Below are 72,089 nucleotides of genomic sequence, written 5' to 3' on the forward strand. Positions count from 1 at the left end.
TTTAACCTTTTATACTAGCTTTGGAGAAGAAGGAGAAGGGAATTTTTTGTTGTTGTTGCCAAAATATAGCATTGCTTCCTTTCCTGAATAACAAATAATCAGAATAAATAAAAATTTCTATAGAATTTACTTTATAGAAATGACAACCTCTACAATACAACCTATAGGATTTTTATCTGTTTTGCTCTGTCTCTATAGCATTCTGCATTCTGTCTGTGATAGAAGTTCTCAACTCTGTTTTTTGTATTAATTTTTTCTATAGTGTGAACTGGACAGCTCAGCAGATGATAAGTATTGTCTTACTGAGCTTTCTGCTCACAGTTTCAAAGGTCTCAATCCATAGACAGCTGGCTCCACTGCTCAGGGCTGTATTCCTCAGGGCTTCAGATGAGGCAGAAAATCATGACGGAAGAGGGTAGCAGAGGGAAGCAGTTCACATGATGATCCAGCAGAGAAAGAGACTCCATTCATCAAATACAAAATATAAAACCCACAGGAACACCTCCCAATTCCCCACCTCCTCCAGCCCCACCCCAGTCTTGAGTTCTCACTCAATTAATCCCACCAGATTAATTCACTGATAGGGTTAAGACTTTTCTAACCCAGTCATTTATTCTCTGATAATCCTTGCATTGTTTCACATGTGAGCTTTTGGGGGACACCTCACATCCAAACCATAACAAGTATTAATGCTAGTACTTTGCATTTTTATTCCATTTATTTTTCTGACAATCAGTTTTTTCTTTGGAAATTTGAAGTTTTTTCATTAATGTATCAGCAAAAGTAGCAGCTCAAAAGGCAGAGAGATTATTATTGTGAATTGAACAATGCTTGAAATATATTAAAATATAATTAATAGTAACAAAAATGTTAAAGTGATAACTTGGGCTTCCATGAAATTTATTCTGATCAAATGAGCTTTTGGATGATAGACAAAAATATATTTACTGAGAAATATGGAGCACACTTTCTGATATGTCTGATGATACAAATCAGAAGCATTATGCCAATTTTTGTTGCTTTATCTTAAAATATAAATGTTAATACATTTATAATATACATCAGGAGGTTTTCTGCTTGTTTTATCACTTAGTTTACCTCTTGATCACTCTATTATACAGAAGTCTATCACATGGAGAAAGTGTAGTCATGTAGTCATGTAAGAATATCATGTAAGATTTCTGTCAGTCCTAAGTTATAAGTAAAAATAAATTATATAAATATATCTTTATACAATTTATGTTTCCACACCAACAGAAATATAGCTCTCACCTGGAATTCCAAAACCCACTCCTGCCAACCTGAACATTCTTTCTGTAAATTTCCACACATCACTGCTTTAGGATACTGTAAGGTGAAACATCTCAATGCTCTCTGGATAAGATAAAGATTGAGTATCACACAAAGATATCACCTTCTCTGTGCACTATAAATATCCCTGAGAGGCTAGATTGAAGAAAGGAAGCATTCAAGCAGAGATAAGTTCAAGAGAGGTAGTGGTGTCATGGTGTACCTTTGTGGAGAGCCAAGCCATAGAGCAACATAAAAGTGAAAGTGTTCCAGTCACCTGATACAATCAACCTGGTTTCCCTTTGGCTGTACCAATTTTGCTAATATGCACATGCACTTAGACTACTCTCAAGAGACAGTGTATTCTCAATTCCTTAAGGGTTGGTTCTATTCAGGACTGTGTGGAGAGCGGTAACAGAATGGGAGAGCAATGACTGAGATTGGGGGGGTGGTCTCTTATGACCTCATGGGTGTGAATGTAAGGTGCCTGGGAATATTTCTATACAAAGGGATAGGATGCCTAGCTCCTTTGGTAGTGTCCTGCATGAGGAGGCTCTGGGGGGAAGACTCTAATCAGGCTCGACCTTGATCTCAGGCACATAACTCCCAGGGATAGAGGAATTCTCCTGCTAGACAACCACAATGTTTCACCAGCTTTGTATTCCTGAGGCTGTCTACTTAACAGTAACTTTAAACAATGGACCTTCTTGAGAGCTACACAAAGCTCCTAACATTGCACACTGCAACTGTGGATTGCAACTGTGGAAAAGCTGAATGGATGTTTCTAGTCCTCTAACATTCTGAGTGCAAAGAATAATGCTTTCCATAGTCTTCATCCTCATAATAAGACATATATAAATAAAGATTGCTGGCATAACTCTTGAGATCTGTTTCTCCATCAGAGAACTGCCTCTCCACCTGATCCCAGGTTCATCTTCAAAATCTGCATGTGTGAGTCTTTATTTTCTAATCCCTCACTGCCCCTCACCAGAACCCCAAGTTTGGCGTTGCCAAACTTGTCTGAACTGAGCAACTCCACGGTGGGTGGTACCCATATTATGTTCATTTGTATATCTGTGCCAGCATAGAGCCGAATGAATGACTAAAAAAGCATTTTAATGTCTTTAAAAATAAGAAGAGTATTTTAAATTTAGCTTTTTTAATATTAAAGTTAACACAGTTAATTATAAGAATCAAGTGTCACCATAGTGTAGAGTAACATATACAATGGTTCTTTTATTTCTAACCAAGCTTCCATTTTCACCAAATTTTCAAATTAACTAGCATAAAACAGAAGGGGTAATCCCTTATGTTTTCTATGTGTCTTACTACTGACAGTCATATTTATACACTTAGAATATTTTTTCTTAACACACTAATGCAGTTTTACTACACAATATATTCTGCCATTTTTATGGGATTTTTAATTTCAGTTGACAATGTATAATGGGCATGATTACTTGTCAGGTTATCCAGACAGAACTCATCTTTTTGTAACAATGGCACAGAATAGCAGGGTGGCTTGTGTATAATGTAATATTTTCTTTGGTTTATGATTGGAGTTATGTTGTTGCCAAATTCACATCATTAGTTACGATACCACAGTACATTCTTATGCATTGCTTTGCGTCTGTGCAAGTACTGATATAACATATGTGAGAACTAAATTTTGATACTTCAACATTTCTACAGATAAGAATGAACCTCTTTCATTGCATCCTAACCAACACTTGATGTTTTAAATCACTTGTTTTACAAGCAGATAGACACAAAAGACATTCCAATTAGTTTAATGATAGAGATAGTATCATAATGACCAGATCATAGGACTTGAGTTTTGAGGTTAAAGAGACCCAATTCCTTAGCAAACTTGTGAAACTTATATGACTTTTCTTATTTTCAGCTTACCAATGAATAAATCAAAAAGACTGGAAGTTTTAACTCAGAAGATATTGTAATAATTAAATGAGACAATGTAATGTACAAAAGTGCTTAACAGAGTAACTGGAATGCAGTAATTGCTCAGTAGTTAGATGTATATTTTTAAAATTTTATGCTTTTCTTATAATAAAGATTGAACATTTTAATATTTATATTGCTTTTCCTATTAAGTGTTCATTTTCCACTGGGTTTATTGTCTTATTAGGAGGAGATATTTACATATGTAAATTCTTCTTATCAGTTGTGATGCATTTTCAGAGTCTATTCTTATTTGTTAGATTTTCACAGTATTGTTCAACCCCAAAAGATTGGGCAGTCTCTGATGAATTCTTCGTTGTCTAATTTCTGAGGAAAGCTTTCTCTTCTATATACCTCAAATTCATATAAAAATTCATGTACACTTAATACCTTTATGCTTGTTTTCACTTTAATTAAACCAGAAGTTACTCTGTGTGTGTGTGTGCGCGCGCGTGCGCGTGTGTGTGTGGTTCTAGGGATTGATCATTCTCAATGGCAATCATCCTATGGTCGAACTAAATACCCAGCTCTAGAGCTCAGTACTTATTTGTATGTGAGATATATTTCTATTTTTGTTGCTTCTCCAACAGATAACTGATTTCCCTAACACCTTCAGGCTAGAGACAATATTAGAGTCTGAAGAGCGAGTTGCCAAGAGCATCAATGTCATGTTATGTTCCATCCCAGGATTCTCACGAATAAGATCCACATTCAGTCTTACAACTGGGGATGGAACAGAATCTACTGAAATATAACTTTGAGCTGAGATATTTGTCTTTCTCACTTTTCTGAACAATAAAGCACATTCCCACAACATTATTTAATCTTTTTTCATGGGTTATGAATGTGAATAGTTCAACATTCAAGGTACATTTCAAAGAGGCAAAAGTGTTTTACTCTTTTCCCATTTTTAAAATATTTGATATCACTTGATGTTACACAAAATTGTATTACTTATTTTTTTTCATGCTTATTCTTAGGTAAAACCTATGATACCTTTTCTAAAAAAATATTTTTTATCACTTCTTGATGAACCTTTATTTATTTATTTGTATACAGAACTGAGAATTCAACCCAGTGCCTCACACATGCTAGGCAAGTGATCTACCACTGAGCCACAATCTCAGCCCCTATGATATGTTTTTGTCTGAGATAATTTAAAAAATTTTTAAGCATCCAGAAAACTTGCCTAGTCTGCATATCTCATTTGTGTCTATGTTCTCTGTGGTTATTGGTGCTATTGAACAGAATAACACTCTCTCAGGGCAGTGGACTTAAGAGGCAAATCAACTTTACTCCAATTTTTATCTGTAAATTTGGGGAGGCATATATTCCCTCTCTTCATTATCTGCTGTCTTTGTGGTCACATGGTGTGCAGCTTTTTGTCTTCTGCGTTTATATGATGGGTGCTAATCCTTGATATGTATCAAATTCACATTGACAAAAACTAAAACATAAAGTTTATCTCTCAGTGTTGAAGTTTATCAAATACATACTTTTGAATCTTGTACAAAAATAATTTCAAGGTTTCCTGGTATTGACTACAGTACAAGTAATTATAACCTGATTACTGGATAAAAACACAAACAATAATGTGGTCCCATAGGTCAGAAAATAGTTATGCTATAATGGACAAAAGTGTTGCATAAAGGCATTGTAGTGTTTTAAAATTCTTCTTTCACTTATGTATTCACTGAAATTGTGTGGTTTAATTTTAACTAGGCAATGTGAATAAAATCACAAAATATGTATAATTGAAATCACTTGTATAAAATGCAAGCACATACTAATAAATAAATTTTTTTTCCTGAAAAACATACTTAGTTTTATGTTAAATGTGACTGATTTTGACAATGTCATTTCAAATGACTTCTCAATTAGTTTAAATATGAGTACATTGGAATTTCTCAAGAAGTTTTCAATCTCCTTTTCCTCTGTCAAATTACCCAAAATGTTGATGAAAGGACAATTCAGTCTTTATAAGAATGGTGCACATTAATCCATTTGCATACATCAACCCGAGTATACTAAGGATTGTAGGTTCCAGGTTATCCTACCTATGCCACTCAAACAAGTGTTATCTTGATACTTGATGTAAGTTAGGTTGAAGTGAAGCCTAATTGTAGTGTCTTTCCAGGACTGAAGGACAAGATGACATGACCTTTAGTGCAGAAGCAATGTGATTTTAATTTTATCTTCTTTATTTACAATGGGCTCAGGGGGACTAGTTGAATGGATAAACAGAAGACTCCATGGAGACTGGTGTTCTCAGGCCACCGAGGACTAAACAGTAGTTCAAATTAGTATTTAATTTTAATGGAATACATAGGTGATAGGAACCTGGTGTCAAAGTTGAGGAAGGCTTAGAAAGATTTCCATTTTTATTGTAATCTGACTTCACAAGGAAAAGAAACAAAAGAACAGAGTAATAAAGATTATCATTCTCTATATAGCAATAGATAAAACTGTAAATGGGTGAGTTTTTCTAATTTAGGGAAAAATTAAGAATTCATTGTGATGGTTTACAATGGTCTAAAGTGGTCTCCATTATTCTACATCATAAAAGATGTAAGATTTACCTCTAAGACTCTATATTTTCCCTTACTGATAACAGAAAACCTGGTCATGATTACAATTACTACCATTTATTCAATCATTATTTTGTGATACTTCTGCATTTTAATCAATCTTAGATTCTAATTCTTTACTCTTACTGAAAGGAGTGAGAATTTTACATTATTTTGAAAACTCAGACTGGCTTCTCCAAGTCCAATGCAAATAATATTCCTCCACAGATTTTCTTATTACTCACTGCTTCGACCTACTCCATTCACATTATTATTTTGACTCCATTCACATTATTATTATTATCTTTTATTTAGCTGATATTTAACTCAGGGCTCCATAATTCATATAAACAATTTAAATGTAAATTTGGATTATTTTTTCTTTGGAAGAGATAAAATTATTTAAGACATAATATTGTTACAATAAAAAAGAGTAGGAAATACACAGTGCACAGTAAAGAAAGACTCAAACATATCACCTGTATTAAACTCTCTACATATCATAGCAATTTATCAACTATCAAATTCAAGAACTTGAGTAGTATGCCACAAACATTCTCATATTTATTATAATTATCATTGTAAGAGTATTTAATGCTTATCCATAGGCCAAAATTATTTGAAATTATGCATTATAGAGGATCTGTTAAATGCAGACAAGTAGAAAGTTACCTTAATGTATGTGACTGATTACATCATAACTTGATTATATCTGCAAAGTCCCTGTTTCTAAAGGAGATCATCTCCACAGTTTCCAGGAAAGCCTGCATTGTCAAAGGGCATTACTAAACCAGTACAGATTCCAAATTCAATGCATATGATAAATTTTTAAACGATAACATATATTTTGAGAACATAACAATTCATGCACTTTCAAAATTTTTAGCAGAATCTTTATTTAAACATTTTCATAATGAACTATAGGAGTGTGCATAAAGATTGACAGAATGTAAATAATTAAATATAGTAAATTGGGATTAAATACACAATTTACAATAAGATATAACTGATGGGAGGGCAGATGGTGAATTAGAGCAAGGGTGAACTCTCCATTTGCTTCTCTTTGAGATTCCAGCAGCAGGAGTATTGTTTTTTGATGAGGTGAGTACCAGAGTGAATTCACTGAAATTCATCCTTGGAGAGGAAAACAATCATAGAGATGAATAGATTCAAAAGTTTTGAACATAAATAATACATTACAGCTATGCCACCTTTGCTAGCATCAGCATCAGTGCCACTAGTTTACTACAGAGGGGAGGAATAAAACAGTCAAAAAGAGGAGAACCTGTGGAATAGAGAGGGATCTTAACCAAACCAGAGATAGTTGGGCAAGTTGATAATTCAAAAGTGATCAGAATCTCTTGACTTTTGAATGTGCAGTCATGGTGAGAACCATCTAAAGTGGCCAGGCAGGAGCTTGCAGATGTGGGAGATCAGGAGTTCATAAAGAGTGTCACTGTTATGTCCCAGCAGACCATTGTAGGATTCAGAGTGTGTCTGGACCAGTGTGATGAAACACATACCAAGAGGATTATACCCAGGGAAATCCAGCCCTGGAATATTGCAGAGAGAGAGGTTGAGTTCCCTTTGTTGCTGGAGGCCAATGCAAGCAGATGGGAAAAGACCAGAAAACTGGACAGACAGGCATGTCTGCACTCCAGGCCTGACCCTGGGAAATTCACATCCATGGCAGTGGAATATGTGAGACTTGTGGAGGGATTAGATTCTTCCACTCTGAGAATGGAATTTTCATGAGATTCCTGAGACTCAGACATCCAGTAAAGATTGGCCTCTGCCCAGTAATAGTGTATGTGAAACTATCTCTAATACCTTCCAACAAAGTTCTAAAAGACAGCAAGAATGAAATCCCACCTGCTAGAATTTCCCATTTAGAACCCCACCATCAGTCAAGCTTTAGGAGTTCATTGATATAGTCCATCCAGAAAAACCTCCAATTTTCAGTATCCTTTTTCCCTCTGTTAACTTTTCAAATATTTCAAATTTTATTTTGCCTTCACTTAAGGGACTGTAATTTTACTGTCTGTTAGAATTATTTAGCTTATATAATTCCTATCCCCCACCAGTCATATTGTCATGGTTATTAATATGGTAGACCTTGTAGTTGACAACTGCTGTTTAATGTTAGATCTAGTTCATAGCTGTTTATTTTAATGCTGAGGTAAATGCTGACTCCATCCTCTTCAACTGGCAATTGAATTAAAGATGTTATAGTAAGCATTTGCCATTTATTTTAAGTCTGTAAATTGGTTGCTACCATTATTGTTATTCTTTGCTCCATATTTCTATAAGAGGGTCTTGGAAGTAATTGGGATGCTACAAGTTTGCAGGATAGAGATCTGGCTGCTGAGCTACACTCACAACTCAATCAAGTAACAGCAAACCTCATACCATTCATGAACTAGCCTGCTTAAGCTCTAACAGTACTTCAACACGGAGAACAAAAAACCCAAACCAATGACCAGACCCTAAGTAAGAGGGGCCTTCATCACCCTCCTTGACATGTATTCAAGCAGCAAAAACAGAGAGAAGTCCCAGGAACAAAAATAACTACACACCAAAAGATGCATACGTAAAAGAGGGAGAGGAATCCATCTCAACAGATGCACAAGTCCAAAACTTCTGAAAACATGAAGAAACAGGCAAAAAAGTGTCCGTCCCTACTAAATTACAATCCTTGAAGAATAAAAACCCCACAGATATGAAAGTAGATGCAATTACAGAGAAAGATAAAGAACCGATTATTAAAATGTTCAATGAATTAGAAAAAGTTCTAAGGAAAAAACTAAGAAAGTAAATAAAGGAAGTAAAAGATCATTTCGCTAAAGAAATAGAAATACTGAAAATACACCAATCAGAAATCTTGAAAATGAAGACACATGAATCAAATAACAAACACTTCACCCTATGACCAACAGATGACTTAGAAAATAGAACTTTAGCCTTGAAGACAGAAATTCAGGACTTGAAGACAAGGTACAAAAATTTGAACACTAAGTATGCAATAAAGAAAAAACAAACAAACAAAAAAACAGACCATGGTATAGAACTCTGGTACAACATTGAGAGGTCAAATTTGAGAGTCATTGGGATAGAAGAGAACATGAAGATACATGCTAATGCATTAAGAAACTTTAAGTGAAATAATAGTGGAAAAATTTTCTAAGTAGAGAAATGAGATGGTCATCTGTAAATAGAGAAGATCAAAACAGAATCTCTCCAAGGCACATCATAATCAAAATGCCTAATACAGAAAATAAGGAAATAATATTAAATTATTTGGTTACATTTAGGGGCAGGCCAAATAAACTAAAATAATTCGTAAGTACTAAGCCAGCACTACCAAAAGCACTTATAAGTATTCTACACACAGATATTCAAAAACAAAGCCCAAACTCACAAATGGATAAATCTCTCTGGAAGAGCACCTACCTAAGACCAAATTAAATATAGCAAACAGACCAAAATGGTAGGAAACAACAAACATCTAGCCATAACTATACTGAATGTAAATTGTGTCAATTCCCCAATTAAAATAATTTGGCAGAAAGGATCAAAAAACAATACTTAACTAATTGTTTGCAAGAGACTCATCTCATAGGCAAATATAGCCACAAGCTGAAAGTCAAAGACAAAAAAAATATCCCATGCCAACAGAGGCTCCAAACAAGCAATGATAGAGATTCTTATATCTGCCAAAGCAAATATATGCAAAAATTAATCAGAAGAGACAAAGGCCACTACATACCGTTAAAGGGAAAAATCCAACAAGGAGATGTAATGATAGCAAATAATTATGCCACAAATGTCAGTGTACCTACTTATGTAAAAACAAATATTTCTTGATATTAAATCCCAGATAGACCCTAATATGATAATACTGGGTGATTTCAATCTCCCCCTTTCAGCAATAAACAAGTTGTCCAGACATAAAATCAATAAAAATAGTTCTGACCTAAATAATAGTATAAATCCAATGTATCCAACAGATATCTACAGAATATTTCACAGAGAGACAGCTTAATTCATTTTCTTCTCAGCAGCTCATGTAACGTTTTCCAGAAAAAGACCACATTCTAAGTCACAATGTAAATTTTAGCAAATAAACAGTAATATAACCCCATGTGTTTTATTATACCATAATAGAATGAAATTAGAATCCAACAGCAAGAAAAATTATAGAAAACACAAAAACACATGGAGATTGAACAATACTCAATTAAGTGAGGAATAGATTATAAAAGAAATGAGACAAGAAATCAAGAGATTCTTAGTAACAAATTAGTACAAAGTTACAACATATCAAAATCTCTGAGACAGTATGAAAGAAGTTTTCAGAGCAAAGCTATACCACTGAGTATTTACATAAAAAACCAGAAAGATTCCAATGAATAACTTAGTGGTACACCTCAAAGTCCTAGAAAAGCAAGAAGAAAGTAATTCCAAAATCAGTAGAAGACAGGAAATAATTGTCAGATCAGAAATTAATAAAATTGATAATAAAAATACAAAATACAGATGCAAAATATTGCTTATTTGAAAAGGTAAACATGACTGATAAACCCTTAGCTAACCAAACCAAAGAAAGGCAGAAAAGATCCAAATTAATGAAATTAGCTATGTAAAAGGAGTTATCACCAAAGATACTTCAGAAATCCAGAGGATCTGTAGAAACTAGTTTAAAATATATATTCAAAAAAACTACAAAATCTAGAAGATATAGGAACTTCTAGGTACATTATCTACCCAAATTAAAATGTGAGGATATAGAAAACCTAAACAGACCAAAATGAAGCAATCTCATTAAAGCAGCAATCAAAACCCTTCCAACTGCAACAACAAAGAAGCTCAGAGCCAGAAGGATTCTCAGCTGAGTTTTTCCAGACCTGTAAAGAGGAGTTAATGACAATGTTTTTCAAACTTTTCCATGAAATACAAGTGAAGGGAACACTTGCAAATTTATTCTATGATACCAGTATCACCCTGACACCAAAACCAGACCAAAACACACAAAGGAATGAAAATCACAGATGAAATCCATGCTGAAAAAGCAATGAAAAAGTTGTTAATAAAATATTAGCACAGTGAATTAAAAAACACACTAAGAATATAGTACACCATGATCAAGCAGGTCTCATCCCAGGGATACAAGTTTGGTTCAACAGATACAAATCAATTAATGTAATTCACCACATAAATATAATTTAGGACAAGAATCACAGAACTACCTCAATAGAAATAGAAAAGGCTTTGGACAAAATCCAGTATTAATTCATGTTAAAAATATCAGAGAAAATAGGGATAGAAGAGACTTACCTCAACATTATAAAGGCTATTTATGACCAATCCAAAGTCAACATCATATTGAACAGAGAAACAAAGCATTTCATCTAAAATCATGAACAAGACAAAGATTTTCACTCTCAACACTGCTATTCAATTCTCTCCTCTAATTCTTCTTATAAAAAATTTTAAGTACTATAGGGACATAATAATTTAACAAAAGGCATGAAACTGAAAAAAAAGCAGACATATATACCAGTGGAATAGAATAGAAGACAGAGACAAACCCACCCAGCTGTAGTCATTTGACTCTTGACAAAGGTGCAAAAGAGATATATTAGGGAAAAAACAGACTCTAATAAATGGGGCTGGGATAACTGGATAACCACATGTAGAAGAATGAAACTAGATCCCTTTACTCACCCTGTGCACACACCACAAAAATAGTTCCAAGTGGATTGACCTAGGTGTATAACCAGAAAATTTGCAAATACTATTAAAAAAATAGGGGAGGGTTCCAACATGTAGGCACAGGCAAGGACTTCCTGAATAGGACTTCCATTGCTCAGAAAATGCCAAGGATTGATAAGTGCCCTGACATCAAATAAAAAATCTTCCACACAGCAAATAAAACGATAGAGTGAAGAGAGACTGCCTATGGAATGGAGAAAATTTTGATCACTATTCTTTGGCGAGAGTACTCATACCCAGAATATATAAACAACTCAAAGAACTCATCAGAAACAACCAAAACCTCCCCAAATAACATATTAAGTGGGCAAATTAACTACACAGACATTTTTCCAAGGAAGAAGTACAAATGGTCAATAATTTTATGGTAAAAAATGTTCATTTTTATCCATCTGGGAAATGCAAATCAAAACTGCTTCAAGATTCTATCTCACTTCAATCAGAATTGGAATCATCAAGAATACACAAAACAATAAAAGCTGGTGAGGATAAGGGGAAAAGGAACTTTTATAAACCATCGGTTTGAATGTACATTAGTGCAGCTACTATGGAAATAAGTCTGGCAGTTCCTCAAAAAATGAAAAATCAAAATACCCTTGATCCACAAAAGGAGAGCTATACCACTCCTCAGTATCTGTCCGAAGAATAAAAGTCAGTGAACTTTCAAGATGTTTATCACAGCACAATTCTCAATAGCCAATCTGAATACTAGATAGAGATTTGTTAGACAATATAATAAAACAAAAACATTGCTTAACACTATGGCATACGCATTGATTCTTTGAAATAAAATGTTATTGGAGATAGGTGAGAGTTTATCATTGAAAATGCTTCCCTAGGTGTCCATATATGCAAGAACGCATAAAGAAAATGTGGTATGTGTGTGCAATGGGGTTTTACTCAACCATAAAGAATGAAATAAAGTCATTTTCAGGAAAATAGATGGAACTGGAGGACATCATGTTAAGTAAAATAAGTCAGACACAGAAAGACAAGTATCACACTTTTTTCTCATATATAGAAGATAGAGGGAAATACGAAGAAAAGGGGATCTCTTGAAAGAAGAAGACTATTAGGATAGAGGAAAGGGTGGGAGGAGAGTGAGGTAAGGAAAATACTAGGTAGTGATATTGATCAAATGATGTCATATATATGTACACTTGTGCCACATTGAAACCTACTATTCTGTAAAGTTAATATGCACTAGTGGAAAGGTATTTTTACCCAGGTGTTTCTTAGAGCTCTTTTAGTTTCTTTATTTCTTACAGAGTAAATATAAGGATGAAGATGGGAATGACCAGCATACATAATATGGAGGTCACACACTGTTTTGATAACTCCCTTTATTCTTTTTTAAAATTGTTCCTTGGCAATCATTAAGACAGAATTATAAAAATTTGAATTAAGGGAATGAGTGCTCAAAAATATTTTCAGTTTCTATCTCCCTTTTAGTTTTTGAATTAGGATCCAATAATTAAGTGCTTCAGAGTATCCACAATGCCTGGAGTGCTAGAAATCCAACTTGCAAGTTAATGTATATAATGAAATTATTTTATGGCTGGATCATTACTACTATTATTTCCTCTGTATGTAACACATACAAAATATTTAACCAAGGTGAATGTTTAATTACCACTACACATACTAATGGAACTAGGTATACAGTTGGAAAAATATATTATTTAAAAGATAGACATCTTTGTCAATTATCCATAATTGCAGGTAGGAGGGAAGGACAAGCTCAAAGAAAAATACTAGCTAAAGATTTGTTTGAATGGTATAATAAAATATGAAAACGTTTTCAACACTATGGCATACACATTGATTCTGTAAAATAAAATGTTATTGGAGGTAAGTGAGAGGGTTTATCATTGAAAATTCTTTCCTAACATCCATAACATCTTCCATATAATGATCATAGAAGAGAATTTTTCTTCTCTAGCAGTTTTTTAAGAGCCTCTTTGACATCTTTGTTTCTCAGGGAGTAAATCAAAGGGTTCAACATAGGTGTGACCAGGGAGTAACATAAGGAGGCCACTTTACTCAGTTCGGGAAACCTGTCAGGGGTGAGGTACATGAAGAAGACAGCCCCGTACAGCACACTCACCACTCCCAAGTGAGAGCTGCAGGTGGAGAAGGCTTTCTTGCGTCCCTCAGTAGAGCGAATCTTTAGAACAGTGGACACAATATACATGTAAGAAACAATAATGACTATGATGGTTGGCAAGATAATGATGGTGGCTAAGGTAAAAGAAACCATTCTGTGGATAAAGAGGTTGGAACAAGATAATCTCTGAAGTGGGCGAGCATCACAGTAAAAGTGATCAATGGCCCGAGAAGCACAAAAGGATAAAGTAAATGTCATGCTGGTTTGAAGAACTGAGCTTATACAGCCACAGAAATAGGAGCCAGCCACCAACTGAGTGCAGAGACGTGCTGACATCTGAACAGAGTAGAGGAGTGGGTTGCAGATGGCGATGAAGCGATCATAAGCCATGGATGCCAGAAGGAATCCCTCTGTCACAATGAAGAGTGCAAATAGAAAGACCTGGGCCACACAGCCTGCAAAGGAGATGGACTTGCTTTCAGACCAGAAGTTGGTCATGGCCTTGGGTGCAATAACAGACGAATAGAAGAGATCGACAAAAGAGAGGTTGCCTAGGAAGAAATACATTGGTGTGTTCAGCCGGGGGTCAGTCATGATAATGGCAATCATCCCAACATTCCCTAGAAGGATCATGACATATACAAGCAGAAATATCAGGAAGAGGAGGAGATGGAGTTCTGGGCTGACCTCGAAGCCTACAAGAATGAAGTCAGTCACTTCTGTGTGGTTTCTTCTTCCCTTTTCACCCATGGCAGAAACCTGGAGAGGCATAAGGCAAAACAAACTCTTTTTTGGATTCTAGTATTTTAAGTGTAGAAATAGAATATTTACAGATGAAACACTGCACATGAACCATTTTCATGTCAAGAAGCAAGAGTTTGCATTCAATATTTTTAGGCTCCTGAAATTGTAATTTTATCAAGCATTTAAATCAAAATTTTGTAAGGATTTTAAGAAGAAGTACATTTTAATTGTTTAATTTTTGCACATCCTAATTTTGGTTGTAATTTACAGCTAAAGAATTATCTGTATCTAAAATAGCAGTATTTCATATATCTAATATAAGAATATTATATATAACCGTACCATGGTGTCTGTAACCATTATTTTATGATAACCAAGTTAGTATTTGAATCATTACATGACAATAACAAACAATTTAAAAAATAGTGTTACCTTGTTTTACTTTGATCTATTTAGTTTCCTTATTCAGGTAGCAATCTTTGAAAGTAGAAAAAAATAAAGATGATTTATTAGTATGTTAAAATTAACAGCATCAAAGAAAATTTAAAGCTAGAGAAGTAAAATTCTGTAAAGCTATTTTCAAACATAAATGGATTCCCTAAATAAATGCATTTTATTATCTCATTATGAGTCTTTCACTTCTATTAGTATTGATTAATTTAAAAATCATAATCATTTGGCTCCCTTTTTGAAGTGGGGAGATAAGCTGGCAAACAATTCAGTTCTTCCACTACGAGAGATATATTTCTAACAAGGCTGATTCTGTAGTCAGGGCAGGTAAATTTAAGGCAAAAATCTAAAGGAATATCTTTTTCTGAATTCTGATATATTTTATGTGTTTTCAAGTGAGGAGAATGGAATAACTGAGGATATTTAAGGACCTTTACAAACTTCTATCATCCAGGCTCCATGATCATCTGCCAGAGTAGTGGTTGTCTGTGATGACCTTAGTTTTTACTCGTGTGAAATTTCTGTTCAGAATATTTTAGCACAGAGACTTTGCTCATCTCTGATGGAGTCCACTGAGAGAGGAGTAATCATAAAGTTAATTATGGGTAGGCTCTTGGGCTGTTGTCCATGAGGACTGCAGAAACCTCAGATAGAAACAAAGAGTTTAATAATAGTCAAAATACATTGACTATTTTTTCCATCTCTGGTTGTATGTACTCTTTGGGAAGTCTCTCTGGACGTTATTGAAAAGAAAAACTTTATGGTTATTATCACAGCAGGTATTTGATAAACATAGAGAAATATATTAAAAAGTTTGTATTATATAGAAATGCTTTAAATTTTGTGGTAAACTACTCTTCAGTGAATTTTAAAAGTCCATTATTATCCCAAAATTACTATTTTATTTCTTGTTGACAGATTTATTTCATGATATGGCAAATGCCTTCTAAATCACAAACTGAAAATCAGATGATGTTTGACTTATTCATGCCTTTCTTTACCTAAATACTAAACAAAAAATATAATGAAAGATATGATAGCACTCAATATAATTATAAAAAAATTCTCCAGTAAAAATATTTGTTAGAGATCAGAATCTACATGTAAAAATTCCTTAGTAAATACTGCTTGACTGAACACTGGACTAAAAACCACAAGTCATATTACCTTTAATGAGTCTTACATTCTAAAGATCTCTCTTTCCCCTAAATATTCCCATAAATTAATTAATTAATTGCAAGACTATTTTAGAAAGTTATTTTTATTTTGTAATTTTATTTATTTATTTTTTTTTTGCGGTACTGGGGATCAAACTCAGGGCCTTGTGCTTGTGAGGCAAGCACTCTACCAGCTGAGCTATCTATCTCCTCAGTCCTAGAAAGTTATTTTTAATTAAAAATTATTTCTTGAATTTCTCTGGAAGTTTTTCAGTGTAAAGAATAGGATGTTAAAATGATGGGAGTGATTTCTTTTCAACCCCAAACGCCAACAAAAACAATTATTTTTTAACTGACAAATAAAAATTGTATATATTGTGGAATTGATAGATTCAGCTAATTAATAGGTGCATTACCTCATACCTTTTTGATTATTTGCATGCCTTCTTTTGAGATGTCTATTCAGACACTTGTTCCCATTTTGTAATAAGCTTGTTTTCTTGCTAAGGGTTTGTATGAATTCTTTGTATCCTTTATCAACCTCTGGTCAGCTATATGTCATCCAAATATTTTCTCTGGTTTCATATGTAGTTTCTCACTCTGTTTATTTTTCCCTTTCTTTGTGAATGCTCTTTATTTTGATGTAATCTCAATCATCTCATCTGGCTTTTGTGGCTTATAGTTTTAGGATCACATCCAAAAAAGCATTGCCCATACTAATGTCATGGAGTATTTCCCCTATACTTTCTTCTGGTAGTTTTGTAGGTTTGAGTCTCACATTAAAGTCTTTAATCTATTTTGAGTTGATTTTTGTATATGGTGTGAGATACGGGGATAGTTTTATTCTTCTCTATGGGGATAGTTAGTTTCCCTAAAACTATTTGTCCTTTCCCATTGTGAATTTTTGGCATGTTTGTCCAAATCATTAAAAGGAGTAGAATTATTGAGAAACTCTCTTTTCTGTTTCTTTATACTATGTGCCTGTTTTTTTTTTTTTTTCCTACCCCATTAGCATGCTGTTTTGGTTATTATAGCTTTTTTGTATAATTCAATGTCAGGTTTGTGATGCTTCCACCTGTGTTCTTTTTAATGAATTGCCACTTTGTCCATTCGGGTTCTTTTGCAGTTCCACACAAATTTAGGATTTTTTTCTATTACTGTGAAAAATGTTATTGGAATTTTCATAGGTATTGCACTGAATATGTAGCTCACCTTGATAATATGGGTATTTTAGCAATATTATTCTAATTGGTGAACTTGAGCTTTATTTCTCTATTTGTGTCTTCTTCGATCATTTTCATCAATGCTTTATAGTCTTCAGTGTGCAGGTATTTCACATAAGTAACTTTTTTTCCCTATGCCTTTTCTTGTTTACCTAATTGTAAATGGTAGTGTCTTCATGATTTCTGTTTTGGAAAGTTCATTGTTAGTGTATAAGATGCTACTAATGTTTGGAAGTCGATATTATCCTGTAACTTGGTTGAAATTGTTTATTCTAACAGTTTTGGGGTAGTTTTTAGGGTTTTCTGTATATTTGCTCATTTTTTTTTTGCAGACAGGGACAATTTACTTTTTCTTTGAATTCTTTCTCTTGTCAAATGGTCCTGGTTAAGACTTACAGTACTATGTTGAATAGAAGTGATGGAATGCACAGCCTTGTCTTGCTCCTGATTTAGAGGAAAAGTTTTCAGCTTTTCTGCATCAACTGTGATGTTAGCTCTGAATTTGTCACATATGGTCTTTATTGTGTTCAGGTACATTTTTTTCTATATACTTTTTGAGAGTTATTTTCATGAAGGGATATTGAATTTTGTCCCATGTGCTTTCTGCATCTATTGAGAAGTCATAAGGTTTATGTTCTTTGTTATGTTAATGTGGTGTATCACATTTAGAGATTTGCATGTGATGAATCATCCTTGTGATCCTGAAAAAAATTTCGCTTGTTCATGGTGGATGATTCAGTGCATTGTTGAATATGTTTTGTTAATATTTGAGGGAATTTTGAATCTTTCACTAGCATTATTGACTCATAAGTTTCATTTCTCAAATGAAGTGAATCTCATTTTCGTCTGGCTTTGGTATCACTGCTGGCCTTGTAAAGTGAGTTTGGAAGTAATTTCTCTTCTTCATTTTTTGGGGGTGTGGGAAGAGTGTGAGAAGGCTTAGTAATATTCAAATGTCTTAGTATTTCCATACGAGACTATCAGGTTCTGGACTTTCTCTTTAATGGAAGACTTTTTATTTTTATTCAATCTTATTTTGTTTATCTCTTCTCATTTTCTGTTTTTTTCATGATTCATTTTTGATAGGTTTTATGTGTGTGGGAATTTATCCATTTCTTTTGAATTTTTCAATTTTCTGGTGCATAATTGCTCCTAATAGTTTCTGACAACTCTTTGTATTTCTTTGTTATCAATCATAATTCTTCCCCTTTAGTTTCTGATTTTTTTAGTAGATCTAGCTGAAGCCTTCTCAAATTTGTTTAAATTTTCAAATATAAACTGCTGAATGAAATGGAGAAAATTATGTTATGTACTTACATGAACATATCACAGTGACTCCTACCTTATGTATATCTATAAAGCTTGAATTAAAAGCAATAAGTAAATAGAAGTAAGACTAGGAGAGAAAAGGGAATGGAGGAGGGATGAGGGGAGGGAGAGACGTACTAGAGACTGAAATGGAGCAAATTTTTCCATGAAAGTATGATTATGTCAAAGTGAACCACATTATTGTGTATTACTCTAATGCACTAATAGAACCATTTTAAAAAAGGAATAATTACATCTTTTAATACAATCTTTTAAAAACAATTCCATCAATGATTAAAGATTATCTTCAACTTATCATGTTACAAGAGTTTACTAATGATAAGACCCATGTAACAGTATTTTAGCTTTAGTTTATTTATTTATTATTGGCTCATTTTAGTTATACATAGCATTTTTGAATCATTAGGGTTCATTTTGACAAAAGTATACAAGCATGGAATATAATTTGCTCTAATTCAGTCCTCAATACATCCTCTTTCCCTCTCAGCCTCCCTTCCCCTTTTCTCTACTATAATTATCTTTCTTCTATTTATTCATAATTTTTAAAAAAATTGTGCCTTGTGGAGATACATAAAGGCAAGCTTCACTGTGGTATATTTATATATGTACACAGGAAATTTTAGTCAAATTCATGCCACCACTCTTTCCTTTTCCAATCTCTCCTTCCCTATCAATCTCCTTCCTCTACTCCACTGATCTCTACTCTTTTCATGGAATTCCATGCTCTCTTTTCTTTTACATATTTTGGTCTAGATTCCTCACAGAGAGAAAACATTTGACCTTTGTATTAGTCAGGGTTCTCTAGAGGAATAGAACCAACAGGAGGTACGATTGTAAAGGGATTTATCGGATTAGTTGACACAACCAGAAGCTGGATGGTCAATATTGGCTGCCTGCAGACTGGAGAGCTGGAGGAACAGCAGCTGTGCAGTCCAAGACACTGAAGCCTCAGAACAAGAGGGATCATGATGCTACCCCAGTCCAAGACTGAAGGCTTCTGGAAACTCCCTGGAGAGTCACTGGCAGAGTCCTCTTTTCAAGAGTGAAGGAGTGAGAATTTGATATCCTCAGGCAAGCACAGCGGTAATCAAGTACCTATTCAAGAAGAATGGAGCTTACATCTGCTGCTTCTTTCTTTTCCTTCCAACTTTTATTCCATCCAAACCTCCAATCTATTGGACAGTGCTGCTCACATGTAGGGAGGGTGTCCACTTCAGTTTGCTATACCACATGCTGATCATTCCTTGACAAACCCTCTTTGACACACCCAGCATCTCTTAATAGAATCAAGTTGACAATTCAAATTAATCATGACAAACTTTGATTTTTCAGCATCTCTCTTATTTCACTTAGCATGATGGTCTCCAGTTCCATATATTAATTGGCAAATGCCATAATTTCATTGTTATTTATGATTTATTAAACTGCATTGTATATGTATACCGCATTGTCTTTATCCATTCATCTATTGATGGGTACTTAGGTTGGTTCTTCAGGTTGGCTATTGTGAATTGTGCTGCTATAAACATCAATGTGGCTACATTCCTGTAGTATGCTGATTTTAGATCATTTGGATCCATAACAGTGAGTGGGATTGCTGGGTCTTATGGTGGTTCCATTCCTCATTTTTTGAGGAATCTCCATACTGCTTTTCTAGGTGGGTGCTCTAATCCGCAGGCCCACCAACAATGTATGAGTGTACCTTCTCCCACACATCCTCAACAGCTTTTATTACTTTTTGTATTCTTGATGATTTCCATTTTGACTAGACTGAAGTGAAATCTCAATCTATAGACTTCCCTAATTTCTAGAGATGGTGAACCTTTTTTTTTCATCAATTTGCTGACCAATTGTGTTTCTTCTTTTAAGAAATGCTGTGTATTTCTTTTGCATTTTTATTAATTGGGATATTTGTTTTTTGGTGTTAAATTTTTGAGTCCTTTTTTAGTCTGGATATTAATCCCATGTCTGAGGAGCACATGGCGAAGGATTCCCATTCAGAAGGCTTCTCTTCAAGCCCTGGTTTCCTTTTCTGTGCATAAGCTTTTTAATTTGATGCCTTCCCACTTATTGATTCTTGGTTTTATTTCTCATGCTTAAGGAGTCTTTTTAAGAAAGTCAATGCCTTTGCCAATTTGTTGGAGTGTTGAGCCTACATTTTCTTCTAGCAATTAGAGAGTTTCTGGTCTAATTCCTGGGTCTTCAAACAACTTTGAGTTGATTTTTGTGCAGGGCAATAGAGGTCAAGTTATATTCTTCTACATATGAATATTCAGTTTCCAGGATATTTGTTAAAATAGTCTATTTTTTCCCAGTGTATGTTTTTGGCACCTTTGTCATGCATCAGATGACTATATCTATGTGAATTTGTCTCTGTGCCTTCTCTTGTGAACCGTTGGTATTCATGTTTGTTTTGGTGCCAATAGCATAATTTTTTGTTGCTATAGCTCTGTAGTATAATTTGAGACATTGGGGTATCTGGTATTGTGATACCTCTAGTATTGCATTGAATCTGTATAATGTTTTTGGTAGTATGACCATTTTGACGATATTAATTCTGCCTAACCAACAACATGGGAAGTCCTTCCATCTTCTAAGGTCTTCTTCAATTGTTTTAATATAGAGGTCTGCCACCTTCTGCATTAGATTTACTTTCAAGTATTTTATTTTATTTTTGAGGTTTTTGTGAATGTTATAATTTTCCTAATTTCCTTTTCAGCAGACTCATTATAAAATATAGGAAAGTGATTGATCTATGTACACTGATCTTGTATCCTGCTACTTTTCTGAATTCATTTATCATCTTTAGAAGTGTTCTGGTGAAAAAATGTTTTTTAAAATTTTATTTATTTATTTATTTTTATTAAAAATCATTAATTTACATAGGGCAATGTTGTTTGATTCATTCTGTTATTTTTTTCCCTTCCCTCCACCCCTCCCACCCCTCTTATCCCTCTATACAGTCCTTCCTTCCTCCACTGTTACCACCCTCCTTATCCCTAACCCTAAACCTAACCCTAACCCTACTACCCGCCATTATATGTCCTCATCCACTTATCAGTGAGATCATTCGTCCTTTAGTTTTTTGAGATTGGCTTATCTCACTTAGCATGATATCCTCCAATTTCATCCATTTGCCTGCAAATGCCATAATTTTATCATTCTTCATGGCAGAGTAATATTCCATTGTATATATATGCCACAGTTTCTTTATCCATTCATCAACTGAAGGGCATCTAGGTTGGTTCCACACTCTGGCTATTGTGAATTGAGCAGCTATGAACATTGATGTGGCTGTATCTCTGTAGTATGCTGATTTTAAGTCCTTTGGGTATAGGCCAAGGAGTGGGATACCTGGGTCAAATGGTGGTTCCATTCCAAGCTTTCTGAGGAATCTCCATACTGCTTTCCAGAGTGGCTGCACTAATTTGCATCCCCACCAGCAATGTATGAGTGTACCTTTTTCAGCACATCCTCGCCAACACCTATTGTTGCTTGTGTTCTTGATAATCGCCATTCTAATTGGGGTGAGATAAAATCTTAGGGTAGTTTTGATTTGCATTTCTCTTATTACTAGAGATGTTCAACATTTTTTCATATATCTGTTGATTGCTTGTACATCTTCTTCTGTGAAGTGTCTGTTCATTTCCTTAGCCCATTTGTTGATTGGATTATTTGTATTCTTGGTGTAGAGTTTGTTGATTCTGGAAATTAGCGCTCTATCTGAAGTATGATTGGCAAAGATTTTCTACCACTCTATAGGCTCTTTCTTTGCATTGCTGATACTTTCCTTTGCTGAGAGAAAGCTTTTTAGTTTGAATCTATCCCAGTTGTTGAGTCTTGCTTTTATTTCTTGTGCTATGGGAGTCCTGTTAAGGAAGTCTGATCCTAAGTCAACAAGTTGAAGGATTGGACCTACATTTTCTTCTAAAAAATGCAAGGTCTCTGGTCTGATTCCGAGGTCCTTGATCCATTTTGAGTTGAGTTTTGTGCAGGATGAGAGATAGGGGTTTAATTTCATTCTGTTGCATATAGATTTCCAGTTTTCTCAGCACCATTTGTTGAAGAGGCTATCTTTTCTCCATTGTATATTTTTGGCACCTTTGTCCTGTATGAGAAAATTGTATTTATTTTGGTTTGTGTCCATGTCCTCTATTCTGTACCATTGATCTACCTGTCTATTTTGGTACCAATACCATGCCGTTTTTGTTACTATTGCTTTGTAATAGAGTTGAAGATCTGGTATTGCGATACCCCCTGCTTCGCTCTTTCTACTGAGGATTGCTTTAGCTATTCTGGGTTTCTTATTCTTCCAGATGAATTTCATGATTGCTTGCTCTATTTCTGTGAGGTACATCATTGGGATTTTAATTGGAATTGCATTGAATCTGTATAGCACTTTAGGTAGTATGGCCATTTTGACAATATTAATTCTTCCTATCCAAGAACATGGGAGATCTTTCCATCTTCTAAGGTTTTCTTTAATTTCTTTCTTTAGCATTCTGTAGTTCTAATTGTAGAGGTCTTTCACCTTTTTTGTGAGATTGATTCCCAAGTATTTTATATTTTTTGATGCTATTGTGAATGGGGTAGTTTTCCTAATTTCTCTTTCTGAAGATTCATCACTTATGTATAAAAATGCATTGGATTTATGAGCATTGATCTTGTAACCTGCTACTTCACTGAATTCACTTATGAGTACTAAGAGTTTTCTGGTGGAATTTCCAGGTTCCTCTAAATATATAATCATGTCATCAGCGAACAGAGATAGTTGGAGTTCTTCTTTTCCAATTTGTATTCCTTTAATTTCTTTGGTTTGTCTAATTGCTCTGGCTAGAGTCTCAAGAACGATGTTGAATAGAAGTGGTGAAAGAGGGCATCCCTGCCTTGTTCCAGTTTTTAGGGGGAAGGCTTTCAGTTTTTCACCATTTAGAATGATATTGGCCATGGGCTTAGTGTAGATGGCCTTTACAATGTTAAGGAATGTTCCCACTACCCCAATTTTTTCTAGTGTTTTGAGCATGAAGGGATGCTGTATTTTATTGATTGCTTTTTCTGCATCTATTGAAATAATCATGTGATTCTTAACTTTTAGTCTGTTGATATGGTGAATGCCATTTTTTGATTTCTGGATGTTGAACCAACCTTGCATCCCTGGGATAAAACCCACTTGATCATGGTGCACTATCTTTTTAATATATTTTTGTATGCGATTTGCTAAAATTTTGTTGAGAATTTTTGCATCAATATTCATTAAATATATTGGTCTGAAATTTTCTTTCCTCGATGTGTCTCCTCCTGGTTTAGGTATCAGGGTGATATTGGCTTCATAGAATGAGTTTGGTAGGGTTCCCTCCTCTTCTACTTCATGGAATACTTTGAGAAGTATTGGAATGAGGTATTCTTTAAAAGTTTTGTAGAACTTGGCTGAGAACTCATCTGGTCCTGGACTTTTCTTTGTTGGTAGGCTTTTGATGACCTCTTCTATTTCATTGCTTGAAATTGATTTATTTAAGTTGTGTATGTCCTCCTCGTTCAGTTTCGGTAATTCATATGTCTCTAGAAACTTGTTGATGTCTTCGAGTTTTCTGTTTTGTTGGAGTATAGCTTCTAATTATGTTTTGTACTTCACTTGTGTCTGTTGTGATAGTTCCTTGTTCATTCCGAATTTTAGTTATTTGAGTTTTCTCCCTCTTTCTCTTTGTTAGTGTGGCTAAGGGTTTATCAATTTTGTTTATTTTTTCAAAGGACCAACTATTTATTTTGTTAATTTTTCCGATTGTTTCTTTTGTTTCAATTTCGTTGATTTCAGCTCTGATTTTAACTGTTTCCTGTCTTCTACTACTTTTTGTGTTGGTCTGCTCTTCTTTTTTTAGGGCTTTGAGCTGTAGTGTGAAGTCGTTTATTTGTTGATTTCTACGTCTTTTGTTGAATGTGCCCCATGATATAAATCTTCCTCTAAGTACTGCTTTCATAGTGTCCCAGAGGTTTTGATATGATGTGTCTTTGTTCTCGTTTACTTCTAAGAATTTTTTAATTTCCCTCCTGATGTCTTCTGTTATCCATTCATCATATAATAGTGTATTATTTAATCTCCAAGTATTGGAGAAGTTTCTGTTTTTTATTCTGTCATTTATTTCTAATTTCAGTCCATTATGATCTGATAGAGTACAAGGTAGTATCTCTATCTTCTTGTATTTGCTAACAGTACCTTTGTGGTATAAAACATGGTCTGTTTTAGAGAAGGATCCATGTGCTGCTGAGAAGAAAGTGTATTCATTCTTTGTTGGACGGAATATTCTATATAAGTCGGTTAAGTCTAAATTATTGATTGTGTTATTGAGATCTATGTTTTCTTTATTCAATTTTTGTTTGGACGATCTATCCAGCGGTGAGAGAGGTGTGTTAAAATTGCCTAATATTATTGTGTTATGGTCTATTTGATTTCTGGAATTGAGAAGGATTTGTTTGACGTACATGGATGAGCCAATGTTTGGGGCATAGATATTTATGATTGTTATGTCTTGCTGATTTATGCTTTCCTTAAGCAGTATGTAATGTCCTTCTTTATCCCTTCTGACTAGTTTTGGCTTGAAGTCCACATTATTTGAAATGAGTGTGGATACTCCAGCTTTTTTGCTGTGTCCGTGTGCATGGTATGTTTTTTCCCATCCTTTTACCTTTAGTCTATGGGTATCACTTTCTATGAGATGAGTCTGTTGCAGGCAGCATATTAGTGGATTTTTCTTTTTAATCCAATGTGCCAGTCTATGTCTTTTGATTGATGAGTTCAGGTTTATTATTGTGATATGATTTGTATTCCCAGTCATTTGACTCATTTTTGTTTTCTGACATGATTTGTTTTCTCCTTTATTTGGCTATTGCTTTAGGCTAGTTCCTCCCATTGGTGATTGGCATCATTGTTTTTTCATCTCTTCCTCATGGAATATTTTGCTGAGAATGTTCTATAATGCCAACTTTCTTTGTGTAAATTCTCTTAGCTTTTGTTTGTCATGGAAGGATCTTATCTCATCATCAAATCTTAAAGTTTTGCTGGGTATAAGATTCTTGGTTGGCATCCGTTTTCTTTCAGGGCTTGGTAAATGTTGTTCCAGGCCCTACTAGCTTTTAGGGTCTGGATTGAAAAATCTGCTGATATTCTTATCGGTTTCCCCCTGAATGTATAATTTGATTCTCTTCTCTCATTGCCTTTAAAATTCTGTCTTTATTTTGTATGTTAGGTATTTTCATAATAATGTGCCTTGGTGTGCGTCTGCTGTAATTTTGTGTATTTGGAGTCCTATAAGCCTCTTGTACTTGGTTTTCTATTTCATTCTTCAGATTTGGGAAATTTTCTGATATTATTTCATTGAATATATTGTTCATTCCTTTGGTTTGTTTCTCTAAGCCTTCCTCAATCCCAATAATTCTTAAATTTGGCCTTTTCATGATATCCCATAATTCTTATAGATTCTGTTCATCATTTCTTATCATCTTTTCTGTTTGGTCAACTTTGTTTTCAAGATTAAATATTTTTTCTTCAATATCTGAGGTTCTGTCTTCCAGGTGTTCTATCCTATTGGTTATGCTTTCTGTGGAGTTTTTAACTTGGTTTATTGTTTCCTTCATTTTAAGGATTTCTGTTTTTTTTTTTTTTACAGTATCTCTAACTCTTTATTGAAATGATCTCTTGCTTCCATATTTGCTCTTTTAACTGTTGATTGGTGTGATCATTTAATGCCTGCATTTGCTCTTTCATCTCCTCCTTCAATGCCTGCATTTGCTCTTCCATCTCCTCGTTTGCTTCCCTGATTGTTTTAATTATGTACATTCTGAACTCCCTTTCTGACATTTCCTCTGCTGTGCTGTCATTGGGTTTTATTGATATAGTATCTAGGTTTGTTGGGGACATTTTCTTCCCTTGTTTTCTCATATTAGTCAGATGTCAGTGGGACTCTGTGATATTGTAGATTTCCTCTATTGGCTTATAGTGTCCCTGTAGATTTCCATTGTATCACCTCCCAGCCTTCAGTAGCCTGAAGTCTTGGAGTAACTTGATAATGCAGTGCTTCTGATGAAAGCTGCTCCTAGTCCGCTACTGGTTCCAGGGAGAGAGACCTGGAGAGGTCTCTGGCTGCCCTGCCCTGGTCCCAGAGGCTGCTTGCAGGTCGGAGGTCTCCGCTGGCTTGGGGACTTGTGGCTGGCTCTGTGTGGAAAGGCTCTCACTGGGCGGTCTGCTCTGAGAAGCTAGCCTAGAAAGGCGCTTCCCACCTTAGGGAGCTCCAGAGGGAGCTGGGCTGCTTGAGGAAGTCCCTGGCTGCCCTTTCCTGGTCTCTGAAGCAAACTGTGGGTGGGCCAGAGCTGGCTGCATGCTGGTTCAGGGACTTAGAGCTGGTTCTGTGCAGAAAGGCTCTCACTGGGGGGCCTGTGCTGTGAAGCTGGAGAATCTGGCCCTATGGGAGGAGCCCACCACCAGAGTGCTCAGGGCTGCCTGGGGGAGACTCTAACTGCCCTGCCCTACTCTAATAAGCCTCCAGAATCGGGGCCTGCCGCCCAGGTCCAGCCTCACCGGGTGGGGGAGACTCATCCCGTGGTTCTATTTTAGTCTGAGACTCTCAATGCCTCCCTTCTTGAATCCTGGGTTCTGGAACGACTGGAGATGCAGTCACCCTCTAGTCCGCCATCTTGGATTGCAGTGAAAATTTTTTTAATCTTCTAAATATAAGATATGTCATCAGCAAACAGAGATAATTTGAATTATTATTTTTTAAAAAAATTTGTATCCCTTTAATTTCCTTCTCTGCCTGACTGCTCTGGCTGGACTTTCAAGGACTGTGTTGAATAGGAGCAATATGAATGATTACACTTATCTTATTCCTGTTTTAAGAGGAAGTGCTTTCACATTTTTTCCATTCTGTGTGAGCTGGTCTTGAGTTTGTCATACGTAAACTTTATACTTTTGAGGTAAGTTCCTTTATCTCTAGAGTCTCCAGTGTTTTAAAACATGAATGGGTGCTGGGACTTTGTCACATACTCTTTATTCATACATTAAAATAATCATGTGATTCTTGTTTTTAATTGTATTTATGTTGGAAATTAATTGATTTGCATATGTTGAACCAACTTTGCATTCTGGGATGAAACCCACTTGATCATCGTGCACTACCTTTTTAAAGTGTCTTTGAATGAAATCTGCCAATATTTTATTCAGAATTTTTGCATCTATATTCATCCAGGATGTTGGTCTGTGGTTTTCTTTCCTTGATGTGTCTTTGATTTCAGTATCCTGGTTATACTGGCCTCATAGAATGAATATTGCAGTATTCCCTCATTTTGTATTTCATGGAATAATTTGAGAAGGATTCATAATAATTCTTCTTTAAAGGTCTGGTAGAAAGAACTCAGCTGAGATTCTCTCTGATCCTGGGATTTTATTTGTTGGAAAACTTTTAATTCCTGTTTCAATGTCATTGCTTGATATTGGTCTGTTTAAATTTTCTTTATCATCATGGATCAATTTGGATAAATCATATGTCTCTGGGAATTTTTGAGATTCTCTAGTTTATTAGAGTATAAATTTTCAAAATAGATTCTGATGATCCACTTGATTTCACTAGTGTCTATAGTGATATTTCTTTTTTCATGTCCAGTTTTGTTAATTTAAGATTCTTTGTATTTTCATTAGCTTGGTCAAGGGTTTCTCAAATTTGTTTATCCTTTCAGAAAACCAACCCTTTCAATTCATTGATACTTTGGTAAATTTTATTCTCAGTTTCAATGATTTTGGCTCTGATTTTAATTATTTCCTATCATCTACTGATTTTAATGTTAGTTACTTATTCTTTTCATAGGGTCATGAGGTGTAATGTTATATCATTTTTTTGGTATCTTTCCAGTTTCTAAATGTAGGGACTCAGTCCTATAAATTTTTCTCTTAGAACTACCTTCAATGTTATCATAGGAAGATGATTTTTATTTTCTGCAATTTTGGTATGATTTCTAATGCTTGAGACTTATTTCTAATGCCTACTTCTCCTTTAATTGAATATTCTTCTAGTGCAATTCTTCACTATTTTGGTTTTCAGTTTTCTTTTTCATCTCTTCTGTATGAAATATCTCATTGAGTATGTTTGTAGTGTAGGCCTAGTGTTTATGAAAACTCTTAGTTTCTGCTTAGCATGGAAAATTTGAATTTCAACTTCAATTTTGAAGGAAAGTTTTGCTGAATATATTAATCTTCATTGGTGACCATTTCTTTTAGGGCTTGGTATATATTATTCCAAGTCTTCTTGACTTTTAGTGTCTGGGTTGAGAAATCAGTTCAAATCCAAGTGGATTTATCTCTATGTGTGACCTGCTGGTTTTCTCTTGTGGCTTTTAAAATTCTATCCTTATTCTTATATTAGGCATTTTCATTATAATGTGTCTTGAAGAAGACGTCTTTTAAGCTTGCCTATTTGAGTTCTATATGCTTCTTATATTTGAATTGCCATCTTGCTCCTAAAATTTGGAAATCAGTGAATCTCACCATTGTGTGTAGCCACAAGAAATTAATTAAAAAATACCTAGAGGTAAATGACAGAAAGATTAGTGGAGGAAAGTGAGCAGGGAGTGGGGATAGAGAAGGGGAAGAAGAGGTACTGGGGTCTGAACTAGAACATGATCTATTTCATATTTTTATAATTATGTCAAAATGGATTTTACTGTCATCTATAACTAAAAATGTCCAATAAAAAGAAAAAATATGCAATTCTTTACTATGTATTTTGAAGCCTTCATCTACCCCAGTGATTCTTAAAATTGATCTCTTCATATTATCCCAGATTTCTTGAATATTCTGGTTATGGTCTCAACATTTTATTTATTATTGACTTTATTTCCAAGATTATATACTTTGTTTTGAAGGCCTGAAAATCTGTCTTCAAAGTGTCTAATCTATTGGTGATTCTTCTTATTGAATTTTTATTTGACTTTTTTGAATCTTTTATTTCTAGGATTTTCATTGGCTCTTTTCAAAGTCTCTATTTCTTTATTGAAATGATATTTCACTTCCTGTATTTTTTCTCTAAGTTCACTCCTTACATCTACTTTTAACTTACTTGAACATTTTAGCTATGAACTTTTAAAACTATTTCTCTGACATTTTCTTCTCTCTGATTTCAATGGAATCAATTATTGAACTGATGTGGGCTGTTTAGGTGGTTTGCTTTTGTCTCTTTCTTTTTCATACTGCTTATGTCTACCCTTCTGTTGGGATGGTTATAGATTCTTAATTTATGCAAGAAACTTTGGTGAACTTCTTTCTTTTAAGAGCCTCAGATTGGACAAGTCCCAGGCACTAATACTTTTATTCAATGTGTATACTCTGCTTTTCCTAGTATCTGCACCACATTGACAGAAGACACTAAACCCTTAAGAGCAAAGTCACATACTAATTAAGCTTGGGAAAAACAAACACTTGTTGATAGTGTTCTACATAGTTCCGCTAATCCATATATAAACTTCCACTAATGTTCTGGAATTAGGCTAAAAAGTTAGTTATTGAAGATACTAAAATTGCTATTATATAGGGACTGAAAAGATATGTCTTTGAATAAGAGGTAGATTGTGTAGCCATAAAGTATGCTATTTTATGACATTATTCATGGCTCCCATAGTATTTTGTGCTTTTAGAAGATAAGATTAGGAATCAAGGTGTTAAACTCTTTTTATCTGTGATAATTTTAAGCATAGATAAAAGTTGCAAAAATAGTACAGAGTTCCTGTATATATTTCAATCAACTTCCACTAAGTGAAAAGTCTAATTATCAGTTAAGAAATTAACATTGATGCAATACTATTAACAAAAATATAAACTTTATTTAAATTTCATTGATAGTTTGTTAATATTTATTTATTTTTTCATCTGATATTTTCAATCTTGTATCTTTTTAACTTTTGTATTTCTTCTTCAAAAAGTGTCTGATTTTTGGCAACTTTTGATTGAATAACACCTAACATGTTACTACCCTAATGTGTATCCACAGGATCCTCTGCAAGTTGATTTTGTAACTCTGCTATCTTCTGTTCATATATCATTTTTCTGCCAGACTCAATTGCCATTAAGTTGAATCAAATTTCACCTTTACTGTACTTTTGTTTTCTTTTTTTCTATGACTGGCTGTACTGAGCTGATCCAGTCATCTTGATTGCATACACCTAAATTAATTAGTTCTTTTCATAATCCATCTAATTCATAACAGGAACATAAATGACAAAATGAAAAGCATCTCGGTCTTTGGCTGATGTCTTTGTATCAAATTCAAACATTTGCTGTCTGGTAAAACTGTGGTATAGTTGTTGAATCACATCCCAATTGCTCAGGGTCAAACCCTTTATAGCTGCGTCAAAACTTTGTGAAAATTCTTTAAGCTCTGATAATATCGCTCCAAAATGGACATCAAATGGCTTGAGTAGCACATTCATTGTTAACTATCTGCTTTGAAAAAATGTCATGTCAAGTCTGGCATCCTGAAGAATAGAGCCTGCAGATTCTTTGGAAAGAAAAATTAAACCATGAACTGGCTTTAATTTTTCAAATTTTCAAACTCTAGACGCCTTGTTTCTTCTACTTGGGTTCCTTGCAACTGAATCCTTTGATGAACTTGATGAAGACTCAGGGCACTTTCCATGAGGTACCACTGCTGGCCTTGCTGGTCATGGCTGTCCAACCCCCCCGACCTCCAGTTCTCTGCAGCCCCTGCACCAGCTGCCACCTGCCACAGATCTCAACAAACCCGCCTTAGAGCTCCTCTGGCAGACTAATTCTTGGAACAGTTTGACATCATCTAAGAATTTAGGGTTGTTAAGACTTTTTTTCAAGTAAACCTAGGGGCTCATTTAATTCTTTCAACAATTTTATGAGGTATGTATAATTAATATTCTCCATTAGTCAGAGGTATTATACTTTAGGTATATTAAATAACTCCAAAAATTATATACAGATAAGAGAGAGAACTGAAAATGTAATGCTTATCAAGAAAAATGAAATGCATTTGATCAAATCATGCCATAAATGTAAGATATGGAAAATGACAAACCCCATAATAATGTGGCCTGGAAAGAGGGATGGAGGAAGAAGGCAACACATTGATAACATTGATCCTTTCCCAATACATCCTTTCCTAGTGACAGGACAATTCCTGGAAAGGAAGCAGACATCATCCAGTGACAAGAAAATCCCTGGAGAGGAGATATCCATCAAGTCAAGTCTCTGACAGGGCACCAAAGCATTGACCCTTCCCCAAATAAATCCTTTTCCAGTGACAGTACCATGGAACCCTGAAGGGAACAAGGTAAGCACTGAACACAGATCCCAGACTCTCCATTCTTCCCAAGTAAAAACATTGCCCAGTAAAAACAAATTTCAAATTCTCACAAACCTGTTTTCTGAGTGCCCAAACTGACATAGCTCTATCAATAATTAAGTCACCTCTCAGTGTAACCTATATAAGCACAGATTCTCCCTTTGGCCAGTGGCTCATTTTCCATCAGGAAAGTACCTTCACCAGAAGCAGGACTCCATTGCTGAATAAAGACTCTGGTGGTCCATGAAGTTTGCACCCAGCTTGGTCATTTTGTGCTAACAATAATAAGCATGTACAAAATACCACCACGAAATCCATCATTCTGTACCAATAAAAATCTTACACATGAAAAGATGAGTGAAATTATGATAAATTGGTTCTGGAGAACAGAGTGAGAGTCTAGACATTACTTCAGAGTTTTTAGTAGTATGGTCAAGAAATAACATCTCCTGTGATAATATTCTACATACTCTATTTTGTATTATGCAAACCATAAGCAATATATATTTTATGAATTCTCTTAGAAGATAAATAGTGTTATTTGTAATTCATAGCAAATGAACAAAGTGAAATGGATGTAGAGAATTCAATATTTCAGAGATTATAGCTTGCAATTATGGGATACGTCTACTTTTCTAACATCACAAATCAGATTCATGAATTTACAATACACTGACTTGCATTTGAAATAATGTATTAGAAGTTTCTGATAAGTACCAAAATTGTTAAAGAACTTTCCATTATGATTATTTAGGTCGTATTTAATTATTTAGGTCATAATTAATTTGGGGATATTGTGATGAAAAAGGGTGATTTTGCCCTAAATGTTCTAAAATTCTCATGGGGAGAAATAGTCCAGGCAATGCTATCATTGACAATGATAGGAGGTTGGATTTTTTACTGTTTGCCCTATCAGAATTATGATCAATTCCACAATCATTACTAAATGTGAGCTCCTTTTAGTCCTAAGTCTATGATAATCTTGTCTTCTTTTGCTGTCACTTTAGTTTTCATTCTTATCATTGTATATTTTGTGTTATAAAGAATTACATTATTTCCTGATTTAAAAGATTTGTAAGTCAATTATCTGTCTTTCACTATGGAATTGTTAAAGACTTTAGCAGAACACCAATGGTAAATACCTCTTGCAGAAAAGGCAAAAGAAAATAGAATGAAAAGAAAGCTCAGGAAACCAAGTGATAAATAAATGGCCAAGTGATGTTAGAAAAATAAAGTTCTCTTTGCCCAGAATATCCATTTCATCACGTTTGTATTTACTGGTACTGCCTCCTGGATAATGCAGATGTTGTGAATAATCCCCTTTTACCTTGATATTGATCTAGTACTTGATACATTTTTAGAAAAATTAATTCTACAGAAAAATATCTAACATTTTAAGTAGAGTGGAGTGGAGATGGTATTATCTTATTTACCTAAAGGGCTGGCACACTCTTGCAATCCTGTTTTTTTAAAAATATATTTTGAATAATGTCTAAATTTTCACAATCACTTAAATTTGAAGAACATAGAAGATTCTGATTCTGATTATAGAATATTGTTAACATCCATATGTAGATGTTCAGGTAGAAAAAGTGTATGCATCACTTATTTTATTCTTTATAAGACATTAACTCAGATTGTTTAACATGTATTATTTCATAGTCATCCTCTTTGGTGCGTGGACTTAAATTGAAAAAACATAAAAGTTTCCTGGATATAAATTGAGCAACACTTGAAATAGTGTTGAAATGACCTAGAAATCTAGGGTATAGTGGTTGATATAACTTTTTTCCCCCAAATACACCTAGGGGAATAATATATATGGACTGAGTAGAAGATGAATTCATGATTCATGATATGGGTGAAAGCCATAGACAGTTATTGGGAAAAGTTTTGAGACTAGAGGACTTTATAATCTTATTCTCATTTTATATTCAGAAAACTCTGGGATTTATTTTCTGATTTAAGTTCATGCACAAAGAGGAAAACTGTGCAAAACATACATATTAAATAATCTGAGATAATATCTTGTAATTTTATTTTCCAAGATAAACTCTAAAGGAAATTTTATAAATCTTCTTTTTATAAAGAAAATAATTCACTTTTTTATTTACCAGGTGCATTTTTAAAATTGATATGACTTTTTAACATTTTATTATTTATCATAAAATAAATTTAATATAATTAATTTTGTTAGGTGGAATGTGTACCTATCATCCACCTTCAACACATGAATTTTTTATGATTATTTTAAAGCTTGCTAACTGTGATATTATTAAATGACTCAGAACTAATGTTGGGAGACCCGTGGTAAAATTGAGTAGAAAATTAATGAAATATTTTTATGTATAATTTCAGTTGAAGGTATTAAAAATATGTAGTTTTTCAGTTATTTGTGGGTAAATATATTTTGCTCTTGATATGGTAGTAATTATGGGGTGTTTCAAAGATGTGATACAATTTTTAAAAATGGTTTCCCAAAGATGTTCTTAGGCTCACCTTGATCTCATTCATTCATTTCAGTTTAATTTCTATATATTGTTTATTGAGGCTTAAATTTTGCAATGCAATGCCATGATTATTGTAGAAAGTGGTATCAGTAATCAAATAAATCAATGAAATAGAAGACAGGACTTAAAAACATTCATTTTTATCTGATCACTTAATTTTTAACAACGGTGTTAAAGTACTCAAACAGGAAAGGAGAGTCTTTGACAAAAGGAGGCAGGATAGTGGAGCTAAATATCCTCTTGGAAAAAAAAGAATCATGAGTCCTCTATCACAAAAATGACTTTGAGTTGAATCACAGACATAAGTGATAGCTAAAAAAATATAAACCTTTTCCAGAAAACATTGATGAAGATCTTTGTGATTTGGGAGTAGCCAAAGTAGCTTTCTCTGGTCTTAGAAAGCATTAGCCATAGAAGATCCAGAATTAGGGTTCATCAAAATTAAAAGTTTGTCATTGAAAGATGCCTTTACCAAGAGTAAATTGTATAGAATGACATCTTTAAAATAACTTTATATATTTAGGTTTATAGGTGTAAGGATTTTTTTCTTAGATTGAATTCTTATAAAATCCATGATAGGGTTGTCTATAGTTAAAGAATGGTTTATCTGCTTCTTATTTGATGATTGAAAATGCATTGTGACACTTCATTGTTTTTTTCTGCTTGTGAATAAAGAAGTATGACTTGTTAAAAAAAAGGAATTAGTCTACCACATAATAATACTGAAAAACTTTATTTCACCTTCTGCTATTATCCTCTTACTACTTCTTATTATAATTATTATTAATATTAACATTCATTTTATTACCAAGCAAGAATGAAAATTTTTGAAGTCCACATCTATCCTGACCCTCTTTCCATCAAGCTAAATGCCCTTTGTCTGATCCAAAGCAAACTACTTCTATTTAAAATGATAGTCAAAGGATTTTCTCCTTTGCCCAAATACATTTGAATAAAATATTTGAAATATCAGAAATTTCTGAAGAAATATTTAGCTTTACCAAAATTTTTAAGTATAATATGGGAGAAATTTTAACAAGGAAATGGGAAAAAACAAACCTAACAACTGTATATGAAGGAAAGAAAGTTTTGAGAGGTTATGTATAACAGAAAACATTTACAAGAACTTTATTTTCTAGCATCACTAATGCTTTCATTTACCAGAGAGAAGCATAACTTTTTGGATGGTGTCCTTAAAGGCTTGCTTCACTTGCTGATTTCTCAGAGTGTATATAAATGGATTCATCATGGGAGCAACAGAGGTATTGAGAATAGCGACTCCTTTGGTCAATGATGCTCTTTCTTTTGCAGAGGGATTAGCATACATGAATATGCAACTTCCATATGAGATGGAAATGACAATCATGTGAGAGGAGCATGTAGAAAATGCCTTTTTTCTCTGGCTGGCAGACGGGAGTTTCAAAATTGTCCGAATGATGAACATGTAGGATAGAATTATTAATGCCAAAGTGAAAAGCAGAATCACTATTGCAGAATAAAATCCAATCACTTCTAGGAGCCAGGTATCTGAGCAGGATAATTGCAATAGGGGGAAATAGTCACAAGCAAAGTGATCAATAACATTGGAGCCACAGTAATCTAACTGGAGAAAAAGAATAACTGGTGGGAAGATATTTAAGAATCCTGCCAGCCAAGCACAAAAGACAAGCAATATGCAGACTCTCTTGTTCATGATGGTGGTATAATGTAGGGGTTTGCAAATGGCTACATAGCGATCATAGGACATGGCTGTTAGAATGTAAAACTCAGTTATACCCATGAAGATGAAGAAAAACAACTGAGCTGTGCAATTATTATATGAAATTGTTTTGTCCTTAGTAATAATTGTGCCCAGAAATCTAGGGATACAGACAGTTGTAAAGGTGATTTCTAATACAGAGAAGTTCCTGAGGAAGAAATACATAGGAGTCTGTAGATGCGAGTCCACCAATGTGAGAGTAATGATTGTCAAATTTCCAGTAACACTCAATATATATGTGATAATTAAAAAGAGAAAAATCACAATCTGAAGCTCTGGGTCATCTGATAGCCCTAGTAGAATGAATTCTGTAGGTATAGTGTGGTTTTTCATTGTCAATCCTTTTTTCCTCCCCTGTAGAACATGAAGTGTATGTTCCCCTATAATGTAAAAATATTAGCATGAGATTGAAGACGGATGAAACACTTTAAAAATATTCATAAAATATGAGTGTTATGTTTAATAAAATAAAACCTTTTGTTCACCAGTAACTCCCTCCCATTCCCATTCTATCTTACATCCTAATAACTTGTATTACCAGAAGTCAAATATTGCTCTCTCTGCATTGAAAAATACACTGCTACAGGCCATGGACAAAAGGTTCTGGTGATAATACTGAAATAGAAGCTATTTTCTTATTTTATTTCTTTGAAATCAAGTTTCTAATTAAGTACAAAAATATTTACTTTATAAAAACCATGAAAATATGGTAGTTAATTTTTCCTTTCCACAATATTTCAAAACTAGTCTAGAATAAAGCATAATCAAAATAAGAGTTTGAAAGTCTTCAAAGTTTATTTAGGCTTACCTTCAGATAGTATATTTTGAGAAACTTGGGCCCATGTAGTTTAGGAATTTTCACAGGTTTAACAACCAGTCACGGTAATCATCTTCTCACTTTAAAAACTACATGTTTTTTCATGGAAATGTGTTAGCATCCTCTCCTGAATTTCCAACTTCAAGGTCTGGCTAATACAATTACCCTCCTTGCCTCATTTACTTCTCTAATAAAAAGACAAAAAGCACAAGAAAGGGAAACTTCTTTTGCCTAGAAATTTTCATTCATAAAATGCATGATTCAATCATTTTTACAATATTGCTGTAGCTAATGAGAAATTGGATGACCAAAATACATTTACTGGGAAGAAGATGTTCTTTCAGATAGAGAATGCCCTGTTAAAATCCTGTCTCCATCACAGTATAACATTTAAACATAGGGAAAAATGATAAAAAGGACAATCCAGGCCTGTTGCTGTGTTTTGCCTTGGGACCCCATTTATGGTATTTCCATAGGTAAGTTTGTTATTCTCTAACATAACACATATTCCATTCCATTTTTACATTTCACAATGCAATTTGCACATACAATTGTAGATTTAAAACCCTTTTAATACTGAAAATTAAAAATATAATTGAAGATTAGCAAGCTTATTTTCTGGTATTTCTTGATGATTGAGTCTGAAATTCTACTATCTGGGATGTGGTGACTTAACCTGTTCGTGGATCTGTAAAATTTCGCTCACTTTAATTAGAGACCAGTAATATTTGACCAACAAGATTATTAATTCTTTGTACAGTAAACTTGTTGGAACATTTTATAATATTACAATCAATCCTGCTACTCTCTCTCTCACAAGATCCGTGTGTAAACAGTTAAGTTTAGGTTGAATAAAATATTCTTCCACTTGTCCCTTTGTAGATAATATAAAATACTTACTGAAACCTTTTTCTTTGCATTTACGTGAATGTTTTAAATAAATATTTTGCAAACCTATAGTTCTACAAGCACATAATATTTTCCTTAGACTTCAAAGAATGTTACATTTTCCCACCAATGCCAATTTGAACAATATAAAATAAGGACTATTTCAATCTATGCATGTTACACAAGTGGAGTTGAACTTATTTTTATCTGTCTCTTATTACCTTGGGAATTCATTAAGTAAACAAAGAGTGCCAAGAAAAGTAATCATTAAAAAATACTGGTGAATTGACATTGGTCTTTTTATTAGTATTGATAAGGAAGCATAAAATGTATTGATGCTAGTGAAGCAAGTATATAAATAACATGTGATATTGGGTGTATAAAATTTTGATTCAGAATTTGATTTTCCTATGGTTGTTTGAATTCTTACTTTTTTCTTTGAGAAATTCTGGTCCTATCTTCAGGAGCATTAGCATATCTGTATCCCTTGAATTTTGGCAACTCAGTCAAATCTTCCTCACAATAACGCAGGGAGAAATGGAAAACACTGCTTGAGTTTCTTGTCTGACTTAAGTGTCCTCGGAAATGGCCAATGTTAAGGATCTATGATGAGTATCATCCCTCTATCGTCACTTACATTTAGGGAGGTCCTTCCTATGCCCATAATTAATGTCATAGCAATATTTGCTAAAAGCTGCATTTACTTCCCTTCACAGTATCATATACTTCCATTAAACTGTTGCTTATACATATGACATCCTCTTACGGCAAGAATAGTTATGAACCAAGAAAATAAATGTTTAGAAATCTGGTATTTAAATTTATCTATTTAAAATTTTTCCACATTGAGAGATAAAAATTTTATGACTAGAAAAGTAAAATATTCACATAGAATATGTAACATACATTTTCTATTTAGCAGTTTCTTCTTATTTTTCATATATAACAAATATACAAAGCATGTGTGTATTTAATTCCAGAAGTGTGATCACTGATGGATTGGAAGATGACAGTAAATGAAAGTGGGACAGAAGAGAGAAAATAGGGAAGGATGAGTAAGCCACTAGTTAACTCATAGAAAAATACAATGGCATTGAGTTGGGTTGAATTTATAATTGATATGCGTTATAATAGGCATTGAAATTACTGATGAAACATTCTTATGTAGAAATAATAAAAACTATTTTCTACTTATGAAAACTATATTCCATGGCCTTTGTTTTTAAATAAAAATAGGTATTATTTTTCTATTTTTCTCCCTAAACCCCTTAACAATAATAAATATAGCAATAATTGTTTGAGATTTATTGATTATCAGGCATTGACTAAATATTTTGCTTATCTCATTTTTTTCTAAACAGAACAAAAACCATATGAGGCAACTTATATTCATGTAAAAGCTTGAGGAAGAAAGAAGTTAAGAAGTTAGTTAAGTATCCAATCTCCATCATTTGTGTATCTATCAGCAGTATAACCTTATGGATATTTTTTAGAGGAAAAATAAGATGAATCTCTAACAGACAAAGCCTAGCATTTTATTTAAATACCATATTATATATGCTTCACTAAAATATTTTCTCAAAATATTAAATATTGAATGGCTTGCCTCTCTTCTTCCATAACCACGTGCTCATTTTTATTTTCTATCTTTATTTCTTTATTTTTAGTTTCTATTACCTAAACTAATAGGTTTTTCTCCTTACCTACTAATATTTCACTTTTAATTTTGACTGATCTATATGTGTTACATGTCTATCCCACATCTAAAAGAACACTTACTTTCAGTAATATGCCCACTTATCTCCAAGGTATTCTGGGGATGATTAGTGACTATGTTTTAAGTCAATGAAACATAGTTCAGTTATGAGGTCCCACATTTCTTTGAAAGGGGAGTGGAATTTTGTGAACAGCAGAGCAAGATGGTGGAATAGGACTCTATCCATCACTGCTCTATAATTTGTAGAAATATACTCACATGAAATTAATTTCACAGCAGCTAAGTCAACCAGGTGAAACGTTAACAGAACCTAGTTATAGTACAATAATAAAAATTGACATATCAAAAAGGATAGGACTGATAGTTTTATATTATCTCTGTCACCCTTCCCCAACCCCAGGCAGCACAATGTGGAGAGAAACACCATCTACTTGGGGAAAGGAGAGGGGAATGAGCATAGGAATTGGCCTTAGACCCCAATTCCAGACCCACCACAACAAACACAGCACCAGGCAGACTGTTGACTTGGCCATTGATTGAAGATTATACCCATGGACTGAGCTTCTAGACTCACCCTGGCACAAGAGAAGCCACAAATCCCTTGAGATGTACTCAAGTTCTGGTTCTCAGAACCACCAGACAACTGCAGTGGACTTGAATCTCTTGGATGAGAGACCATAGCAGTTATCAGGTTCTCCCAGCACTGCACCAGGCTCAATGGTCACAGCATTACATTCCAGTGTTGAGTTACTCTTGTCAGCCCAAGATTACATGGCCACAGGATTACAGCCAGGTTGCCAGCTGTGGCAATCCTGTGGCAATGGCTGTAGTGTTTATTGGCTTAGGGTTAACGCCAGTCTACCCAGAATCTCCGAATAAGCTTACTTTTGAAAGATGTTCTTTAACAAAGTGAGATTGAAAGGGCTAGAACAAATGCATACATTTTTAATAAGTAGACATCGATGCACAATCACAAGAATTAAGAACAATTAAGGAAGCATTATGTCACCAAGTGAATAAAATGACACCAATAACTGACTCTAAAGGGATAGAGATGCATAAATTACTTAACAAAGAATTCAAAACAGCTGTTTCAAAGAAGCTCAGTGAATTTTAAGTGAATACAGAGAAACAATTCTGAGGTTATTAGACAAATTTAACGCAGAGACTGAAATAACAGGAAAATCAAATAAATCTTGAAAACTACAATGGAAAAAATGCAATACAGAACATTAATGTCAGAACTGATCAAGAAGAGAAGCTGTCTGAAACTGAAAGAAGAGAGAATTGATTTTCAAATAAATTCGTTTAAGAGAAGAAATATGTTTGGAGAAGAAACTAAAAATAATGAATAAAGGTCATGGAATTTATGGAACAGTGACAAAAGAGAAGAAATGTTTGAGTCATTAGCATTGAAGAGGGAATAGAAAAGGTAGATTGGTAGAAAGATTATCTCAGAAAATGACAGCAGAAAACTTTACGAACCTGGAGAATGGTATGAATATCCAGGGATGGGTGGGGGTAAAGGTCTCCAATAAGGATCAACTCAAATAAGACTATCCCAGGACATATGGTAATCAAACTATCAAAGGTGAAAGGTAAAGAGAGGATCTTGAAAGCAGCAAGAGAAATGCAGCAAATAATATAAATGGGAAATTAAGTACAACTATAGAAGCCCTCTCAGTGAAATCTTATAAGGCGGAGGGGGATTTTGAATCCAAAGAGGTGAAACAAAAGAAAACAACCGCAGTAACAAAAAACTCCTGCCAACCAATAATATTGTATCCAGTAAAATTGTCTTTCAGAAATAAAGGCAAGATAAAATTTCCTGGAAAAATGGAAGTTGCCATGTATTTTCTTTTATTTTTAAAATTAAATGCATTTTGAAACATACACAAAATAAAAATTACACATGATAATAGAGTGCCATGGAATGTTTCAATACATGTGTGCATTGCATAAATGACTCAGTTGGATTCCTCACAGAATGAGTTTGGGCAGAATGAGAGCCATGCAGGTTGTATGTTCTCGTGGAACCCTCGAAATTCCAAGCCCAGGGCCTGAGAGCTTACGGAAGGTTTGGTGGGTCTTCCTCTCAAAACTAATAAGGGTGTAGCATGTATTGCACCAGGTTCACACTCACTTCAGAGCTTTACAGGTTGTGTACCAGTGGCAGAGCAAGTGATGAAGCTCTTGTGGGCTCCTAGATGCCTGGAGCAGGAGGGGGGATCACACTTGAACCCAAGTTCTGCACTAGGACCATGGGAACCCTGTGATTTGCCCCTCTTCCACCCTCAAACCTGTGACTTCAGCCCTGGCCCCTGGGCACAGCTACATTCAACTGTTCCTTCCCTGATGATGAATTGGAAGAGCTGAAACAAAACAACAAGTGCAACAAAAATATCCCTCCTGCCAACCAGTAATAATGTACCCAGTAAAGTTGTCTTTCAGAAATAAAGGCAAATATATATTTTCCCAGAGAAATGAAAGAAGTTTCCATGTATTTTCTTTTCATTTTAAAATTAAATTCATTTTTAAACATACATAAAACATAAACATCATACATGATAATAGAGTACCATGGAATATTTTGATACATGGTGCATCATGTAAAGTTTAAATCGGGTTAAACATATTTTCTTATACCACTATCATTTCTTTATGGTGAAAACATTCAAAATATATCATTCTAATCTTTTGATATACACAGTACATTATTGTTATGTGTAGTCACCCTGCTGTGCTATAACACACCAGAGCTTTTGGTTCCTATTTAACTGTAACTTAGTGCACATGGCCAACATTTCCTTGTTGTTCTTTTCTTTCTATTCTCTCCAGTCTCCCCTACCATTTTATTCACCTTCTATGAAACCAATCTTTTCCTTTATATATGTATTCCACATGTGAGTGACATCATGCATTACTTGTCTCTCTGTTTCTAGCTCATTTCACTGAATATAATGATCTCCAGTTCTGCCCTTGTTGTTGCAAATAATGGAATTTTATTTTTTTCCCCTATGGCTAAAGAATATTTCATGATGTACCACATTTTCTTTATTCTTTTGTCAGTATTTCCATTTCTTGGCTATTGTGAATACTGCTACAATAAAAATGGAAATGCAGATGTCTCTTCAACATACTTCTTTTGGAAGTATATATCTTTTGGATATATAACTGGTAGGGGATTTCTGCATCATATGGCATCTGAATTTCTAATTTTTGAGGAACCTCCATTTTGCTTACCTAAATGCTACACTAATTTGCATTCTCCCCAGCAGTGTGCAAACATTCACATTTCTCCAAATCCTCACCAATACTTATCAAAATCTTTCTGATAGTATCCATTCTTATTGAAGTAAAGTGATTCTGATTTGCATTTCCCTGATATTAATTTTACAATAAGTAAATAATCTCAAAACTTCAGTATTGGCTTTGAAGCTCTTGTGTGTCTAATTTTCGTAAAATTTTATTGACGGTAAGTTAAGAACAAATATGATAACTCAAAAATTCAACAAATACTCCTTCACACATTTATCCAAAGAGAAACATGTATCATATTGCCTATAATTTGTTGGGTGGTGATAGATATGAATTCACCAAATTAAAACTCAGTATTTTAATGGATATGCAAAAACAGACAATTAACATTTTTCTTTCTTTTCGTTAGAATTGAATAGACCAAACTGTACTTAAGAAAAACCTTTTGTGTTGACTGAGTTTGATAAGAATCATGGCTTTGGTTTTGACAAGGCAGTTCAGTTTAAAAGCATTTAACCACTCACACTATTTGTGTGCCAGCATTGATGTCATTGGCCACTCACAAACCTATAACTACAAATGCCATTAGAGTTTGCAAAGACACAATTAAATTTATGTGGTTAGTGATAATTTAAGTATTTTAAGTATTAAGTATTAAGAGACTTAATTTTAAGTATTAAGAGACTGTTTGTTATTAGTTTCATGTCTGTTTAGCTGAGGACTTTGAGATATTGTATTTATTTTACTTGTTACCATATCATGGCTGTTATCCTGGTGCAATAAATAAAAATAATAGTCTATCTTACATATTGGTAAAAATTAAGTAAATCGTTAATGATGTGAGCAAACCTACTATTATTTATATCTCAATATGTTTGTAAATATGTTCAATATAGAGGCTGTGATTGTAGCTCAGTGGTATAGCACTTGCCTAGTAAGTATGAGGCACTGGGTTTGATCCTCAGCACCACATAAAAATAAATAAATAAAAAGAAGGTATTATGTCCATTTACTACTAAATTCTTAAAAATGTGCAATATATTCCTCCTAGAGATATAACACCTATAAATTACATTGCTGATCACCTATTTACTTATTTTATTCTTTCTACTTAGGTCTGCATGAGAACAAGAACAAAATTTTCAATCACTAAATCATTTTGTTAGTGAACACATTTTTGAATGAATGAATCTAATACATTGGTGAAAGTTCCTTGGAAATATTAAATTCAAAAAACTATTGGCAAGAATTTAATTCAAAGGCATGTGTTCATCTTTTAAATCACACAAATTCCTAAAAATTAAATTTTTCAGAGAGACATTACCATTTCATTTGTTGTATTGGAATCCTTTGATTTCCAGATTTAGTAGACAGTTGAGATGTAAGGACTAAGAATTCTTTGAAGGTATTAAAATCTGTACAATGATTTTTATTTTATAAATACATAATACCATTTTTACATTTTACTTTGTAAATTACAGTAGTTACAAAGTTAGAAATAAAGTGTATTAGTCTTAAAACTTTTCTAATCCAAATTACTTGGGAAAAATTTTTTTTAATGGAACAATTGAAGTTGATATTTCCTGTGGTGTAACTATTAGCTGATGATTCAAGGCAAAAGCTTAATTATTGAGTTGATGTTCATATGATTAACATAATTATAGTGAATCCTAAATGTATTTTTGTGTATTAAAGGAGTACTCAATTTACGGAGAAATGAAAGTGGTGCCCTCTAAATTTCACCAAAGTATAGAGCTCCACATTTAAGAGACAATGCAATAGAACATATTGTCTGTAGGAGCCAAATTTAATGAACCAAGATATGGAATATAGAGAACTAAAAACTGACAATATCCATATTCAATAGAAAAAATGGAGGAGAAATTACACATTTAAGCTCTGCATCTGAAGAAAACATGGTGATGTATATGCCTTTTACAGATGAGATGAACAGAATTAAAAACTATTACCATTATCATACAGCATGTTTTAAATAAATACATACCATTTCAAGAAACCTCTGAAGGGGAGAATTGTAGCATATTTTTAAATAACTCAGTAAACAATATGTTGGGTACATTTGGGCGTGGAATGAAGACATGGATCTGGAAAAACTCAAAATAAGCATAATATGGCATATAAAGAAAATATGAGACAAGAATACTAAAGATATTTATGAATTTTTTGTTATAATGTCCTTTATTTTTGACAAAGATTTCTTTCATTTATTTGTAGAAAACACAACTCTGTGGACCACATCCTTGAACGCTTGTTTGACTTGCTGGTTCCTCAGGGTGTAGATGAAAGGGTTCAGCATGGGGGCAACAGAGGTGTTGAGAATAGCTACTCCTTTAGTTAGTGATGACTTTTCTTTGGCAGAGGGATTAGCATACATGAATATACAACTTCCATAAGAAATAGAAATGACAATCATGTGAGAGGAACAGGTGGAGAAAGCCTTTTTTCTCTGACTGGCAGATGGAATTCTCAAAATCGTCCTGATAATGTACATGTAAGACAAAACCACTAACACCAAAGTGAATAGCAAAGTAACCAGAGCAAAGTAGAAACCAATAACTTCTAGGAGCCATGTGTCTGAGCAAGACAGTTGTAAAAGGGGAAAATAATCACATGCAAAGTGATCAATGACATTGGAAGCACAGTAATCCTGCTGGAGCAGAAGCATAAGGGGAGGGAAAATGGTCATAAATCCACCCAGCCAGGCACACAGCACAAGTAGGGTGCAGAGTTTCCTGCTCATAATGGTTGTATAATGAAGGGGCTTGCAGATGGCAACATAGCGGTCATAGGACATGGCAGTGAGAATGTAAAATTCGGTCACCCCCATGAAGATAAAGAAAAATAGTTGTGCTGCACAGTTGTTATAGGAAATGGTCTTATCCCGGGTGATAATAGCACCCAGAAACCTAGGGATACACACAGTTGTAAATGAGATTTCTAAGAAAGAGAAGTTCCGGAGGAAGAAATACATAGGAGTGTGTAGATGGGGGTCGACAAAGGTTAGAATGATGATAGTCAGGTTTCCAGTGACACTTAATATGTAAGTGATAAATAAAAAGAGGAAAATTACAATCTGAAGTTTAGGATCATCAGAAAGGCCTAGAAGCACAAATTCTGTGATCACTGTGTGGTTCATCTGTCTCTCTCTCAGGCTTTCTCTTTGTACTTGTCTCTTGGTCTCTCCTTTTTCCTCTTTTAAAGATATTGGGGGTAAAATAGAATTAAAGAGAGAAGAAAGACATAATTTATTATGATCAATATAGTCCTTATTGATACAATTTTAAATATCTTCCATAATACGTAACTATTTTATTTTGATTTTTCTTTGCAACATATTTTAATACATATTTCTAAGTCCAATTTGTTTGCAACTTGTGCTTTTATTTTAAATTTAGCAGCTGTATTTAGGGAATTTTTATAAAGTAAGTCACATCATTGAAAAATGATGAATAAAATCAGTTATTCTTATATTGTGTCCAATTTATACAAAATATTATTACATTTTTTGTCAAAACAATTACATGAAACATGCATTTTTCTTTCCTTTCCCATGGTGAATACATTAGATAATACTACAGCCTAAAAACGAAAATAGGTTATCTTGATTTCATTGAAAGGCGACAGAAAAATTTGGAAGATTAAAGTAACAACACATTATTCCTGCCATGATATAAGAAATCAAATAATGATTTTGTTAAAAAGTAAAATATACTTTAAAAATATAAATTATTTGATTTAATTATTAATTTGATTTTTAATATTAATATTTTAGACTGTCAAGATAACATAAGAATATCTATACATATTATATATATGCTAAAAGATAAATAATGTGATTATTTCATGTAGTAACCTGGAAATATGTTTACTTATTGATTTACCTTATAATTCTATCAAAATCTTTGTTGTTTGATGTCCTTGACAATTTGTTAGAAATGCATGTATATATGTATGTGTGTGTCTGTGTAAATATATATATACAGACATATTCAGGCATATTGTACGCAGACATTTCTTTTCATTATTGAGCTGAAAGGAACATGTATTTATTTTTCATCTTGCTTTGAAGCATAGATTTTTCCAGGAGGATCATGAGTTCAAAGCCAGCCTCAGAAAAGCTAATCTCTAAGCATCTCAGTGAGACACTGTCTTTAAATAAAATACAAAATAGAGCTGGGGATGTAGCTCAATGGTTGAGTGCCTCTGAGTTTAATCCACAGTACCCCCTTTCCCTCCTCCCAAAAAAAGAAAAGGCAAAAAAGTAATTACTTGCCTTAGATCTTAGCAGCTCTGTCACTTGGGTTATAGCACGGTATATTTTCCATTTGAACATCTTCCTTCCTTACCTATTAAGTTTTATGGAAGAATGTTTTCTTCCTTAATCATTTTTGTCCCACATAAGTCCCTCATTCCATGGATGCACTCATCCACAAGCAAGTCTTAAAATATGCAAGAAAACCTCTCCCATTCACCTTAACTCACTCTGTCATTCCTCAGATCTTCAAACACTGCCCTGGGTATGCTATTCTGTGGATTTGGTCTGCTAAATCCCAACAGCTGTCATTTCCCTATTTAGAAGGTCAAATTTCTGCTGTGAAGGATAGAATGTAAAATCATTGCTTTTCTGCCAGACACTAGCAAAGGTCACAGAAAATCAAATTTGATTTTGTATTTTCACTATTTCATGATGACTAAAGGGAAACAATTTAAAGAAATAAAAATGTAATGTCAGAAACCTTCAGAAAAACATGGCAATACATTATGTTCCCCCTCACTAATTTGATCTAGAAGTTTAAGAAAGTAATATTTAAGGAAAGAACAGAAAAGGTACGACATCATTGGGCATTTTGAGTATAGATTCTTAAATCAGAATCCTGTTTCCAACTGGTTGTGCTTTATATCTCAAATATTTCAAGTTTACTTGTTTTGTTTTTCAAAGATTTGATCTTATGGGAACAAGACAAAGTCCAGGCCACATCTCTGTTACCTTACAGACCTTGAGGGATTTCCGTTAGCCATCCTTCAATTTCTTAGTAGCCTCCTAACTCTCTCCGTTGTGGATCTCCCTCAAGAATGGTGACATTCCTTTCAGTATTCCACAGAGAATCTACAATCCTGTCTTCTGCAAACCATGTATTTCCATTAATTGCATCTGTGTAATATTTTATTATTATGTGATATTTCATGAGCAATAAAATAGCTGTGAAACATACTTTGTTACAAAACCTGAACCTTTAATCTAAATGATATTTAATTATATTTTTAAAATATAAAAATTTTGTACACATGCCTTTTTGATAATACTTTTTTAGATGTTGATCACCTATAAACTAAAGGTTATTATAGAATGGTAAGTTAAATAATAACTATTATAATGTACATATTGTTCTTATAATTAAAAAAAAATTATTACATACTTTAACTTCATCCTCATTACAAAGTACAATAATTAATTGCCACATCTTTCCTCATCTTACTGTCCCTGTTGGCTTTACCTAGATTTATCATCACTTCAACATTTTACTAAGAAATTATTAGTGACAGAGAATTAATATCCAGAATATACAAAGAATATCAACAAATACAAAAAAATAATATTCAACAGACCTGAAGATCAGGGAAATGCAAATCAAAACTACATTGAGAAATCATCTCACTCCAGTTAGAATGGCAATCATCAAGAATACAAATAATAATTAATTCTGGTGAGAATGTGAAGAAAAATGTACACTCACAGATTGTTGGTGGGGCTGAATATTCATACAACCACTCTGTAATGCAATATGGAGATTCCGCAAAAGATTACCAACGGAAACTCTATATGACCCAGTGATTCCACTCTTCAGAATTTATCCTAAAGAACTAAAATCAGCTCACTAGAGTGATATACGCATACAAATGTTAATAGCAGTGCAATTCATATTAGCCAAGTTACAGAACAAGCCTAGGTGCCTGTCAACAGATGAATGGATTAAGAAAATTATGATATATAAACAAATTGGAGTTGTTTATATATCAACAGTTGTGTATATATCAAATGGAGTTGTTTACTCAGTCATGAAGAAAAATGAAATCATTGCATCTGCTGGTAAATGCACAGAACTGGAGAACATCATGCTAATTGCAATAAGCCAGATTCAGAAACGATTACTCTGATATACAGAAGCCAAAGGAAAATAAGTGGGGGGAAAAAGGGTGTGGTGGGGATCCCAAGAAAATTAGCACGAGATGTCCCAGAGCCTTCAGACATTATTGTAAAGATATCTGAAGCTTTATTTCCTAGGGTTCTTGTCTGAATAGTGAGATGAAGAAAAACTCAAGACTTATTGTCAACATCTCAAAATGTAATCACATTTTTACAATAAAGATTTTCAACTTTTGACTGACCATATACATTTGTATGGTGTTGTTTTCTTTCATTTTTCATCAGTTTTATTAATCTCTTTAGTTTGTCATGGCCTCTCTACACTCATATTTAGTAAGCAAAGATTATTTTTATTATTTTGTTTGGTTTTGGTACAGAGAAACTTTATATCAAGCACTCTTTTATAAGATTGAAAAACAATAGTCAAGAAAAGTGATAGAGATCTTATTTCACATGAACTGAATGGAGACACACTAAACGATACACATAATAATTTTTAAAATTATGTTATTAGATGATAAAATGCTACAGAGAAATTAATGAAAGCCCACATAGATTAGATTAAGGATTATGTGGAGTTCTGCAGTAGAGGTAGGTTTAGGATTAAGTCAGATATTTAGGACTTGTTCATTAAAATAGTGATGCTTGAACAAAGGCATTAAGGAGACTTAGATGATAGAAACTTTTATGACTGTGACAGGAAAAGCCAAGAACTGAGTTGATCACATAGAATTTATGATCTATAATTATCACTGTCAGAATTCCCAGGCTGTTTGTATGACTTAGTAGTTTATCTTATATGGCACATAGAGCCTGTTTACACGTTACAGGGCCTATTATAAAATAATCAGTCTATGGTTTGTTTTGTCAAATATTTTCAAAATGTATCAAACTTCACACTGGGGTTTTCCCACTTAACCTGGTTATACAAGGATTAAGGTTGTGCAGGTTAATTCTATGTGATCTTGGCTAAGGGATACCCTGATGACTGATAAAACTTGATTTCTGGGTATTTCTATGAAGGTGATTCCATTTGAATTGGTACTTTGATTTAAAGAGGAAGGGCCTCCCCATTGTGGGTGGACGTCATTCTAACTGTTGAGAGCCCAAAGAGAACAAAAAGGTAGAAGGAAGAATGAACTTTCTCTGTTTTGGACTGAGAAATCCAGCTACTCCTGCCCTTGAACATTTCTACGTCTTAAAACTCAGACCAGGCCTTAACCCATTGTTCCTCATCTTCATATCTTTGGGCATGGATTAGAGCTACACCACTGAGTTTGTGGGCATCCAGTTTGCAAAGATGGAGGATTATGACACTTTTGTTACCACAGCTGCATAAGTCAATTCTTCCCAATAAAATTCTTTCCATATCTGTACCTATAACTCCTATTGCTTCAATTTATTTGGAGAACTTTTACTAATACACTCTACTTCCAAGGAAGTTAGAGAAAATGTCTTTCAGGAATTAAGAACTTGGTGTCCTACAACTTCCTCTTAAGTTCAACATTACAAAAATGGTGTATCTTAAAATGAATTCTGGACATGCTGACTTAATAAGATTATGACAATATGAGATTTCAGATTATGTTTGGCTTTGTTTTCTAAACATTCTCTTTTGCTTTTTAACATTTCCATTTTTTGCAGCTTCCTGCAAATTATTTTGTAGTTTTTTGAAATATTTGTTTTTTTGGCAAATTTCTATTTCTTGCCATTGTTCCCTAGGATTTAGGTCCCCTTATCTACACCTGGACATGATTCATACACATCTCTCCTCTACCTGGTGACTTTAAAACAGAGTTGGTTGTTCTGTAAGATCTGTGTTATAAACTATTTTGCAACTGCAGAAGACTACAAATTATAGAGAAAAAAAACCCTGATATTCAGAGACTTTATTTTGTTTTATCTTGATTCATTCTATATATGCATTAGGTCAGTGAAATTTCTTCAAAATTGAGTGTATTGATTTGTATTCTTCAGATAGAATATGGTAACCATGGTGCCTGACATATAGTAAATATCCTTAAAGAACATGATCAAATTTTTACATATAAAAACTTTATATATGCTTGAATATTTTTCTTTGCAATGAAGCTTGTATTTTATACAAAACAGAAACTCAAAAGATTTTATTTAAGTATTCACTAATTTGGATACATGCCCCATTTCTAAATAGTTCAAAACATGAAAAGGATATCTATACCTGTATCTGTATATTTCCTCATATATATAATATGTTCAAAGGATTTAGATGTTTAAGAGATTTCATACACACACACACACACATACACACATATCATGTTTTGGATTAGTTTCCAACAACACGTAGCTCCATATATATATACATACAAACACGCACACACACATATAAACCCACACCCAAGCACTCTCATATTCAGAAAGGAGCTTACTTAAAATGGAATATCAGAAAATAAAATTATCCCACATGTCTAATGCTTATTTCTTCATTATTTTCTGTAGCATGTATTCCTTATGTCTTTGAGTGTATATATACATAGGTTTGTATATATTTATATGTGTGTCTACCTATATATCTACTGAGAGATTTATGATTTGGAAATATGAAAGTCTATTTAGCACTTAAATCTAAAGATGTATTATTAATGGTCCATGCTACATTGTGAATAGACAAATAACAAGTACCTGGTTTATTTTTACTTTAGCTTATATATTATTGTTATTATTATTATTACTATTACTCTTTTGGTGCTGGGGACTGAACCTAAGACCTTGCACATGCTAGGTGAGTGCTCCACCGTGGAGCTACAACCCCAGACCTATTTCTTGGTTTTAAATGAAAAAAAAAAAATTACATTTTCATTCACTTGTGTTACATGTAACTTATTTCTTAGAAAAAAATGCAAGAAAATTCAAGGGACTTTCTGTAGAATATAAATAAAATCACAATTTATATTTTGGTGTGTGTTAAGTACAATATATCAATGTCTAAAACTTGTGTCTCCTATATACGGGGATTATTTTTCCTGAAAAAAAAACTCATATTGCAATTGTCTTTTTAAATAATTATTTCTTGATAATTTGTGATAAACAAGCACCAGAAAAATAGGGTGTCAGAAAGGCATAAGAAAATAATTTAAATTTGGTGGGATATATATTAAACGAATATACCAGTAAATGGTTAGGGAAAAGAAAAGAATGAATGACAGGAATGACAGGGAGGGCAATGCTGATTTGAAGTTCTACCAAAATTTCATTCATTTTATATTAATTTCCCATCAATGTGCTTTTACCTCAAGACACCCCATCTTTTAGTGTACTTGTGAAAAATACAATCTTCCTGGCCATGTTCATGAAGGCTTGCTTGACCTGCTGATTCCTCAGGCTGTAAATAAAGGGGTTGAGCATAGGAGCCACTGAGGTGTTCAGTACAGCCACGCCCTTGCTCAAAGACACTCTGTCTCTTGCTGAGGGTTTAATGTACATGAAAATGCAGCTGCCATAAGAGATGGAGATGACGATCATGTGGGAAGAACACGTGGAAAAGGCCTTTGTCCTCTGACTAGTAGAAGGAATCTTCAAAATTGTTCTGATGATATATATGTAGGACAGAAATATTAATGCCAAAGTGAACATCAGAGTAAACACCGCACAGGAAAACCCCATTATCTCTAAGAATTTTGTGTCTGAACAGGACAGTTGGAGTAGGGGGAAGTAATCACAGGTAAAATGGTCAATGATATTGGACCTGCAGTAATCAAGCTGTAGCAGCAGCATGAGTGCAGGGAAGATGATTAAGAAGGAGACCAGCCAGCAAGCAAAGACAAGCATTGTGCAGACCTTTGGATTCATGATGGTGGTGTAATGCAGAGGCTTGCAGATGGCAATGTAACGATCATAGGACATGGCAGCCAGAAGGTAAAATTCAGTGACTCCCAGGAGAATGAAGAAAAATAACTGAGCTATACAGTTGTTAAAGGAAATGGTTTTATCTCCTGAAATAAGGGTACCTAGGAACTTGGGTATACTGACAGTTGTGAATGAAACTTCTAATAGGGAGAAATTCCTGAGGAAGAAATACATGGGAGTCTGGAGATGGGAATCCAGCAGGGTGAGGGTGATGATGGTCATGTTCCCAGTGATGCTGAGCATGTAGGTGAGGAAGAGAAAGATGAATATTACCACCTGGAGCCTTGGATCATCTGACAGGCCCAGGAGGATAAAAGCTCTTACTTCTGTATGGTTTCTCATTTGCTTCCTTAGTCAATTTCCTCTTGTTAAACCTATAGAAGAAACGACAAAGAAAGCACTTGAGTTGATGATTAATAAATATCCAAGCATGAAGCTGGAATATAGCTGAAATATTATGCCATCTCCATCTTCAGGGGAAATGGAAAGAAAACTGATCATGATAACGATCCTTCAGTTTCCACTCTTTTACAGTGAAAAACTTTTTAGTCAAAGTAGAATGAAAAACTATTTTAGTATCAAATCGCCATTAAGGTGCTCTCTCTCTCTCTCTCTCTTTCCCGTTAGAATGGTTATTGTCAAATACACACACAAGAGGAAATGCAGATTAGAATATGTCTTGAGAGAACTCTTACAACAGTTAGTAAGAATGCAAATTAATACAGCTACTAGGAAGAACAGCGCGTAGGTTATCAAAAAACAAAAAATAAGTCAGGCGCAGTGGTACAGGCCTGTAATCCCAACCTCTTGGGAGGCTGCAGCAGGAGGATTGTGAGTTCAAAGCCAGCCTCAGCAACATTGAAACCCTAAGCAACTCAGTGAGACCATGTCTCAAAATAAAACACAAAATAGGGCTGGGGATATGGCTGAATAGTCTAGTGCCCCTGAGTTCAATTCCCAGTGTTGCCCCAAACAAACAAAAACTACAAAATGATCGAACCATCCTACTACTGGGCATATACTCAAAAGAAATGAAGTCAGCATTCCAAAGATATTCCTGCGTGCCCATGTTTACTGTGGCACAATTCACAATTGTAAATATACTCAGGGCCTAGGTGCTCAACAGATGAATGGATGAATAAAACGTAGTTTGTATACATAAAGGGGAATTATTCAACTATAAAGAAGAATGAAATCATTCGTAGCAAAATGAATGGATTGAAGGGTATTATGTTTAGTGAAATATGCTAGACACAGGAAGACAAGTATCCATATTCTCTCTCATATGTGGAAACTAAGGATAAAAAACAAGTAGAATAGTGATTAGTAGTCATTAGGAAGTGTTCAAGAGTGGATTGGTGGGAGGGTGAAGGAAGAGTGGCTGATTATAATCAATGCATGTTGTATACATCTATGGAAATATCGCACTGAATGTCATTAACATGTACAATTAACATGTGTGCAAAAAATAAATTAAAAAGTAATAAGAAAATAATTTAGTATTACACAGCATAAAATGGTATGGCCAAGGTTTTAGCCATACTTTTCTGATTCCTTCTTATCTTTCAGATATGTGTCTGCAGAATATCTTCCCAAATAGAATCACATTTAAGACACTGCTGCTATCTCTATAGACATTTCTCTTTATGTAATAGTTGAATTACATTGAAAATTGCCAAAAATGGAAAAGACATATAATTTTTAAAAAGTGGTTGTTTTATCCTTAGCCATCCACCAACATTTAGTACCTCTCATCAGCTTTTCCAATTCCTGCTACTTCCTTGTCTGAAGCTGAAAATACTGATGTCATTGCCATGAGCAATCTCAGGTGTCAGGGAAAGAGGGGAGAAAGAAGTAAAAACAGTGTATATTGGAAGGTTTGAACTTGAGGTGTGTTGCATGTAAATCTCTTGCAAAATTTCATGATATTAGTCTATGTGTGTGTCATTTTTATGACCTTTATTCCTCGTCAACTATTTTGTTTTATGATTGAAGTAACAAACATCATTATTTTTGTTAGTATTTGAGGATGCCCTCAGATAAAGAGATAGATAAGTAGTTCCCAAGACAGCTTGCTTTAATATTTTTATTTATATTTTAAAATAATAAATTTTAATGCTTTTTTAGAAGTGAAGTTTAAATGCTATTACCAAAGATATTTCCTTAGGAAAGGGGGAATGTTGGGTTTTGAAACAAGTTCACTTTTTGAGTCTTAAAGTCACTTACTCCTGTGTGCTCAATTTCCTTAATTACAATACAAATCATTCTCATTTGATAATTGTGAGATTTAAATAAATTTTTATATGTGAAGCATTTGAAAAAATACTTAATATTTAATGAAATTTGTATAGACATTTTTCTATGGAGAAAATATTCCCTAAACTCTGAACTGAAAACCTTTGGGATTAAGATGATGTCCTAAGCCAAAGGTTATCTTAGATAAATAAGAACAAATACATTAAATCCCAAAAGAATTACACAAGAACAACAACAATAGTAGAGTAGGAATTACCTGATTGCACGGTACTACTCACTTAGGTAAGTGATTCTTAGCCTTGTTCTTCTACCCCGTCTGCATTAAGCTGACATCTACAACCCTATTTTATGTACCTCCTCCCGACTAACACTTTATACACACACACTCACACACACACACACACACACACACACACACACACACACACACACACTCTACTCCCATCCCTGGCCAGGATTTGATCCCTGCACCTGAGCAAATTGAGTATTCACAGCATATCCACATTAACCATGGCTAATTTGTTTTTGGATATTCATTATTTATAACCTTTCTGGAAGTGATTGTGACTTTTGAAGTAAACTGTAATGAGCATTGAGAGAGGCACATAGTAATGACACCCCAAGTCACCCTTTCCATCACAGGGGGTGTATCCATTGTATACATGTCATAAGAGCCCCTCGGTCATTTCTCCCAACCCACCACACTTAGACCACACTTAGACTGTGCTGAAGTCTCCTGTGAACTCTGTCATTACCCTGCACACCCTTGAAAGAACAGAATCTTACCTTCAAAACGTTTCAACATTTTCTAGTGACTAGCAGAGTTAAATTGAAAAGAACATTCATCTAGTTAATGTTGAGTTTGCTTCTGAAACAAATGCTGCCATCAGGCATAGTTCCCTATTCTATGCCATATTCTAGCCTAGACAGTACTTACATTTTATTTTCCCTTATGAGATCTATTTCCCCTCATTACTGCCTTATAAGATATGCTTAAATACTTGACCCAAATTCCCTATGTTGAATAAATTTAAAACAAAAAAAAAACATGTAAAAGAAACCACTTTTTAATGACACATAAATTTTTAAAACTTCATTACACATTATTTCTAAATGACCTTTGCAACATTTCTTTATAATCTATCCTTTCAATTCCCTTTACTTGTCCTCAAGTAATATCACTCTAACCTTTTCAGGGTTTGTTTTTATTAAAACCAAGAGTTTTTCATAATACCTGAAGTATCAAACCACCTTCCCATCAAATAGATACTATTGGTGTCAGTCTCAAGTTTAAAATACTTATAATTACGTACTGATATTGGAAACTCATATTTGTAAAAACAATCACATCATTACTATTCCATCATGAAAATATATGCATGAACTGTATTTTAACCTTGTTTCCCACTTTAATGTTTATCTATATTTCTTCTGAATCATTTTTAATTTTAAGATTTTTTCTGAATATCAATAATAACATGACTGACTAATTTTTCCTAGTGATTAAAAAATCTGAAGAAATATATGAGGAGCTGTGAAGGAAGATATCAACAAAATACTGAGCATTTTTTGAGCACATCACAAAATATGAACACTTCTATAGAAAGTTTCCAAAGACCAAAGAAATAGGCTTAAAAAAACCCTAGCAGTAGGAGATTCTAATATCAAACATTGGGGGTGGTATACTCTGTTTTTATGTAAAAATTTATAAAATTTCAATTTCAATTGCTAACATAAAAATGAGTGTGATAAAATTATGACTATTCATATTCCTGTGAAAGAATAATTAAATATTGAATAAGGTATATATGATTTCTAGAGCCTTATACTATTCCAATGATGTATTTGTGTGGAGGCTGATGGATATCTGCAAAGATTTAACTCATTATTTCAGTTTGTTATTTGTGAATGCAGATCCATATTTTCTCCTGGAAGAACATGTCTTAGGTTATTAAGTTCTCTTTTCATTTTACCCATTTCATCAAATTACGTGGTACTTTCTTTCCAAAGAATCTGAGACAGATTCCTTGAGTCATTCAAAATGAAATTTAGTACTGATTTTTACATTTGTTAAATAGAAATTGCCACTTTGCAAACCTCTGCCACCAAATGAATATTAATAATGACCTCCTAAACAAAACAGATACGATGCGGGCAATATTTCATGTCCAAGGTGAAAAAGAGACACTATATTAAAAGATATATTAGGTTTGAAGGATCACCTAGAGACTGAGATAAGAGACCTTCTTTGGTTCCATTTGATTTCTGATCTCTCTGTCTCTCTGTCTCTCTGTCTCTCTGTCTCTCTCTCTCTCTCTCTCTCTGGGGTTTGTAATAATTTTTTGGTTATTTTGCACTGGGTTGAAATCTTCCTTAGTGATGAAAAAACTTTGAGAATCTACTTTTTTAAACATTTTGTTTCCTCAATTCTCTCTTTTTCAATTAACCCCCAGTAGAAATCAATAGAAAAAATTCACAGAGCATCTGATCCCTGTCACACTCTTTTTTTTTCTACTTTATAAATTTCAAGAGTCAGAGTCCAGGTTAATATGTTAAAGAACAGGCTAATTACTGAATCAGCATCAGGGCAATCTCCAGTCCAGCTTTATAACCACACTAAATGCTCTTCTGACACTCCTCAGGAATTCAGGGCTCTGGGCCCCGACATGGGGGATGGTTCCCGAGAACATCTGTCAACATGAATAAAGCAAAGACTCCTCAGGGAGAACCAACTGACTGTTTAGAATACTTGTTATATTATAATTTATTTTTACAGTTTCTCACAACTATTTTAGAAGATTTTTCCCTAAAATAGTAATAGGAATAAGAATACTTTATATTATTAATTTTCAGTAATGATGGACAAGTTCAATCTCTACATTCATACCTGCATGTATACAAGCAAATCAAGGGAAAAGAGGGATCATCAAACTACATTTGATGTTCATTTCATAAATACTAACACCAGAGTCTGTAAGGCTTTAAACTTTTATTCCATTAACTAGTTATCTGTAATTTAAACAAGAAAGGAAGAAGAAATGAATTAAAAATAAAATCATCATATCAAAATGATTAATTTCTTATTTATTACATATGGTATAGGCTTAGCTGTTTGATGTAGATCAAAAATACAAATGTGTGATGTAATGGATCAGTGACTGAATGCATTGATTAATTTCATTAAGCGCAGTCTCTCTGCTTAAAATGTTGTTGGAAGTTCAAGAGTGTTTTTGAGACTTAAACAAAATTGTGTAAAAAATATGCTCCATAAATCATGCGACTTTTAGGTTCTAAGAATAACTGTGTTAATGATTATTTTCTTTTGGTTAGAATTAATTCTTTATTCTGGGAAGGGTATTAGTAGTAGTGTGGTTTACTAAACACAAGTTCACTCCACTGACTGAAAACTTATATTTGACTCATTCTTTATAAGTATGAAATTCTTCTTATTATTCCAAAATGAAGCATTGAGACTTAGAGTGTATAATTTCCATTAAATCATATAGCTAGCAAATAGGAATACACTCTCAGGCTATCTACATCTAAAGTCTGTTCCCTTAAATAAAATACTACAAGTCTGCATTCATTTAAAAATATGGAGATACAGTTAGAAATTTTCTGCTTTCAATCAATGGAAAATAAATGGCTTAATTAAAACAAAACATCCTAAACATTTTATATGAATTTTAACTTGTCAAATTGCAAAATATACCTCAGTATATTCTATTTAACCTGACTGAAAGTCAGGCTGTTTAGTATTGAATCAATGCTGAGATTTGGGAATCTTCTCCTGCTCTATGTCCAACTTACCTCTGGTTTTCACTCAATTTCAGAAACACCCAGAATGATGGAATAATAAAAAATTAGCCAATACCTCTGTTGTAATCCAGGAAACCAGTATTTCTAAAAATATTTCCTCTTTCTTCCACTGAACTAGTCTGCTTGTTTTAAATTGTAGGATTTGTATCACTTAGTCATTTGTGATAGTGTCAATATTTTCATCATATTTTTCCATTTTATCCCAAGCAGATATATTTCTTTTATTATAAATTTTGAGAAGAAGCAAAAATGTAAAACAGAAACAGTATCAGAAGAGCTTTAAAATGGTTTGGCATGGTTTGTATATAAATTTATTGTAGCACAAGCTACTTAATATTTCTATCTATTTTCTCTGTCATTGGCTCAGGGGACCAATTCAGTGAATGAAAATTGCCAGAAGAAATGTAAAAAAAAAAAAAACCCAAAGGAATGTAAACAATAGATATTACTATCAAAGTTCTGAAAGGAAGATTGGGGGACAGTGTTCAATGAGACCAAGAAAAAATAATAACAAGCAAATAACAGCACTACTTGTAGATATTTTTCCTTTGAAATCATTTTCTGGGATGAAGATAGCAACCAAATACAGAATCTTAATTTCTAATGCAGAATTCTACCCAATAATTCATGACAATTTTCAAACTGAGAATCTACTACATTTTACTGAAAGCCTCTATTATTTCCATTGTTAGTCTGCCTTCCTTGAATAATTTCTACTACCATAATACTGCTCACATTTTGAATATTTTTTCATGCCCATTCACTTGTTCAACGGCACTGGCAGTTGAAGAGTTTGCTGTTTTGACAGAATGATGTTGTAATTTTTATGTCAAGTAAAATATCTAGAAGTAGTATCATCCTTGATAGAACTAGCATCATATAATCATGCCCAAATGAGGTATAGCGATGGAGAAAAGCCAATAATTTGTTCAGATTCTTAGTAAAAAACAATGCAAAATATAAAAATAGAGCAAAGGCTAGTGTTTTTGTTTGTTTTTGTTTGATTTTAGGCTATAATATGAGCAACTATTGCACAATGATCTCATTCAAGTTACTCAACTTATTTAAGCATCAATTTATCCATTTATAAAAAATACATAACTATATCTATTTTGACATACAGCTGTGAGGATTAAATAAGATATGATACTGGACATAACTAGTCCAAAAGAAGGCATGAAATAGTTATTTTTTAAAGAAATTTCAATCAGACTTGCAGGATGCCTAAGAGCCTTGGTGGTTACCTAAACATTCATCTTTATTTTTGAAGAACATATATATGGATAAACAAGGGGAACATATAAAACTACATAGAATACATACTTTAACCAAAACAAGGAAGTAGAGAATTTTGAATTATTTTTAAGTGGGAAAAAATATCTGAGCTCCTCTGATTCCAGGAAGAATTGGATAGATACTACAAATAGCATGCAAAATAGTTTGTGGCAGACACTAAATAATTTCATGGTTCATTTAATTTTGTAAAGGAAACTACTTGGTAGTGATACAGAATCTTTAAAGGGTAGGCAAGACAGTAGAATGAAACAGACATTATTACCTCATGTACATATGTGTCTGCATGACCGATGTGATCCTACAATATGTACAGTCAGAAAAATGAGAAATTATACTGCATTCATGCATGATCCATCAAAATGTGTAAGTGCATTCTACTGTCATGTACAACTACCTAGAACAAATTTTAAAAATTTTAAAATAGTTTATTGAAACACCAATAGAGTGTAAAATATTTTCATTATTAAGAATTACTAGCAGCTGGGACGCGGTGGCACAGGCCTGTAATCCCAGTGGCTCAGGATGCTCGGATAGCAGGATTGTGAGTTCAAAGACAGTTTCAGTCAAAGCAAGGCACTAAGCAACTCAGTGAGACACTGTCTCTAAATAAAATAAAAAGGACTGGGGTTGTGGCTCAGTGTTGGAGTGCCCCTGAGTTCAAGCCCTGGTCCCCACCCCCCAAAAAGAGAATGACTAGAAAAGCGATTTAAGATTTATAGCCATTGTTGTTTTAGTCAGAAATGTAAATCAGTGATTACATGGAACCTACAGAGAGCTTTAAAGGGAGACACAACATAATCACTTGCAGGTTAAAAGAAAGCTGAAGCCAAGGAGCTCAGAACTGCAGGCAAATGTGGTTTGGTATAGAAGGATAGAGGAGAAGTAAACTTTGATTTTCTGGTTGAATCTTCACAGTGGCACGCATTCAGGTCAATACATACTTTCATTTACTTCTGTAAAATACTACCTTATGAACCAAGTGTTTGAAGCTTTGTTTTACTTGCTGGTTCCTCAAAGTGTAAATAAAAGGGTTCAACATGGGAGCATAGTAGTGTTGAGGATAGCCACTCCTTTGGTCAGTGATGCTCTTTCTTTGCTGAGGGCTTGACATACATGAATATGCAGCTTCCATAAGAGATGGAGATGACAATCATGTGAGAGGAACAGGTAGAGAAGCCTTTTTCCTCTGACTGGCAGATGGGATTCTCAGAATGGTGCTAATGATGCACATGTAGGACAGAATCACCAAGGCTAAGGTGAAGAGAAGAGTAACAAAGGCAAAGTAAAAGCCAATCATCTCTAAAAGCCACGTATCTGAGCAGGAGAGTTGCCTCAAATTTGTTTATCCTTTCAGAAAACCAACCCTTTCAATTCATTGATACTTTGGTAAATTTTATTCTGTTTCAATGATTTTGGCTCTGATTTTAATTATTTCCTATCATCTACTGATTTTAATGTTAGTTACTTATTCTTTTCGTAGGGTCATGAGGTGTAATGTTATATCATTTTTTTGGTATCTTTCCAGTTTCTAAATGTAGGGACTCAGTCCTATAAATTTTTCTCTTAGAACTACCTTCAATGTTATCATAGGAAGATGATTTTTATTTTCTGCAATTTTGGTATGATTTCTAATGCTTGAGACTTATTTCTAATGCCTACTTCTCCTTTAATTGAATATTCTTCTAGTGCAATTCTTCACTATTTTGGTTTTCAGTTTTCTTTTTCATCTCTTCTGTATGAAATATCTCATTGAGTATGTTTGTAGTGTAGGCCTAGTTTATGAAAACTCTTAGTTTCTGCTTAGCATGGAAAATTTGAATTTCAACTTCAATTTTGAAGGAAAGTTTTGCTGAATATATTAATCTTCATTGGTGACCATTTCTTTTAGGGCTTGGTATATATATTCCAAGTCTTCTTGACTTTTAGTGTCTGGGTTGAGAAATCAGTTCAAATCCAAGTGGATTTATCTCTATGTGTGACCTGCTGGTTTTCTCTTGTGGCTTTTAAAATTCTATCCTTATTCTTATATTAGGCATTTTCATTATAATGTGTCTTGAAGAAGACGTCTTTTAAGCTTGCCTATTTGAGTTCTATATGCTTCTTATATTGAATTGCCATCTTGCTCCTAAAATTTGGAAATCAGTGAATCTCACCATTGTGTGTAGCCACAAGAAATTAATTAAAAAATACCTAGAGGTAAATGACAGAAAGATTAGTGGAGGAAAGTGAGCAGGGAGTGGGGATAGAGAAGGGGAAGAAGAGGTACTGGGGTCTGAACTAGAACATGATCTATTTCATATTTTATAATTATGTCAAAATGGATTTTACTGTCATCTATAACTAAAAATGTCCAATAAAAAGAAAAAATATGCAATTCTTTACTATGTATTTTGAAGCCTTCATCTACCCCAGTGATTCTTAAAATTGATCTCTTCATATTATCCCAGATTTCTTGAATATTCTGGTTATGGTCTCAACATTTTATTTATTATTGACTTTATTTCCAAGATTATATACTTTGTTTTGAAGGCCTGAAAATCTGTCTTCAAAGTGTCTAATCTATTGGTGATTCTTCTTATTGAATTTTTATTTGACTTTTTTGAATCTTTTATTTCTAGGATTTTCATTGGCTCTTTTCAAAGTCTCTATTTCTTTATTGAAATGATATTTCACTTCCTGTATTTTTTCTCTAAGTTCACTCCTTACATCTACTTTTAACTTACTTGAACATTTTAGCTATGAACTTTTAAAACTATTTCTCTGACATTTTCTTCTCTCTGATTTCAATGGAATCAATTATTGAACTGATGTGGGCTGTTTAGGTGGTTTGCTTTTGTCTCTTTCTTTTTCATACTGCTTATGTCTACCCTTCTGTTGGGATGGTTATAGATTCTTAATTTATGCAAGAAACTTTGGTGAACTTCTTTCTTTTAAGAGCCTCAGATTGGACAAGTCCCAGGCACTAATACTTTTATTCAATGTGTATACTCTGCTTTTCCTAGTATCTGCACCACATTGACAGAAGACACTAAACCCTTAAGAGCAAAGTCACATACTAATTAAGCTTGGGAAAAACAAACACTTGTTGATAGTGTTCTACATAGTTCCGCTAATCCATATATAAACTTCCACTAATGTTCTGGAATTAGGCTAAAAAGTTAGTTATTGAAGATACTAAAATTGCTATTATATAGGGACTGAAAAGATATGTCTTTGAATAAGAGGTAGATTGTGTAGCCATAAAGTATGCTATTTTATGACATTATTCATGGCTCCCATAGTATTTTGTGCTTTTAGAAGATAAGATTAGGAATCAAGGTGTTAAACTCTTTTTATCTGTGATAATTTTAAGCATAGATAAAAGTTGCAAAAATAGTACAGAGTTCCTGTATATATTTCAATCAACTTCCACTAAGTGAAAAGTCTAATTATCAGTTAAGAAATTAACATTGATGCAATACTATTAACAAAAATATAAACTTTATTTAAATTTCATTGATAGTTTGTTAATATTTATTTATTTTTTCATCTGATATTTTCAATCTTGTATCTTTTTTAACTTTTGTATTTCTTCTTCAAAAAGTGTCTGATTTTTGGCAACTTTTGATTGAATAACACCTAACATGTTACTACCCTAATGTGTATCCACAGGATCCTCTGCAAGTTGATTTTGTAACTCTGCTATCTTCTGTTCATATATCATTTTTCTGCCAGACTCAATTGCCATTAAGTTGAATCAAATTTCACCTTTACTGTACTTTTGTTTTCTTTTTTTCTATGACTGGCTGTACTGAGCTGATCCAGTCATCTTGATTGCATACACCTAAATTAATTAGTTCTTTTCATAATCCATCTAATTCATAACAGGAACATAAATGACAAAATGAAAAGCATCTCGGTCTTTGGCTGATGTCTTTGTATCAAATTCAAACATTTGCTGTCTGGTAAAACTGTGGTATAGTTGTTGAATCACATCCCAATTGCTCAGGGTCAAACCCTTTATAGCTGCGTCAAAACTTTGTGAAAATTCTTTAAGCTCTGATAATATCGCTCCAAAATGGACATCAAATGGCTTGAGTAGCACATTCATTGTTAACTATCTGCTTTGAAAAAATGTCATGTCAAGTCTGGCATCCTGAAGAATAGAGCCTGCAGATTCTTTGGAAAGAAAAATTAAACCATGAACTGGCTTTAATTTTCAAAATTTTCAAACTCTAGACGCCTTGTTTCTTCTACTTGGGTTCCTTGCAACTGAATCCTTTGATGAACTTGATGAAGACTCAGGGCACTTTCCATGAGGTACCACTGCTGGCCTTGCTGGTCATGGCTGTCCAACCCCCCCGACCTCCAGTTCTCTGCAGCCCCTGCACCAGCTGCCACCTGCCACAGATCTCAACAAACCCGCCTTAGAGCTCCTCTGGCAGACTAATTCTTGGAACAGTTTGACATCATCTAAGAATTTAGGGTTGTTAAGACTTTTTTTCAAGTAAACCTAGGGGCTCATTTAATTCTTTCAACAATTTTATGAGGTATGTATAATTAATATTCTCCATTAGTCAGAGGTATTATACTTTAGGTATATTAAATAACTCCAAAAATTATATACAGATAAGAGAGAGAACTGAAAATGTAATGCTTATCAAGAAAAATGAAATGCATTTGATCAAATCATGCCATAAATGTAAGATATGGAAAATGACAAACCCCATAATAATGTGGCCTGGAAAGAGGGATGGAGGAAGAAGGCAACACATTGATAACATTGATCCTTTCCCAATACATCCTTTCCTAGTGACAGGACAATTCCTGGAAAGGAAGCAACATCATCCAGTGACAAGAAAATCCCTGGAGAGGAGATATCCATCAAGTCAAGTCTCTGACAGGGCACCAAAGCATTGACCCTTCCCCAAATAAATCCTTTTCCAGTGACAGTACCATGGAACCCTGAAGGGAACAAGGTAAGCACTGAACACAGATCCCAGACTCTCCATTCTTCCCAAGTAAAAACATTGCCCAGTAAAAACAAATTTCAAATTCTCACAAACCTGTTTTCTGAGTGCCCAAACTGACATAGCTCTATCAATAATTAAGTCACCTCTCAGTGTAACCTATATAAGCACAGATTCTCCCTTTGGCCAGTGGCTCATTTTCCATCAGGAAAGTACCTTCACCAGAAGCAGGACTCCATTGCTGAATAAAGACTCTGGTGGTCCATGAAGTTTGCACCCAGCTTGGTCATTTTGTGCTAACAATAATAAGCATGTACAAAATACCACCACGAAATCCATCATTCTGTACCAATAAAAATCTTACACATGAAAAGATGAGTGAAATTATGATAAATTGGTTCTGGAGAACAGAGTGAGAGTCTAGACATTACTTCAGAGTTTTTAGTAGTATGGTCAAGAAATAACATCTCCTGTGATAATATTCTACATACTCTATTTTGTATTATGCAAACCATAAGCAATATAATTTTATGAATTCTCTTAGAAGATAAATAGTGTTATTTGTAATTCATAGCAAATGAACAAAGTGAAATGGATGTAGAGAATTCAATATTTCAGAGATTATAGCTTGCAATTATGGGATACGTCTACTTTTCTAACATCAAATCAGATTCATGAATTTACAATACACTGACTTGCATTTGAAATAATGTATTAGAAGTTTCTGATAAGTACCAAAATTGTTAAAGAACTTTCCATTATGATTATTTAGGTCGTATTTAATTATTTAGGTCATAATTAATTTGGGGATATTGTGATGAAAAAGGGTGATTTTGCCCTAAATGTTCTAAAATTCTCATGGGGAGAAATAGTCCAGGCAATGCTATCATTGACAATGATAGGAGGTTGGATTTTTTACTGTTTGCCCTATCAGAATTATGATCAATTCCACAATCATTACTAAATGTGAGCTCCTTTTAGTCCTAAGTCTATGATAATCTTGTCTTCTTTTGCTGTCACTTTAGTTTTCATTCTTATCATTGTATTTTGTGTTATAAAGAATTACATTATTTCCTGATTTAAAAGATTTGTAAGTCAATTATCTGTCTTTCACTATGGAATTGTTAAAGACTTTAGCAGAACACCAATGGTAAATACCTCTTGCAGAAAAGGCAAAAGAAAATAGAATGAAAAGAAAGCTCAGGAAACCAAGTGATAAATAAATGGCCAAGTGATGTTAGAAAAATAAAGTTCTCTTTGCCCAGAATATCCATTTCATCACGTTTGTATTTACTGGTACTGCCTCCTGGATAATGCAGATGTTGTGAATAATCCCCTTTTACCTTGATATTGATCTAGTACTTGATACATTTTTAGAAAAATTAATTCTACAGAAAAATATCTAACATTTTAAGTAGAGTGGAGTGGAGATGGTATTATCTTATTTACCTAAAGGGCTGGCACACTCTTGCAATCCTGTTTTTTTAAAAATATATTTTGAATAATGTCTAAATTTTCACAATCACTTAAAATTTGAAGAACATAGAAGATTCTGATTCTGATTATAGAATATTGTTAACATCCATATGTAGATGTTCAGGTAGAAAAAGTGTATGCATCACTTATTTTATTCTTTATAAGACATTAACTCAGATTGTTTAACATGTATTATTTCATAGTCATCCTCTTTGGTGCGTGGACTTAAATTGAAAAAACATAAAAGTTTCCTGGATATAAATTGAGCAACACTTGAAATAGTGTTGAAATGACCTAGAAATCTAGGGTATAGTGGTTGATATAACTTTTTTCCCCCAAATACACCTAGGGGAATAATATATATGGACTGAGTAGAAGATGAATTCATGATTCATGATATGGGTGAAAGCCATAGACAGTTATTGGGAAAAGTTTTGAGACTAGAGGACTTTATAATCTTATTCTCATTTTATATTCAGAAAACTCTGGGATTTATTTTCTGATTTAAGTTCATGCACAAAGAGGAAAACTGTGCAAAACATACATATTAAATAATCTGAGATAATATCTTGTAATTTTATTTTCCAAGATAAACTCTAAAGGAAATTTTATAAATCTTCTTTTTATAAAGAAAATAATTCACTTTTTTATTTACCAGGTGCATTTTTAAAATTGATATGACTTTTTAACATTTTATTATTTATCATAAAATAAATTTAATATAATTAATTTTGTTAGGTGGAATGTGTACCTATCATCCACCTTCAACACATGAATTTTTTATGATTATTTTAAAGCTTGCTAACTGTGATATTATTAAATGACTCAGAACTAATGTTGGGAGACCCGTGGTAAAATTGAGTAGAAAATTAATGAAATATTTTTATGTATAATTTCAGTTGAAGGTATTAAAAATATGTAGTTTTTCAGTTATTTGTGGGTAAATATATTTTGCTCTTGATATGGTAGTAATTATGGGGTGTTTCAAAGATGTGATACAATTTTTAAAAATGGTTTCCCAAAGATGTTCTTAGGCTCACCTTGATCTCATTCATTCATTTCAGTTTAATTTCTATTATTGTTTATTGAGGCTTAAATTTTGCAATGCAATGCCATGATTATTGTAGAAAGTGGTATCAGTAATCAATAAATCAATGAATAGAAGACAGGACTTAAAAACATTCATTTTTATCTGATCACTTAATTTTTAACAACGGTGTTAAAGTACTCAAACAGGAAAGGAGAGTCTTTGACAAAAGGAGGCAGGATAGTGGAGCTAAATATCCTCTTGGAAAAAAAGAATCATGAGTCCTCTATCACAAAAATGACTTTGAGTTGAATCACAGACATAAGTGATAGCTAAAAAAATATAAACCTTTTCCAGAAAACATTGATGAAGATCTTTGTGATTTGGGAGTAGCCAAAGTAGCTTTCTCTGGTCTTAGAAAGCATTAGCCATAGAAGATCCAGAATTAGGGTTCATCAAAATTAAAAGTTTGTCATTGAAAGATGCCTTTACCAAGAGTAAATTGTATAGAATGACATCTTTAAAATAACTTTATATATTTAGGTTTATAGGTGTAAGGATTTTTTTCTTAGATTGAATTCTTATAAAATCCATGATAGGGTTGTCTATAGTTAAAGAATGGTTTATCTGCTTCTTATTTGATGATTGAAAATGCATTGTGACACTTCATTGTTTTTTCTGCTTGTGAATAAAGAAGTATGACTTGTTAAAAAAAAGGAATTAGTCTACCACATAATAATACTGAAAAACTTTATTTCACCTTCTGCTATTATCCTCTTACTACTTATTATAATTATTATTAATATTAACATTCATTTTATTACCAAGCAAGAATGAAAATTTTTGAAGTCCACATCTATCCTGACCCTCTTTCCATCAAGCTAAATGCCCTTTGTCTGATCCAAAGCAAACTACTTCTATTTAAAATGATAGTCAAAGGATTTTCTCCTTTGCCCAAATACATTTGAATAAAATATTTGAAATATCAGAAATTTCTGAAGAAATATTTAGCTTTACCAAAATTTTTAAGTATAATAGGGAGAAATTTTAACAAGGAAATGGGAAAAAACAAACCTAACAACTGTATATGAAGGAAGAAAGTTTTGAGAGGTTATGTATAACAGAAAACATTTACAAGAACTTTATTTTCTAGCATCACTAATGCTTTCATTTACCAGAGAGAAGCATAACTTTTTGGATGGTGTCCTTAAAGGCTTGCTTCACTTGCTGATTTCTCAGAGTGTATATAAATGGATTCATCATGGGAGCAACAGAGGTATTGAGAATAGCGACTCCTTTGGTCAATGATGCTCTTTCTTTTGCAGAGGGATTAGCATACATGAATATGCAACTTCCATATGAGATGGAAATGACAATCATGTGAGAGGAGCATGTAGAAAATGCCTTTTTTCTCTGGCTGGCAGACGGGAGTTTCAAAATTGTCCGAATGATGAACATGTAGGATAGAATTATTAATGCCAAAGTGAAAAGCAGAATCACTATTGCAGAATAAAATCCAATCACTTCTAGGAGCCAGGTATCTGAGCAGGATAATTGCAATAGGGGGAAATAGTCACAAGCAAAGTGATCAATAACATTGGAGCCACAGTAATCTAACTGGAGAAAAAGAATAACTGGTGGGAAGATATTTAAGAATCCTGCCAGCCAAGCACAAAAGACAAGCAATATGCAGACTCTCTTGTTCATGATGGTGGTATAATGTAGGGGTTTGCAAATGGCTACATAGCGATCATAGGACATGGCTGTTAGAATGTAAAACTCAGTTATACCCATGAAGATGAAGAAAAACAACTGAGCTGTGCAATTATTATATGAAATTGTTTTGTCCTTAGTAATAATTGTGCCCAGAAATCTAGGGATACAGACAGTTGTAAAGGTGATTTCTAATACAGAGAAGTTCCTGAGGAAGAAATACATAGGAGTCTGTAGATGCGAGTCCACCAATGTGAGAGTAATGATTGTCAAATTTCCAGTAACACTCAATATATATGTGATAATTAAAAAGAGAAAAATCACAATCTGAAGCTCTGGGTCATCTGATAGCCCTAGTAGAATGAATTCTGTAGGTATAGTGTGGTTTTTCATTGTCAATCCTTTTTTCCTCCCCTGTAGAACATGAAGTGTATGTTCCCCTATAATGAAAAATATTAGCATGAGATTGAAGACGGATGAAACACTTTAAAAATATTCATAAAATATGAGTGTTATGTTTAATAAAATAAAACCTTTTGTTCACCAGTAACTCCCTCCCATTCCCATTCTATCTTACATCCTAATAACTTGTATTACCAGAAGTCAAATATTGCTCTCTCTGCATTGAAAAATACACTGCTACAGGCCATGGACAAAAGGTTCTGGTGATAATACTGAAATAGAAGCTATTTTCTTATTTTATTTCTTTGAAATCAAGTTTCTAATTAAGTACAAAAATATTTACTTTATAAAAACCATGAAAATATGGTAGTTAATTTTTCCTTTCCACAATATTTCAAAACTAGTCTAGAATAAAGCATAATCAAATAAGAGTTTGAAAGTCTTCAAAGTTTATTTAGGCTTACCTTCAGATAGTATATTTGAGAACTTGGGCCCATGTAGTTTAGGAATTTTCACAGGTTTAACAACCAGTCACGGTAATCATCTTCTCACTTTAAAAACTACATGTTTTTTCATGGAAATGTGTTAGCATCCTCTCCTGAATTTCCAACTTCAAGGTCTGGCTAATACAATTACCCTCCTTGCCTCATTTACTTCTCTAATAAAAAGACAAAAAGCACAAGAAAGGGAAACTTCTTTTGCCTAGAAATTTTCATTCATAAAATGCATGATTCAATCATTTTTACAATATTGCTGTAGCTAATGAGAAATTGGATGACCAAAATACATTTACTGGGAAGAAGATGTTCTTTCAGATAGAGAATGCCCTGTTAAAATCCTGTCTCCATCACAGTATAACATTTAAACATAGGGAAAAATGATAAAAAGGACAATCCAGGCCTGTTGCTGTGTTTTGCCTTGGGACCCCATTTATGGTATTTCCATAGGTAAGTTTGTTATTCTCTAACATAACACATATTCCATTCCATTTTTACATTTCACAATGCAATTTGCACATACAATTGTAGATTTAAAACCCTTTTAATACTGAAAATTAAAAAATAATTGAAGATTAGCAAGCTTATTTTGGTATTTCTTGATGATTGAGTCTGAAATTCTACTATCTGGGATGTGGTGACTTAACCTGTTCGTGGATCTGTAAAATTTCGCTCACTTTAATTAGAGACCAGTAATATTTGACCAACAAGATTATTAATTCTTTGTACAGTAAACTTGTTGGAACATTTTATAATATTACAATCAATCCTGCTACTCTCTCTCTCACAAGATCCGTGTGTAAACAGTTAAGTTTAGGTTGAATAAAATATTCTTCCACTTGTCCCTTTGTAGATAATATAAAATACTTACTGAAACCTTTTTCTTTGCATTTACGTGAATGTTTTAAATAAATATTTTGCAAACCTATAGTTCTACAAGCACATAATATTTTCCTTAGACTTCAAAGAATGTTACATTTTCCCACCAATGCCAATTTGAACAATATAAAATAAGGACTATTTCAATCTATGCATGTTACACAAGTGGAGTTGAACTTATTTTTATCTGTCTCTTATTACCTTGGGAATTCATTAAGTAAACAAAGAGTGCCAAGAAAAGTAATCATTAAAAAATACTGGTGAATTGACATTGGTCTTTTTATTAGTATTGATAAGGAAGCATAAAATGTATTGATGCTAGTGAAGCAAGTATATAAATAACATGTGATATTGGGTGTATAAAATTTTGATTCAGAATTTGATTTTCCTATGGTTGTTTGAATTCTTACTTTTTTCTTTGAGAAATTCTGGTCCTATCTTCAGGAGCATTAGCATATTGTATCCCTTGAATTTTGGCAACTCAGTCAAATCTTCCTCACAATAACGCAGGGAGAAATGGAAAACACTGCTTGAGTTTCTTGTCTGACTTAAGTGTCCTCGGAAATGGCCAATGTTAAGGATCTATGATGAGTATATCCCTCTATCGTCACTTACATTTAGGGAGGTCCTTCCTATGCCCATAATTAATGTCATAGCAATATTTGCTAAAAGCTGCATTTACTTCCCTTCACAGTATCATATACTTCCATTAAACTGTTGCTTATACATATGACATCCTCTTACGGCAAGAATAGTTATGAACCAAGAAAATAAATGTTTAGAAATCTGGTATTTAAATTTATCTATTTAAAATTTTTCCACATTGAGAGA

The 72,089-nt window shown here is 33.6% G+C and overlaps 4 protein-coding genes and 1 pseudogene across 5 annotated transcripts; all 5 read right to left on the reverse strand.

Moving 5' to 3' along the window:
* Window positions 1–13,503: 13,503 nt before the first annotated feature.
* LOC306661095 (uncharacterized protein) lies at window positions 13,504–46,050 on the reverse strand (the record flags this gene model as incomplete). The annotated part of the gene is given in 3 exon segments (XM_079139905.1): window positions 13,504–14,458; window positions 14,460–14,596; window positions 45,127–46,050. Coding segments are annotated over 3 exon segments (2,016 nt in total).
* LOC306662410 (olfactory receptor 6C3-like) lies at window positions 35,608–36,546 on the reverse strand (the record flags this gene model as incomplete). The annotated part of the gene is made up of 1 exon (XM_079142063.1): window positions 35,608–36,546. One exon carries the CDS (start codon window positions 36,544–36,546, stop codon window positions 35,608–35,610), a length of 939 nt encoding a protein of 312 aa, XP_078998189.1.
* Window positions 46,051–52,329: 6,279 nt separating the features above from the next.
* On the reverse strand, window positions 52,330–53,286 carry LOC306661096 (olfactory receptor 6C1-like; the record flags this gene model as incomplete). Its single annotated transcript, XM_079139906.1, has 1 exon — window positions 52,330–53,286. The coding sequence occupies one exon, from the start codon at window positions 53,284–53,286 to the stop codon at window positions 52,330–52,332; it is 957 nt and encodes a 318-aa protein (XP_078996032.1).
* Window positions 53,287–63,840: 10,554 nt separating this feature from the next.
* On the reverse strand, window positions 63,841–65,603 carry LOC306661097 (ubiquitin carboxyl-terminal hydrolase isozyme L5-like; annotated as a pseudogene). The gene is made up of 2 exons: window positions 65,481–65,603; window positions 63,841–64,583 (listed from the first exon to the last, which is right to left on the reverse strand). The product of its transcript is annotated as a ubiquitin carboxyl-terminal hydrolase isozyme L5-like (transcript).
* Window positions 65,604–68,934: 3,331 nt separating this feature from the next.
* On the reverse strand, window positions 68,935–69,873 carry LOC306662406 (olfactory receptor 6C3-like; the record flags this gene model as incomplete). The annotated part of the gene is made up of 1 exon (XM_079142058.1): window positions 68,935–69,873. One exon carries the CDS (start codon window positions 69,871–69,873, stop codon window positions 68,935–68,937), a length of 939 nt encoding a protein of 312 aa, XP_078998184.1.
* Window positions 69,874–72,089: the final 2,216 nt, after the last annotated feature.

This window comes from Sciurus vulgaris, assembly GCF_902686455.1.
Source record: "Sciurus vulgaris genome assembly, chromosome: 5".
Classification (NCBI taxonomy): domain Eukaryota; kingdom Metazoa; phylum Chordata; class Mammalia; order Rodentia; family Sciuridae; genus Sciurus; species Sciurus vulgaris.